At 34.5% G+C, this 61,807-nt stretch overlaps 2 protein-coding genes across 2 annotated transcripts; one reads left to right on the forward strand and one right to left on the reverse strand.

Annotated features, from left to right (window-relative positions):
* Positions 1-18,817: 18,817 nt before the first annotated feature.
* LOC128554150 (UDP-N-acetylglucosamine 2-epimerase-like) lies at positions 18,818-19,441 on the reverse strand. Its single transcript, XM_053535399.1, has one exon. It carries the CDS (start codon positions 19,439-19,441, stop codon positions 18,818-18,820), a length of 624 nt encoding a protein of 207 aa, XP_053391374.1.
* Positions 19,442-33,255: 13,814 nt separating this feature from the next.
* LOC128554149 (glycoprotein-N-acetylgalactosamine 3-beta-galactosyltransferase 1-like) lies at positions 33,256-57,516 on the forward strand. The gene is made up of 5 exons (XM_053535398.1): positions 33,256-33,347; positions 47,992-48,156; positions 55,017-55,181; positions 56,399-56,637; positions 56,831-57,516. Exons 2-5 carry the CDS (start codon positions 47,997-47,999, stop codon positions 57,053-57,055), a joined length of 789 nt encoding a protein of 262 aa, XP_053391373.1. The 5' UTR covers positions 33,256-33,347; positions 47,992-47,996; the 3' UTR covers positions 57,056-57,516.
* The last annotated feature ends 4,291 nt before the right edge of the window (positions 57,517-61,807 follow it).

Below are 61,807 nucleotides of genomic sequence, written 5' to 3' on the forward strand. Positions count from 1 at the left end.
AAAACAAAAAAAAAAAAGAGATTTGTTTACAAATTATTCTTCATGTTTATGAAAAACTTAGAGTATTTTCTTGAGGGAAGGGGGCTGTTGTCAGAATAATTTGTATAATTAATGTATTGCTAAGAACTAACACAATAAAAATTGCTCGACCCCTTTTCATGCTATCTTTGCTATAATTATTGTTGCGTTGCTGTTAATAATAGAATTGGTCATTTATATCTGATTTGGGTTTATTTATGGATGGCTGGGTCCCTGCTTCGCACATTATGTCATATACAAAAGTTAAAAGGGAACCAGATAGTTAATAGAGCAGGTACTCGTTGTAAGACGTTGCGTTTAAATTTGGGAACCAATCAGAAACAAGTTCTAAAAATAGCACACGTCTAAAAATAGCACGTCTGCTGGGGTATAAATAGATGGATGGATGACATAGAGGACATTCGGTATCCAGCGGTTGAAGAAGACACATCGAGGATTCAACTAATAATTTATCCCAGTACCTTGATAAGGAGACTATTGCAGTAACCCTGTCAGGGCGGAATAAATTATTAAAAAGAAAACTTTGGAAGTTTATAGACTAAAGAAGAGTTGCAGAATTTCAATAAGGTTTCGAGCTATAGGGCCAGCGCATAGGAGTTTTACCTTAAGGGTAGTTGAATGCTATGATGATAGCATATATAGGCTGAGCATCGGAAGCTGAGACAGAGACCCAGAGTTAGGTAATCTACTGAGATAGTAGGAGAGTTCCAGCTTATAGACGGTTCAGCATTATTGGCGAAGTACAGCCAAGGCATCGGGGATAATACCTATATGGTAGTTGAATGCTATATATGATAGCATATAGGCGCTGAGCATCCAGGAGTCAGGCATCTTATAGAATTTGAGAGGACAGAGGCCGAGCATCTATGCGATAGGACTCGTATGTTGTGATTCAAAGACATTGTCTGACGGGAACTCCAACAAAAAGACCAGTCAAGTATAGAGTCTCCAGCCTATAGGAGTTTGAGCTAATCATTTTTAATTGAAGATTGTTAGTTTGAAACATTTAGTGATTTGCCTGATCCCTGAAATTGTCTAGCTCATAATAAGAAATCATTTACGAATCATTGGTACACGAATCATTTAGGCAAGGTAGCCAGAGGAAAATTCTATATCTGAGATATTTGGTCTCACCAGCTTTACGTTTTAACAAAGGACATTCTACATCGTTTGTCAGCTAGTCTAAGACATAGTCACCTTAGCGATTGGACCCAAACCATTGTTCAAGATACTAAAGGCGTAGGCACTTCCCTGGGTCATATAACCAGTATCCTGACAAAGTGTATATTTATTTAAAAATGTATCATGTTACATATATATTAAGCCTTGGTTTTCAGGTGGAATACTGACGAACAAGGCAAACTGTTCAATGAAAACTTTTATAAAAAATCTTTAAAAATACTTACATGCTTTTGTTGCCCCTACTTTTTTGTTGTTTGGAAGCAAAAATGTACTGCTTTATAGACCCATTCACATTATGTTGTTAGCCCACTGCATATTGACACAATACACGTTCAATTGTGTGGACAGCGAGAAAAGGGATTAAAACTTAACTTCGAGTCGATAATTACCAAACTCAGTTTACACGAGGAATGGATAAAAACCTAACTTTCTCGAAATCGTCTAAGGATAAACACCTAATTGACTAATATTCTATAGAAATGAATGAGTCCACATGTACATAAAATATGACTATATATCTAAATTACACAAAGGCATTATCCCTTCTGCTATTAAACAAAGTGACAAGGAACTTCTAGTAAAATAGGGTTATTATACCAGTAGCTCGATCTGGATTGCTGTATCGAGTGGATTTTGCCAGATTGGGTCTCACAAGGTGCGCAAGCGCCGAATCTCATCCGACCTTGCAAAATCACGAGAGCTGAATACAAATTCCCAGATCTAGCTACTGTCATAATGATCATTTTATTATTATTATTATGTGCGCTATTTATAGAACTGTGTCAGGTCATGCATATTAAATGAAAGTAGTCCGGCAACATGCAATACAAAGGGTACAGTACTGATATTTTTTCTGCCTGTTCATATTTACGTGTATAATACAAGACGTATTTTGACAGAATTGATATAGATATATAATAAAAGGTAATATTGTTATTATCCGCCAGAAACAGAGTAGCCATGGGACTGTTAATACACCTGTAAAGTCACCGTTTCAGAAGTATTGCATTTGTTTCAAATCTTGTATATTTTATAGCGAACGAGATTTTATAGACGTGCTAATGGAGTATTTTGATATTGTTTAAATGCGATAAGATTTATGATTAGTTATTAACTGTAATATGACATTTTTCAGACAGCTAGTAGTGGAGAAAAGTGGGGAATACATGGACTGACAGAGGGGTGGGGGGTCACAAAACTTCGAGCATCTACGGTTCATACATGGAGCATGGACTAACAGCTGCGTTTTCGTTTTGTTAGGTATTTATCCATTTTCAGTTCGTATTTATCCAGCACTGTTTCCTATATCAGTCAGGGATTGACCTATATCAGTCATGGATCAGTCAGGAATTATCCGCAAATCCTAATCCCCCTCATAATTAATACAGCTTTTAAGCTATAATAAAATAATTTGAAACTTTGATACTGTTACACATTGTCATAGAGATGATTTTAAACTAATACAGTTGATAAGTAAGGTATTATTGCAATCTCAGGTACTTTTAAACAGTCGTAATCATAAAAGAGTTCATTTTGAAGACTTTTTCGAGTACATTTTAACGAATTCCAGCAACATAAAGTGATTTGTTGGACAAAATATTTAGTAAACAAATCGTGTTACCAAAACAGGATATTATGGCTATTAAAGGTTTCACGCTAACATTGCACACAAAGATAAAAACATATAAAAAGACAAGAAAATTAACTACATACATGTCTTTTCGTCAGCATGTTGGCACTGAGTTAGGGCCGCTGAACAGAGTCAAGATTATCCGGGTACATACTGTGAATGATTAGATAAATAAATAATAAACACAGGGTTGTAAAAGATGGGCTGCTCATCTAAAAGGGTCAGTAAACAGTTAGGTAAGGCCGCTGGTAGATATTCTGTCAAATGTATTCCCGTGTAACATCTGGAAAGAAATTGTACAAGTTGTAAAGTATGCTTGTAAGTGACAGAAAACTTAGAATCGTTAGATCCAAAGTTACAAGGACATGCCGGCAAAAGAATTAATCAGAGAAAGAGATGCCAAAATCTGTACCAATTTTACAGGGATGTAAATAAAATTTTAAGGAAAAGAAAAGTTAAACAGTATTTGAAAGACGATGGAAATGGAAATAGAATAATCAATCTAGATACATTGAAGTTGTATGTGTCTGAAATTAGCCTCCATGCAGCATTATGCCAGAAAGCTCTTGCACATGTTACTGAAAACAGAACTGAAAGTCCTATAAAGCTGATATAGATAGGTGTGGGCTTGTGTCTGTGCAATCTGCAAAATCTGTAGATTGTAAGAGAGAGTTCAATCAAATGCTCATTTTGATGTAAAATGTACGCTCTGTTTTGGGCACTTTTGTGACTGGGAATGGCCATGCTCATATGGAAGAAACTTCCGCATGTCTCAATGTTTCATACATGACGTCTTCTGCATTAAATAAGATAGAGCAGGATATCAACAAGTGGTGGCGAGAGTGCCTGGAGAAGGAGCTGGATGCAGCCATTTTGGAAGGAAAAAGAATTGCTTTACAGAAAGGAAATTTACATGAAGGTAATACTCTTAATATGTGTTCATTTCATGTTTTTTTACTTTTTATATCGGTCAGTAATCAAAATTAAATTTAAGTTTGACAACCTCATGTTTAGAACTGCGAACTGTCCCAACTGCCCTGTAACAATTGTCACAGGGTGTGAAAAGTGTGCAGTCAGTCCAGGCTTGAACCATGGACCCCTTATGTATAGGAGCAGTGCTTTGCAGACTGAGCTAACAAGCTGCTTCACACATTATTTCTTAAGGTGAAAATGTTCTTAACCCGATACTATGACGTTAACCAGATTGTCAAAAATGTTTACCATTCCGTTAACTAACATGCAAAACATGGTTTTATATATAAAAAATGTAGTCCATCAGTTTCCCTCATATTGGTGTGCCTTCGAACAATTTAAGAGTCATAACAACATGTTACAATATGTATAGTCGACAATGATTTTCTGTTCGTTGGCAATTTAGTGTTATAGTCTTTGTAAGAGTTGTCGTTCGCAGTAGAAATATAGAAAATGTTGCCTCATTGGGCAGTTTTGTTTCCAGTAGCCAATTAAACACAGTGTAATGGGTAATCCTTGGCACACACTTCACAATGGCAGCTATGGAACAGGACAAAAGCATTTCTTTAAAAGCAAGAAATAAATCAAGATATGTGTACCAATGAAGGTTGTTGATACTTTTGACATTTTTATGTATTGTTCAGTTGTAAACTAAACAACTGCATGTACTGTACAGAATACTAGAACTTTTTATCAACAGTATTTCAGTTTTGTAACGTTGGGCAGTTAACCTAACCAGTGCTTCTGGGTTATGTACCAGTATAAACATGCTCTCTGCAAATAACTGCCAAATTCCCTACATTAATCAGGGATGGAGGACGAATGATGTAAGACACAATGTCTTTGATCAAATTGTCACAGAGAACATCAGTAGATCTGCGCACTCCTTATTGATCTAAACGGACGCGCTATTTATGCCCCCAAAGGTGGGCTAATTAAAATCATACTGTCCATCCGCGTGTGCGTCCGCGTGTGCGACCGTGTAAATTATTGTCAGGGCTGTAGCTCTGCCATCCCTATAGGGATTTTAACATAACATGACAAATTGAAATAACATGACAAATGTTCACCATAATAAGACGACGTGTCATGCGGTAGACCCAGACCCCTAGCTCCAATGTCAAGGTCACACTTAGAGGTCAAATGTTAACAGGGTCTGTTTCGTATCCAGTCCATAACTATGCCATCCATGAAGAAATTTTGAAATAACATGGCATAAATGTTAACCATAATGTGGCGATGTGTCATGCGCAAGACCCAGACCCCTAGCTCCAAGGCGAAGGTAACACTTAGATGTCAAAAGTTAACAGGGTCTGTTTCATGTCCAGTTCATAACGGTGCCATTAATCAAGGGATTTTTAAATAACTTGGACTAAATATTCCCCATAATAAATGGACATGTCAGGCGCATGATCCAGACCCCTAGCGCTAAGGTCAAGGTCACACTAAGTGGTTAAAAGTTAACATGGTATTTTTTGTCCTGTCCATAACTCTGCCATCGATGAAGGGATTTTAAAATTAATTGGCATAAATGTTCCCTATAATGAGATAACGGGTCATGCGTAAGACCCAGACCCCTAGCTCCATGGTCAATATCACACTTAGGAGTGAAAGGCTAGCATGTCTGTTTTTTGTCTGGTCCATAACTTTGCCATTTATCAATGTATTTTCAAATAACTTGGCACAAATGTTAACCATATTTAGAAGGTGTGTCGTACTTATGACCCGGGACTCTCAGGTTAAGGTCACAAAATTATTTATACATAAATTATTCTTTTTTACATATTTTGCGCAAACAAATGTAGCATTCTTAGGCACGCTTTGGGGGCATTTGTCACTAATAGTGACAGCTCTTGTTGAGTACTAGAACTGGAAGTAAAAGTACAAAATTATGGCACTGTGTCCATCAGTTTCAAAAAGAAAAACTTTATTTGTCCTATGATCATATCATAATGCTATGATTGTGGCAAAAACCTAAGTGATCTAGATTCTACTAAAATAATATCTTTTGTTATGAATTTATGTTGAAGAAACTAAAATGCCAGAAACAAAATCTGCATGTTTGAAATCGTATATATGCACTTGTGTTGTCATGAAACAGTCACTTGGTGTATGCCGTTTGAATAATTATCCTGTAGTCGTAGAAATATTTTATTTAACAATTTGATGCTTAAGATTATTTCTAGCTCAACTATTCAAAGAATAGTCTGAGCTATGCTACTCATGCTGGCGTTGGCGTCGGCTTCACACCTTGGTCAAAGTTTTACATGCAATACACAGCTTGAAACTTATTTATTTTCGTTTTGTAGGTCAATCACCGGGTCAAGCATAAGTCTAATATGTATTTTGGCCAAAGTATGCCCCTAATTTGACTTCGAACATCCTAGTTGAAGTTACCAGTCAAGTTACTATCTCCAAAAACTAATGCAGATATTGAATTGAAACTTCACATGTGTCTTTGGTGTCATAAAAATACGTGATAGCATCAAGTCCCATGACTCTGACATGCATTTTGCAAATTCTGCCCCCTTTTTGACTCAGAAATATGTAACAGTTTTGCATGCAAGTACATATATTTATCATTTAAAGGCATATGGCTTTGAAATGTTTTTTTCTTTTTCTATGTCAATAGCCAATCTCACAGGATGAAGTCCTGTAACTCTGACATGTATTTTGTGCAAATTATGCCCCCTTTTTGACTTAGAAAATCGTGGTTAGTTTTGCATGCAAGTTACTATCTCCAAAACTAATGCAGATATTGATTTGAAACTTCACTTGTGTCTTCGGGGTTATAAAACTAGGAGATAGCATCAAGTCCCATTACTCTGACATGTCTTTTGGCCAAATTATGCCCTCTTTTGGAAAATACTGGTTAAAGTTTTGCAGGCAATTTACTATCTCCAAAACTAATACAGGTATTGAACTGAAACTCTATAGATATTTTAACATTTAGGGTGATATTCCTTTTTCTGGGACAACAGTTCGAATAGTCGAGCATTGGCTGTCTTATGGACAGATCTTGCTGCATGACTACCAAGTATATTGAGAGCTATCCTGCTCAGTCTTGCTTCATTATCTGCATCCACAGGTATGTTTGAGTATTCATGCACTTTCACTTGATCTCTGCTTTTATCTGGACTATTTGAATATTTTCAAATTGTACAGTTTTTGTTACCATCGTTTTGTCTGTGTCTGTTTCACAGGTTCTGTTTGTAAACAGGTTACCCTAGAAGTACTTGGTCAGATGCTTTCAAACTTTACACAAGTATACGGCATCATAAGTTTACTTACTGTCGTTATTTATTTTAATTATGCCCCTTTTTAACTTAAAGCATTTGGGTAATGTATTGCATGCACACAGGCTTCTCAGGAATAATTAGGTCAAATGCTAACTTCACACATGTCTTACCTGGGCAAATTTAACAGATTTTTGATTGACTTATTTATTGGCCTTAAAGAAAAAACAATTTTTACTATGTTTACACTTTATTTATTTTCTGATTATATCATTTCTTCACAAATCCTTATCATATTTTTTCCAGAATTTATTTCGATAAAATTTTTTAAGGTGGTCAATCACATTTAATAAACATTTTATGACATTTTACACATTTCGTTTGATTATTTATAGATTAATTAAGGATCAAAAATGCCGATTTACATAGACAGATACATATTTATATGTTATATTTTTTTTTTTATATATTAATGTATGAATTTATCTTTTATTTTAAATTGCGTACCCGTAGTTACCCAGTTCAACATGAAATATTTCAAAAGTGATTTAGATACAGTTTCTAGTTCTGTGCTTGCATTTTAAAGATATTTTGATATTTATGTAGTTTTTAAAACAACACGTAGCTTAGAATAAATTTACTATAATTGTGCAACCATGATCGGGAAAGGGATGTATTAATAATTTTACCGACTTACATTTCTTATTTATTTTTGCCATTAAGATAACGTTGATCACGACCAGAAGATGACCCCTATTGATTTTGAAATCAGTAGGTCAAAGGTCAAGGTCACAGTGGCCCGGAACAGTTAAACGGTTTCTTTCTTTTTTACGTACAGCTATTATGTTAACGGTTTCGTTATTTGGTAGTTAAGCAAAATATGTATTCATTTTGGGTGAAGTTTGAAATTTTTGTTGAAGTTGAAGTTAAAATTAAATGAAAATACAGCAGTGATGGGTATAGTGATATATATCCTGAAGGAGCATCCTTATGTATCAGAATAAAAAATGAAATCAGTAGGCACTTAATAAAAAGTTTCAGGTCGTCTAATTTATTGTGAAAAGTTTCTAGAAATGTACAGATATTCAGATTGCACTAGGGGCTTTGCTATTATTTACAAACTTTGAATTGTATTTTTACAACAATAATGCAATTTATCTATGTTACAAAAACATACAGATGCCACGTACAGGTCGAACCAATCTGACTAAAGTACACGATCTTCCAAGATGTGATGGCGACCCGTTTTAAGTTCCGGAAATCCAACATTGCTATTTTTAATTTCAACAATCTATTTTTATTTGAACCAATCAGAGAACTCGTTTCAACAAACGGTTGACTTAACTTTCGAATTATAAAAGCGTGTTAATCACACTTAAAAAGTTGAGATCGTAGGCTAAATATGGATTTATTTAAACTTCTACTTTCACTTTCAAAATTTTGAAAGCAAAGCTCTGACTGGCTTACGGAAAGTTCGCCAGAGGATGACCTCCTACCGGTCGCCCTTACATCCTATCCGTAGCGTTTACAGATGATTTTAATCAGATTGAGATCGAACTAAAATGCACACACACAAACACAGCAGAATAGAATTGTAATAATATACAGACTGGGGCAACTCAAGAAGAGAAAAGACCATAAATCAATGTAAAATATAGCAAAGCTCTTAGTTTCTTAGTGTTAGTTTCTTTTAAAGGTACATAACCACATTGTGTAAACTTTGCATTGATTCTAACTGTATTCTTATTGCACCAAACAGTGCTGACATATTCCATTCTGTTCTGTTGATGCATTTTCATACTTACCTATACCCTTTTCATTTCTTTCAGTATCATTGAAAAAATATACCATTTACATATATCCTAACACACATATTTGTAAATTACCCAGGTAAAGCAAAATTTCTGTGTAGATGAAGGTCATTTATGTCTGTAAGGGCTGACATTTGATCATTAAAAGTGTTTCTGTGTAAATTATACTTTGATCACAATAAACGTTGGAGTGTGGCCTTAATATATGGAGATTATATTATATCAGAAAAGTAACTGAAATTATTGAATTTTAGCTCTACTATTACACCTTGGTTTTGCTTGCAAGTGCATAATCTCCATATACAGAAGAGATATAGCTTTGAAACCATGTGCGTATTATTCTAGGTCATTGACCACATTAAACTTATCAAGGCCCACAACTCTGGCATGTATTTTGACAGAATTGTGCCCCTTTTTGGACTTTGGTTAAATTTTTGCTTACAAGGGCATATCTCCATAATTACTGCAGATATTGCATTAAAACTTCGCAGCCCTCATGCGATTTCCTATTTAAAACAAATTATTTTTATTTACACTTAACAGACTGTTGAGGTGTATTGATTTGCACGACCATTTTTATGGTCAGCTGTTGTAAGAGTCAAGCACTGAGAATAGTTGACCATGCTGCCTTATGGACAGCTCTTGTTGAGTTTGTCAGACCTGTAAATGGTGAAAAACCATTTCCTGGGCAAAGAAATAATTTGATTAATTTTTCTTTATTAATATATATTATTAACATATCCCATATAAATAAAAACTAAAATAAATGGAATATATATATTTCTGTCCTCTAGTAACCATAGATCTTTCCTTTAATGCTTGAATTTGGACTCCATACTGTTATCAAATTGTATCTAAGAGAAAATAGCTCGATACCTCAAATTGGGTAGCATGTATATGCAGACATAAAAGAAAGGTTTCTGGGCAACAAAAGATAAAAATTTGTATTCAAAATTCAGGGCCATAACTCTATTCATCCAGAAGTTGTGTTGAACCAAAATCCGTGGTTCACAACTTAGCAAAAAAGCTTCAGTTATTTGTAAAGTTTCATGGATAGCCAAATATGTTCTTTAATTACATGCAGTAATTCTATCAAAAATTATGTAATAAAACTAGACATTTTTTACAAAGAACTTTTCAAGTTTTTGACATTTTTGGTGTACCTTTTAAGTCATTCAGCTGTTGGATTAAAGATCACATAGTGGGACTTTTCTTGACAGTGCCACTTTGGTTGTGACAAGCAAACATAACATAGAACGGTTAATACCAATAAAAACTAATCTTTAAATACAAACACAAAATAAAATTTTAAAAGTGAAATTGAAAAAAATACAGTTGTGCTGAATTATCATATCTTAGTAGTTTAAATGGTACAAGTACAGTAGATTATTAATTATAATACATATTTCCGTAGAGGGTCAGTAACAAACCCAATAATTGATTTGTTTTATCGACCACTTTATTACTTCTCCCGGGCAAGTAGGGTGTTATCCTACCTTCATGCAAAATAAAGGCAAAAATCAAGGGGTCAGAAAAATTTTGCTTTATCAGGTCAGTGATCAGGATTTTAGCTTTCTGCAGAGCCTCGACTTTTATATATATTCTCCGACTCACTTAATAAATTTAAATTTATAAGACAGTAACCTAATGTTCTATTTATCCTACCTTCTGATCTTAAACATTCTTTAATTTAATTCAAAATTTACTACCAACTTGATCCCAGTCTCCCTTGCATAGAAATCTAAAAATTAATAAGCCGAACCATTAAACAAATAGGTCTTTCAAATCAAAAATATTATAAAATAAGAGCTGAAAAACAAAGGCTAACCTTGTTTTGTTTTGTGCCCGATCTCTCTGTTCTGCTGAACATTAAGGAAAAATTATAGTTTGCTGCCAAGTGAAATTTTGTCCGAAGTTCAGTCATATCAGTTGCATGTCGGATTACCCATCCTCACCAAGCAAACGATTGACGTGACCTATACACACACCATAACGCCGCTTGACAGAACAAATAGGCAACCCGTTTCCTCGATGATTTTATTCAATAACACTCTATTTCAGATGCACTATATTCCTAGATTTAAGTGCAGAAAGCTAAAATCCTGAACAATCGCTAACAATCTCACTTTCCGTTTCTCCAAGCGTTTCCGTTATAAAAACATTTTTTGTAGTAATTACAAATACGGTATGTATACACTATACATTTGTACCATGGTCTCACGTACCTAATAAAAGCGAGTTTATAAAAATAATTGCATAAATATGTCTTTTTTGCAGTTATTCCACTGCGGAAAATGGTTCCGTATACGGGAGTGTACGCATTCCGTATACTCCTACTATACGGGCGTATACGGAAACATTTTTTTTTGCAGTTATTCCACTGCGGAAAATGGTTCCGTATACGGGAGTGTACGCATTCCGTATACTTCTACTATACGGGCGTATACGGAAACATTTTCCCGTATATGGAACATTCCATATACGGGAATCCCGTATTCTTTAATTGGACATTCATGTTTTTCTCACATGGATCCGTTCGTTCATACTTAGCATAAAAACGTTTCAACAGTTTATGTCAGTATTCAAAGTTAGGGATTGTCAAGGTCCAAAAGTATGTTGAAGGCGTAGGTTTTGATCATACTTTCAGGAAAGATACCTTTTATATGATATTCGTATATTAGACATATACGGGACCGTATACTCCCGTATTTGCACATATTTTTCGCAGTGTTCTCAAAAACAACATGGCGTCGTTTTAAGAAAAAAAAAAGCAGTAGCAATTCTCATGTAGGGTCGCCGACTGACCCTCTATAGAAATATAGAGGGCAACCACGTGACACTACTCAACCAATGAAAGAGCTAGAATCTGGTGGGAGGTAAAACAATATTGTATATATGTAATTAAATCATCTTTCTTTGGATTTAATTTGAAAGTTCTTTTATATTTCAGAGTATTTGCAATGTAAAAGCAAGCTGTAATATTGTATTTATCTTGGAAAGTAATGTATAGCTATTAATGTAAAAGGTTAAACGAAATTACCCCCAATGGGACGAAACAATAAAGCTCATAATTTGGTAGCGTAGTCTACACAATGCCACGTAATAACAACTAACGACTTGCTACTCACTGTGGGGTTACTGTCAATATCACGATAAAGCACAGAGTATCTCCTTCATTTATTGTAATGGTGTGAAGTCATTTACTTGGGACGGTGACTAAACACAGGTCTGGTGCGCCTTTGATATATTGTCAGGATACGAGTTATATGATCCAGGGAAGTGCCTATGCCTTTAGTATCTTGAACTATGAAATGGGTCAAATCGCTAAGATGATTATGTCTTAGACTAGCTGACAAACGATGTAGAATGTCCTTTGTTAAAACTAATAGCTCGTGAGACCATATATCTCATATATAAAATTTTCCTCTGGCTACCTTGCCTAATTGATTCGTGTACCAATGATTCGTAAATGATTTCAATTATGAGCTAGATAGTTTCAGGGATCAGGCAAAAATCACTCAATGTTTCAACTATCAACCTTCAACTAATGAAATCAGCTCACACTCCTATAGACTGAAGATACTATAGACTGAAGATACTATACTTGACTGTTCTTTTTGTCGAAGTTCCTGTTAGACGATGTCTTTGAACAACAACGTACGAGTCCTATCGCATAGATACTCAGCCTAATGTCCTCTTAATTAAAACTGTAACTCAATATGTTTGCCCCGACTCCTGGATGCTCAACGCCTATATGCTATCATATACAGCATTCAACTACCATATAGGTATAACACCGATGCATTGGCTGTACTTCGCCCATAACGCTGAACCTCGTCAATAAGCTGGAACTCTCCTACTATCTCAGTAGATTACCAAACATTATGACTGTGCCTCAGCTTTCAAATGCTCAAGCCTATATTTGCTATCGTCTATAGCATTTAACTACCGTTAAAGTAAAACGCCTATGCGCTGGACCTTTAGCTCAAATCCTTGTTGAAATTCTGCAACTCTTCTGTAGTCTATGAACTTTAAACGTCTTTTTTTTCAATAATTTATCCGTCCTGTCAGTGTAGTTGCAATAACTTCCTCATCAAGGTACTGGGATAAATTATTAGTTGAATCCTCGATGTGTCTACACCAATCGCTGGATACAGAATGAATTCTTTGTCATCCATCTACCTATTTATACTGGGCAGGAGTGAGCTTTGATTGGTGCTGTTTATAGAACTAGATTCTGATTGCTCCTAATTCGTACATACAATTTTACACCGGTTACATGCTCTAACAAATATCTGGTTCCCTTTAACTATTGTATATAACATAATGTCTGATGCTGGGATTCAGCTAACATTGTTATTAACCCAAATCGTTTATAAATGACAAAAAAAAGTATTACTTAAAGCAGTTCAACTATAATTATATCAATGATACAATGAAAAAGAGGTCAAGCTCTATCTGCGCTTATTTGTACATTAGTAATATATTAAATATACAAATTATTCTGACATATATTACAGACTCCAGTATATGCTGCATTCAAGCGATTTGAATGGATGGTATCTTTAATGTATATATATTGTTACCATGGTGATATTAACCCTAATCTTTAGTCAGATACTTATACATATTATACACTAAATGCATGCGGACATTCATAAATGTGCGTATTTTTGCCGTGCGCTCCGATTGATAATCATTTTCGGGCATGAGCAGAACGACTGCATCAGATCTGTAATGAGAAACATCGTTTATTTGCATAATGTAGAATAAAGCCTGGACTCGGCGTACGGAAATGAAAATCGTTTTTTGAATAAATGGAAACCCGTGAGTAAATTAATACAACCGGCAGTGTTACTATCTTTCTGAAGATAAGATATGATATAAAAACGTTTGACAGGTTAAAATTTGAAATAGTGTCATAAAATAGCATGTGATGTGCGGATATGTGTAAATATCTCAAAAACAAGCACACGGACATATCTATATTTTATTCTACCATATGATAGATCAGATGCTTATTTATGATTGTGAGGAGTTTCATCAAAATCTACATTGTAGGAAAATTTCTATCCCTGGAAATGTTATTAAAATTTACGAAAACTTGTTTGAGGTTCAAATTATTCAAATCTATTTATCAAAAAATCGGGCACACGACCTTATTTTTTAAACGGATTTTCTAGGTATATCTAGGAGTTTTATCAAATCCAACATTGTAGACAAAAAAATATCTGAACGTGCAGAACTACATTAAATACGCTACTGTAAGAAAAATGTGCTGATACAAGCTTGCAGATGAAGTTGTGAAAATACATTAATTTTGGGAGGGCATAAATTGTCAATTTGTCACCTTGTAGTATAGCTTATAGTATAGCTTATTATACCAGTATTATTGAAATGATTTTCACGTAGTTCATTTGGAGAAAAGAGTAGGTAACTAGTTTGTGGTCTTTAGAGTACAATATAAGCCCACGTTATTTTATCCACTCTCATACAAGTGTTGATTCCTTGTCAACTACAACATTTTCTTTGTATTTTGGCTGAATCGTTAAGACTTAAACAGCGTGTGAAACCAAGTAAAAGGCATCTCCAGATTTTCGTTCAGGAAGTTTTTTTTCATGTATGTCACAAAATATTTCAGCGTTTAAATGTATCGCTTGGCTTATTTCAATGTAAGCATGCGTATCATTTCGGCGGTAAATACAATGTAGGGTCCGTCAGTCGTTCCGTGTTAAATCATTTATATGTGGGACCGCTTCCTGGCTACTGACATATTATTCACTATAATGAATTGATTCTGCTTTATGGAACATCATGGAGAATCTTTATTTTTCTATAAAATGTTCGTAAATACACATGTGATACTTATAAAAAAATATGGTCGTTATATTACAGTTTAGTCAAATTTAATATTTATTCATCTTCCATGTTATTTCGTAAATATATATACTTGTATCAAGAATATATTTAGTAGGTCTCGGGCGGATGCTGTTTGAAATCGGGCCTTTGATTATATTTAAGTATTTCCATACACGAACTTCTGGTAAGCACGCGCTGTCTAATGTATTCACGTTCGTTAAAGCATATTATAACACTATCCGATTTATTTCCATATTAAACAAAGTAGACTGAAACTATGTATTATTATGCAGAACCCACAGTTTCTACGTAATAACTATAACGTCATAGCATTAAACGTCATAACGATGTGCTGTTAAAAAAAACATCACACGGAACAGGCAAAAATTTTGTGAATATCTTCAAAGATGAAGACAAAAATCCTTAATAACATGTCAAAATCGGAAAAAAATATATCTCATTTAGTGATTTGCACTTGAATAAAATCATTGTTTGTCGTTCAGATGCGTATTATTACATCACTCAGACTGAGCCCTCGTGATATAATTCCTTTGCATCTGAACTTAAAAAAAATATTTTATTTAACGACAAATCACTAAATAGATTATATTATTTCTTAATTAACGTCCAAGTGTTGTCACAAATGCTTTTTAGAAAAATGATTTATTCCTGTTTTCAACAGAGCTTAGTTATTATGGTATACCATCTGGGTCGAAAGTCTGCTTTGCGTGCGCGTATATTTCAAAATATAAATGCATGTTTAAAAATATGCGTGCCCGTGTAAATATAAACGTGTATATTTCACACATGCACGCGTAAAATGTAACTGCACGCTTATATGGACGTGTATATACATATACATGCACTTTTCATAATGCATGTACGTTTAAACTTACGTGTACACGTCAAGATTTGCGTGTATCTGCACATTAACCATTCACGTATAAAAATACATACTTGTACGTATGAATTTACGCGTGCATGCACATTCTAGCTGCACTTAAATATACGCATGTATCTATATCTTTACAATTGTACGCGTAAATATATACGTAGACGTAGAGTAGTAATTTAACTCAGGCATGCTTAATTCTGGGTGCTCGTAGAAATACTTGTTCAGCTACAGGTTCACCATTGTATGCGTAAAATTTTACGCGTGTACGCTTAATTACGGGTGCTTGAATATGTACACATATGCGTGTACGTGTACATTTAAACGTGCACTTGTAGTTATAAGTGTACGTATATATACGCGTGTACAGATATATGGACGTGCACGCGTAAATTTATACGTGCACGCGCAATTATAAGTGCATGTATATACAAACGCACACGTCCATATAAGCATGCAGCTACTTACGCGTATATTTTTATGCGTGCACGTACATTTTGAAATGTGCGCACACGCCAAGCAGTCTTTCGACCCAAATGGTACACTATTTATGTACGGGGAGTCCGTTAACCTAGCTAGCCAATCTTGTCATAAGACAAACCAGTTAAAAGTAAAAGACGAAATATGATCTGTATTGCTGGCTTATTTGCCTGTGTCATTAACCTTTAATTTTCACAAGTTTTCTAACTCGTTTTATGAATTCTATGAGAGTATACAGTTTTATTTCTGAAAATACATTTGTAATCATATAAATGTTTAAGTAATAAGAAATATGTAAAACTATATTTTAAATTTTCGTGTGACAGGTCGTGCGTTAAATGAGATGATAATCGCGAAATGGTTCACAAATGTAGAAATTCTCCATACACCCCTATAGAAAATGTGTATCTTTATGCGTCAACGTTTTGTAACTTTTAGCGAGTCAAAAAATGTATCATTTACCGTAAGTTTTCTAACTTTTAGACAGCCTCGATTGTGTATCATTTAGCATTTGTTGCATCATTTAGTGTCAGATTTATATCATTTAACGTCAATCATATCATTTAGCGAAAATGTTACCTTTCCATGGCAAAGTGACTGTTTTTATACTTGTAAAGTTGCAATTAGTCATGATTTTTAAGACGTTTTGCCATTACAGTACTTTGCAGATTTTTGCTATGGATTTGCCATGGCAGAGTTTTTCCATGTACTTGCCGTGGCAGATGTTGACATGGCAAAATTCTAAAAATTGCGATAAAGTTATAAAATGTTATAATTCTACCTGTGCATATGTCTATTTAAAGAAAAAATTATCATGACAAAATGCCATGGCAAAATGATAAAATTTCTAGCCATGGCAAAATTATATTGCCATTGCAATGCGTTTTGCCATTGCAAATGCAGTCATTCCATACAGATTAACAAAACAAAATAGTACTGATATGAAATAAATTCGTACTAACTTTGATGCAGGTAAGTAAATGCAAAAATTTAAAAACGGTTTTCATCTTATTGTCCTTTTAATTCAATAAAAACTTGCTGGTCTAAAACACTCAAATGCGAAGAGAATAAAGGTCTCATGAACATATGCAATCATATAAATTGATTTTATATTGTTTTTTTTCTAAAAGATGGAAACTGTGCATAGAAACATAAAAGTTCAATGAATACTTTTCTTACATGTTCAATATATATTGATAGTACCATTTGTTGGAAACTTTATATTGTATAGTTCTTTTGTAATGTATATTGTGGACCAGAAACTATATCTGGGCTGAGTCCAAGTGCTGGTACACTTTTCGTTCGCCATGTACAGTTTCAGGTTGAATTCGTTTCAGTCTGAAATTTTAAACATTTTCTTGACTCTCATTATCTACGTCTATCGCTTGGAAAAAATATAGCTGTAGATGAAGACAAGAAAACATAACAAATAATGGTTACTACCAATAAAATTTATTTTTTAAATACAATCACAGAAATAAAACTTAAAAGTGAAATTGATCCCAATTTATATATAATTAATTTTTCCTCTACATATACACGAAGAATTATTATTGAATTGACTTTTTAAAGTATGTTTGTACATATACACACACTATTATTATTTAATTGATTTTTTGAAGTACATTTGTGATGAATTATCATACCTTAGTAGTTTAAATGGTACAATAACAGCATATTTTTGTATACAGGTGATTAAATCATCTGTCTTTAGATTTAATTCGAAGGTTCATTTATATTTCAGAGTATATGCATGTAATAATATCCTATAATATTGTGTTTATTTTGGAAAGTAATGTAAAGCTAATTAATGTAAAATACTAAATGAGATTACCCACAATGGGACAAAACAATAAAACTGCCAATATCACGATAAATCACGAGTATTTCACACACTCCGTCGTTTATTAGACCAAATGTCCGACACGACGATACTGTGGTACTTGTATAAGCATAGTGTGTTTTCTGTTGTAGACACCCTTCTGGATGATACGTTGAATGTGGTTCTTTGTCATGCCCATAGTCAGCAGGTATGGCGTATGAAAACATCAATGACATGCCAATGAGTCCCGCCGCTTTATCGGCGAGAATACGTACAGTTGGTCTTACGCGAAACAACACCATAGCATTCAAGCTGGTTCGTATACAGACATAAGAACAATGGTCAAAGACTTTATCAACTATTACCAACAATTTCAAATGACGTTTGGTCAATTATTTCGATACACAAAGACCTCCTAGGTTCCAAGAATGTTAAATACTTAGGATGATATTTACATTATTATCTTAGAGGACCATGTGTTAGACTGGCTAGAGTCAAATATGTTATCCTCTTTAAATAAAGTTGTTTATCATTATTATTATTATTATTATTATTATTATTATTGTAAAGTCAGAAAATTATTTCTAACGTTTGCAATTATATTTGAATAAAACATCCAGCAAAGACACAGATGTGTAATTTCTCAAAGCATTGAACGTTCCAATCATTTAGAAAATATTAAAATTGTTTTCGAAAGCAAATATTTCTTGTACCGATCTTATTGATAAAAGGCATTTAGACCTACAATACATTGGTATTTCATTCCATTTCTTTAACAGCTATTCAGGGTGTTGTGTCTAATTATTGCCAAACAGTAGAAAGATGAACATCTCGAATATATTAAAGATTTATTCATGTCGTTTTAATGAGTTACAATAATTAAATATCTACAAACTACTTTTGTGTATATATTGCGCTGAGATCACATTTACGAATGAATTCACCAAAACGAGCTGCACAAGCACTTGAACCAAATTCCGTCACAGGTTCTACACGCGGAATATTTTTCATTACTTTCAATGTAGCCGCTGGCATTTCTCTATGATCAGGAATATGAATAATAGATCGAGCTTCAGTTGAACGGTTTTGTTGCCGGTTTCCATTGTTTAACGAAGAAATACCTAAAACGGGCGTTTCTCGAACACCATTTCTGGAATTTCCGATGAGTCCATTCGAGTGTTTTATCAATGACACGAAATATTCAAATCTTAAAGAAGGTAAATATCTGAAATGAGGATTGTGTTTGAACTGCATGTATTCTTTCAAAATGGTTTCATAATTAGTACCATTATTGCATTTTATAACAACGAAATTAATTTCTGACGCAATGCAACACTGGACGACATGTTTGATTACATTTGGATCAAAACTGATGGTAACAGGATGATAAAGTAAAACCATGAAATCCTGTTCTTCATAAATGATGTCGTAACGTTTCTTAACGTCTGAAAATGAAACATTTTTATCTAACCAGGCATCAACTTCAGGAGATCCGACCACGTGTATACGCGCCTTCATTTTCTCCCAGCTGTAACAGTCGAAGACGTGAACATTTATTTGAGACCAAGTTCATGTGCGCCAACTTTGTTATTGCATTACTCAAGATTCATCAATAGTACCGCTTAACTCACCTCCTTCAATATGACATAATTTTATGTTTTCAAGCACCGCAACGGCAGTACAGGCAAGACTTTCAATTCGGTCTCCATGTACATAAACCATATCGACTGAAGGGTGTAGCGAACGCTTAAATACATCCGCATCGATTTTGATTTGTTCGGTCTAAACACAATTTTTGCATGCGTAGATGAAAACATTTTTACTATTTCCGTATAGGTAGAACCAAATTCCTCTTGTAAATGCATTCCAGAAACCCATATTGTAACTGAAATGTCTGCTTTTAATGCTTCGAGTATCAATGTGACATTTTTGAAAAATCAGAAATACTAAATCACGAGTTGAATTCCCTGTCTTTACTTCTTCGCTACTGTCAGATTTCCAATACACAGTTTTAAATGGTTGGTTTTCATATTTTCATTTTTTACCACAGCGATTTTAATTTTCGAAACTCCCATTCAGTGTCAGTTATTGGTACGTCATCAGCAGTTTTAGAATTAATCTTTGCCACTACATTTTCGGGTGAAATTAAAGAATCCTTTTCAAATGAACATGTATACACTAGTCGTTTTCCGAGGTTTTGATGCATGCATACTCGGAAGGCTGAATGCATTTGATGCCAGTTCTGAGTCAATGCGACGTACTTCTCTAACGAGCATTGTAATTCGCTCATATCTAAAGATGCAATGAGGTCAGAACCTTTCATTTGTTTATTTAATGTTACGTGTTTTTCAACAACTTCACTTCCCAATGTGACAGCTGCAAGGGTCAATGGTGTTCCTTGATCGTGACCTGAAAACCCTATTTTAATATTTGGAAACATCATTTGGTACGTACGAATGACATTTAATCGGACCTCATTGTCTGGTACTAGATAACTAGATGCACAGTGCAATAATGTTAAATCATGATTATGTTTTAACACTGCACGTACAATTTTTTCTACCGTCCTCAAATCCGACAGGCCGGTAGAAAGTATCACTGGTTTCCGCTTTTTTTGCAACATATTCGATTAATTCGAGATTGCCAATATCTCCGGAGCCTATTTTGTAAAACGTAATGTCAAGCGTTTCTAAAAGATCAAAAGATGGCTTATCGTGACCACTGGCTATAAATTTTACAATTGCTTTTTTATAACTTTGCAGGGCTTTAAAGTCTTGCATAATTTCAAAGCATTCCGATGATTCCCGTATATTTCACCAAAAGAATTTTTTGTTACATAGGGACTATGCAAGACCTCTGGTGTAAAACGTCCGTCTGGACCAAATCTTGTTTCTGGAGTTTTACCAAATCTACACCGGTGTCTTTACATCTACGGATAAGTTTTTTGGCAATGTTTACATCTTCCTGATGATTATATCCAATTTCAGCAATAATTTTTGTTTCCTTTTGCTGAAATTGCTCTTTCGCATTTATATGCAATGCGCCACACATATTTAGATATGAATCAATGGACTTGATACCACATTGCTCTAAAATGTCTATGTGGTGCTTATGCTTCAGGATAATTCCACTCACATACAGGTCATCTAATGATAACATGTTTTTAATTTTGGTAAGTTTTCTAACAAACTAAAGTGCATCATGTTTCAAAGCTTGCCGAAAACTCCGGTTCAAATAACTGACCTATTTCATCGTTTTTCACAACATTTCCGTTAATATATAACCCAGTTGCAATCCCAGTACCAAACACTAACAACATTATATTCTTCTGCTGTAAATTATTCTTGCGAACCAATTCCATCACTCAGTCTGCACAATCGCCGTCGTTTTGCATTTTAATGAGTTTTCCATCAACACACTTTGGGAAAATAGTTCCCTTCCAGAAAGGCATTAATTCTGATGCATCCGATACAACATAGTGGCCTTGCTTCTCTGCAATAATGCCAGTAGCACTAATAAATATTTCGAAGTCGTCTATTTGTTTTATCTGGTCTAAAATAAACTCTTTAAATTGGTCTTTTGAACCACATAAAGTTTTAGTACACCATTGTTCAACGCGGTTTTTGTATTTTAAACGAACGTAAGTTCCATCGATGTCTATAACGGTAGTACTTGAGCGATAAAGCAATGCGGAAGCACATGCAAAATCTTCTTCTGTATCAATACCACACACGGCATATGGAACCACCATGGTACGACACTGAAACGTTGGGATTGATTTTGTTTTGATAAAATCAGCTACATGAATCACATATATACTACCATCTTCGGCAAATATCTTCAAGTCTTGGCGTGACACTATTGTTGTCCACAATGGAACGTTGTCCTGATAGAGATAAACATGCGCTGGTTGCACACTGACGCAACCTTTATTAGACACGCTATGTCGCAGCGCTTCTTCTATATCTTTGTACGTAGTTGTCGGCGAGGTTGCTTGTAGCACAACCACTGTAGCAATATCCGAGTGAGGTTTTACAAATTCCATAAGAACGTCTGCCGTCGTTGATTGGTCTGTAGCCGATACTTCTGATCGTTTGTGTATTTTCACGTCTGGATGAGTCAGTTATGCATAATGTTCGCCGTCTGTTGAAACCCATACCTCATTCAAGGAAGATATTTTTAGTGCTTCAAATACGACATAATGAAACAGAGGTTTACCGTTAAATAAACGTATATTTTTATGTGGAACACCTTTCGATCGCGAACGGATAGGAGTGAAGGAGACTATCAGTACAAAGTGACGTACACTATTCCTTCAAATAAACATATACAAGTTAACAGGTTTAGACACACACTATTGCTCTTCGTTGTTTGAATTGAGTATTTATGCCCTCCAAATACATGTATATCAGAAAGAGTTTCATTGATATTGATAATCCAGTATTTAAGACAAGACCTGCAATGACGGAGAACGCACAAAACAAAATACAAAAATATCAATATACTGGCCCGGTTCCAGAAATATTATATGGGGTGGGGTGTGGGGGAACCAGTTTAGAACAAAGGCGTCACCGGCGAGGTGCATAGCGCCGATAGCGTGTAGGTACAGGAAGGTGGCCTCTGTCCGTATTTGAGGGAAGAGTGGGGTGCATGTTTTGGTCTAGATTTCGAGTACCGGATGGGTACTTCCCTCATTTTAGGGGGATCAGGGGGTTCTCCCCCCTGGAAAATTTTGAAATACAGGTATGAAATGCTGGACTCTAGTGCATTTTTCGGTCTAAATTGTGATGTATGGGAGGGACTATCTCTGTCATTTTAGTTGGGGTCATGAAATTTTGTTGGTGGCCTTTGGTGCATTTTTTGTCTAAATGATGAGGTACTGGAGCGGTACCCTCCTCATTTTAGGGGGTCAGGGGGTTTTCCCCCATGAAATATTTGAAATATAGGTATGAAATGGTGGTCTCTGGTGCGTTTTAGATCTTAATTTTGAGAAAATACGATTTCTTTGCCAAAATAGTTGGGTTCATCTTGATGACAATATGTCACTTCTCGGCCAACTGGTGGTGGGGGGGGGGGGGGGGGAGGGAGGGCACGGGCCCCCTCGGCCCGGGCCTGGATCTGGGCCTGATATATTGTTGATGTCTGAAACGACATTGCCATACTCAACTCACAGTAGGAGGACAATATTTTAATACTACGTGTTGTGATAAGTCTTGAGCGGAAAACCAACATATCAGGTAAAACAGTTTACTGCCAGAAGATGGGATACCGTCACGTGATTTTACCAAAATGAAACGTAATTATACTTTTAAACACCCAACATATATATTTTGTTTAGTAGTATTTCTTTTGGTGCATTCATTCTTCAAAATAGACTTACGAATTTTATTAAATCACAACTGTCACAAATTTGAATTTCCCGGGAGAGGCTTAAATGTAACAACCTCGGAAAGCAGAAAATTGTAAACAGAACTAGCACACGGTTTTGTTTATCAGTAAGAATACTGCAGTGAAAGATAATTCACCACAAGATGTAAAGACATTCACATTCACCTATTCTGTTTAGTATTTATTTACCTGCTTTTTAACACTTCTGTCTTTATGAAATAACACTATACTCAGAAAATGAATTACATTTATGTTGTGCATCATTAAAATTAAAACTTATTATAAAACTAGTATATGCAGTACATAAGTGTTTATTTACTTAAGTGTGTGTTAGATAAATATGTTATTTTTTTTGGTCTGTTCTGTTTCTACAATAATTTTATTTCCATTTTACCTTCTAAATGCATTATTTTCTACCTGGAATAATCTGGCATAGTCTAATTGCAAAGTGCCACAATCTTATCAGTAAATTTGATGCCATGACTGTGTATTTGTACGGTCTTCCTTTATTGCCTTTTATCTGGACTTTCTTGATAATTCGGTGATGGAAGCAGGCCTCAAAAATATTCTCCAAATTTTCATTAAATGTCTTGACACTGTGTTTCACAGTCCTTGTGTTTTTCGGGTTTATAATACTGAAATATGGATAACGAAAATAGTCAACCTCCACTCAAGGAAATTTGTGAGGAGTTAAGGAATGAACTATCGAAGCATTATCCATCTGAAACAAGAAAGAAAAGGAAATTAGCTACCCTTAAGCATAAATAAACAACACCTCTTCTTAGAGGCAGACTGGGTTATCATTATAAAAGTTAAATTGAAAAAATCAAACGACTCAACAAGATCGACAAATTAAATGGGTTTCTTAGGGAAGGAAAACTCAATTCAGTCTCAAAATTTCAATTACTAAAAATGATCCTAGATTTCTTTCTTTAAGATCAATATTTATGATGATACAAACACATAAACTTATTAACGATGATGCAGAATACCAGTATATTACTGACGAAAAAGCACAGGATGAAGTATTGTTCATAGGTATAATCTTTTTGGTTGACAAACCCGTCAAGCACTGAAAGTGTACAAAATATTTACGAATTGAAGACAGCAGGCTTATCCACCATGCTGCGTCTGTTTTAATGAAGTGTGACTATGCTTCTCATACATTAGATGGAAAATTCTTAGCAAATGTTAGATTTGCACATTGCTACTTTTCTTCAGGAATTCTTCCTAATCAGCTAAGAAAATTATGTTCTTCCAATATTGGTGAAATGGAAGAACAATATCTGAAACAACTACAAGGGACATGTCATGTTATAGTTGATAACAAAACGAACGAAAAAGGTACTGAGGTAGACATAGCCTTGTCAGTGGTATCATTGTCTAATGATGTGTATTCAATAGGCATCAAGATGCTTACGGAATAGAATGCAGCATATACATGTTGTTTGTCTATTGCAAAATGGTATAAATTTGTTAGGCATTGAAAAGACAGATGATGTGTGTTCTCAAAAACAAGGGCTGATCGGTATGAAATGGATTTACGAGTAACTTGATAACCAGTCTTGTCCAGTGGAAGTACCTGCACATGACAATAACAGTCAAATATTTAACTTTGTCAGGGAAGAAAGAATGCCAATCAAGAATGCACTTGACACATGGCATATGTCAAAATCTATCACAAAGATGGCAAAACAGATTACATGTGATCAAAGAAAATAAAATCTGTAAAAAGATCCTTTGGAAGCAAAGAATGCAACCAAGAAGAATAGTAGCAGACTCGGTTTGATTGAGTCTGTTCATGAGAGGTAATGAAATTTGCAACACCCATCACGCCCCCTAGCACCGGCTTAAGCGGAACTCTATTACACATATGTTGAATGGACTCCATGACTTTTTACAGCCGCCACACGGCACTTAAAGATTGCTGTTGTGATAGTTAAAAACATAGAACGTTTTGGCATAAGGAATGAAATGACAAGGGTGTAGCTTTAGCACACACATTTATTGAATTTAATGAAACATTAAAAGACAAAACAGTGCAGAAAAATTAAAATCAACTATTTTAACCTTCATCGTAAACGATTATGTTAGAAGGGATGAGCATTTTAAAACATACCCCTGAATCGAATTATCAGCAATTGGCCGTCGTTTGAAGCTTTAGTGGACCATGCCAGTTACTTGATCTTCAACCGATCTGCTAAGGCAGAAATTAATATGTGGCCAAATCTGATCGCTGTTAGACTAGTTTCTTGGTAAAATTAATTTAACACATGTGCAAGCGCACCTAAAGTCTGTGTCACCCTATTTGTACCCCGATGATTTATGTATACTGTAGTAAAATTGTCAAAAATGGCATCGTTAGTACCAGAAGTGTAATATCTCTAGGCACCTTTTTCATGTTTTGAAAAAATGTAAAATGAAGTAAAAAAGGATTTCATATTTTCCCCATTGACTTACGTTGTAAAATGACATGACGTCCATTCTAAGATGGCGGCGTCCATACAAATGCCTTTTGAGGGTTTGCTCACAGTTGGCGACGTCTGATCTACTTATTGTTGAATAACAGACATGGAAAATTTAAACAAAATGTGTCCAAAACTTGTAGGATTTACTTGCACGGAAGGCCCTGAAAAAAAGACATCTCTAATTAAGCAGTTATTTCCGTTTCAGGTTGTCGGCATTTTTTCTGGAAATGTGCATGTACGTATTTGTTAGCAATGACGTAAAATAAATACAAGCCAAGTCAAGTGCGTATCATTGTTTCAGCCTTAGGTAATTGGGGTTAGGACAGCAGAAGTACACGCAACATATTTAACACAATTTCAATATTGGTTACTGTTGTTAACAATCGTATTAATGAAGGCTCGGATGATAACAGTCTGTATTTTAGCATGAATACAGTCATGTTTGTGTATTGACTGTTGCTTTCTGTGTCCTATGTGTGCAATATTTTTAGTGACAGTTCGATCTAGGTAAAAAATATACCTCTCATCTAAGGTTAAATGCAATTAATGATTGAAAATGTACTGTCTCCATATACTTTAATTTGACAAAACAGCCTATATAAGGACTAATGTTGCTGAAGTTGGCGGCGTAGCGGCCTGAAGTTGGCGGTCCAGCTGCCTGGCGGCGTAGCGACCTAAAGTCAGCGGCCTAGCAGCCTGATGTTTGCGGCCTAGCGGTCCAGCGGCCTGGCATAGTTGTCTATTTCTTTTAAAAGAATGATTTGCATGATAAGATAAATATAAAGAAAACTATGAATACAAACGTTAAAACTCAATAAAGCACTTACTATAAAGAAAATAACGAACAGACATGTATATAGTTAATCTATGTTCAATAAAATACACAAAACAGCATTTTTAATTACTCTAAAAGTATTTGATCTAACGGCCTGGTGTCCTGGCGGCTTGACATAATCATGCATTTCTTTTTAAAGAATGATTTGTATGATAATATAAATATAAAGAAAGCTATGAATACAAACGTTAAAACTTAATAAAGCATCAAAAAGTTTGTTGCTTCTCTTTGAAAATATGCAGCACAGCCTTTGAGAGTACACTAACTACAAAGAAATTAACAAGCAGTCATGTATATAGATGTAGTTAATCTGTGGTCAATAAAATAAACAGAACAGCTTTTTTAATTACTCTGAAAATTTCCTATCCAGCGGTCTGGCGGCCTGACAGACTCGTGTTATTGTTTTAAAATAATGATTTAGAAAATAAACAATGAATATAAGTAGACTTACTACAAAGAAATTAAAAAGGTCATGTTTGTTGTTTATTTATATTCATGGAAATACATAAAACTAAATACACGAGTCTCCCGGGCTACTAGGCTGCTGACCACAGACCGCTGGATTTCGACCAATAAAAGTTTTGTTTTAACACAATACTCAAGAATTCAAACATTTTTAATCTGTCATCATTTTTGGCTGCTAGGCCGCTAGAATTTTTCTAGCGGCCTATCGGCATAGGAGTAGCTTTCAAAAGAAATCATGTTAATGAACTTAACATTTTAGATATTTAGCTGTAACTTGTATCCACTTTCTATCTGACTTCAGTTTAGGCCGCTAGAGCGCAAGAAATGTCTTAGCGGCCTGGTCGCATTGAATAATCATTTTCAAAAAGTCATTTTATTGGTCTTTAACTTTTAAACATTTAGTATTGACTTTTATCCAGTAAGTCGTTTGGATGCTAGGATCGTATAACTCGTGCTTTCAAATATATTTGGTTTTAATCTGTTTGAAATTTCTAGGGGCATGGCAGCCTTATTTTTCAAATCATGTTAATGAACTTGACATTTTAGATATTTAGTTGTAGTTTGTATCCACTAAATGGTGATGCTGCTAGTAACATTTTACTGAAACTCAAACATTCTTTCTAAGTTCAGTTAAGGCCGCTAGGCCGCTAGAAATTTTCGATCGGCCTGACGGCCTAGAATAGACTAATCATTCTCAAGAAAACATTTCATTGATCTTTAATATTTAAATATTAAGTTGCATTAAGTTGTAACTTGCATCCAATAAGTCGTTAGGCTGTTAGGAACATATTACCAGTGTTTTCATTTTTTGTAATCTGCTTGAAATTTCCTGCGGCCTGGTGGCTTTGAATTATCGTTTCCAAAAATCATTTTAATGATCTTTACTTTTTAAATATTTAGTTGTAACTAAGTCTTGTATCCACTTAGTCTCTAGGCTGCTAAGAACTTATAACTCATGCTTTCAAATAATATTAATTTGACTTCATTTTAGGCCACTAGGTCGCTAGATAACTTCCAGCGGCCTGGCAGTCTAGAATAATCATTCCATAAAAGTTAATTTAATGAATTCAAACTTTATAATATTTAGTTATAGCTTGAATCCAATAAGTCGCTAGGCTGCTTGGAACATATATGTCATAAGTTCAGACTTTTCTAATCTGACTTTTTTTAGGCTAGTTGGCCTTAAAAAGTTTCCCGCGAACTAGAATAATCAATTTAAAACAAATCATTGTAATAAACTTTACTCTTTTATACATTAAGTTGTAACTTCTATTTACTAAGTCTCTAGATAGCTCGGGACATATGGTAGAGTGACAATGATCAAAAGAGTCCTCTATTTTAAGAGTAGGTGGGATTCTCTGTTAACAAGGCATGTTATATACCAAAATGTTTGGAAATATATGTAGTATCTGGAAATGCCGGCATAAATTGTCAAAAACGGTTGTTTTCCGATAAATCCAAGATGGCGTCCAAGATGTCCACCATTAATTGCCAGTTCCGGGAAAATTGTATGTAACAGTATGGGAGTTTTATCTATAAAGGTAATGCTAAATATTTGCATTTCTAGAAAAACCGTGTTTTAACGTTATTAATACACGAAAAGATGTTTTACGTCCGCGGAATAATTTCACGAGGGCGTAGCCCGAGTGAATTATTCTGCCGACGCATGACTGATTTTGAGTGTATTAATTTAAGTGATTTTTCTAAACATTTCGATTCTTATATGCCCTTTATCTAAAACAGTAGAAAAATATAGTAGCGCTCTTTCTTGGTCGCAACAATAACATTGACGTCATCGCACGTTAACGTGAAGTCATTTAAGCTTTAGCGTGTCTTAATAGAAACAAGCATAGTAGAATAAATTCTAACGTTTGTATTCATAGTTTTTTTTATATTTGTCTTATCGTACAAATCCTTCTTTTACAAGAAACACACTATTATGCCAGGCCTTCAGGGCTCTGGGCCGCCAGGCCGCTGGACCGGAAATTTTCAGAGTAATTAAAAATGCTGTTGTGTGTATTTTATTGATCATAGATTAACTATATACATGACTTTTTGTTAATTTCTTTGTAGTAAGTGTACTCTCAAAGGCTGCGTTGCAATGTTTCGAAGTTAAGCAACATTCCTTTTTATGCTTTATTGAGTTTTAACGTTTGTATTCATAGTTTTCTTTATATTTTTCTTATCATACAAATCATTCTTTTACAAAAAAAACAATGTTATGCCAGGCCGCTAGATCGGAAATTGTCAGAGTAATTAAAAAAGCTGTTTTGTGTATTTTATTGATCATAGATCAAAGGCTGCGTTGCAAATTTTCAAAGTTAAGCAACATTCTTTTTATGCTTTATTGAGTTTTAATGTTTTTATTCATAGTTTTCTCTATATTTATTTTATTATCCAAATCATTCTTCTACAAGAAATACACGAGTATGCCAGGCCAAGGGCCGCTGTGTTGCTAAGCCGCTAACTTAAGGCCGCTAAGTCGCCAACTTCAGGCCGCTAGGCCGTGAACTTCAACAAAATAAGGGACTACGTTAAACATTTAGTACTTGCCTTTATTCTTTTTGATATTATGATATCTATTTTATCAATTCCATCCTCGCGTCTTTAATTCTCCTGCTCAGTCTTTTAGTGAAATTCAAAGCAGAGTGATTTAAATACCACACATGACGGTATGTTAAAACATGTTTGTGCTATTGATAGACATGGTAGATCTACAGACGAAATAAAAAGTATGACCTTTTGAATGGGTATTTTGTTCTTCAGCTTAAGATAAAAGTAACATGTTCAAGCGCGTCCGTTACTTTCAGTTTCAATGGTATGAAATACATGTGTTTTTTCCCTCCAAAACTACGTATACGAAACATTTACCTCTTGTTCTGTTACAAACAACGGATATCATGGATATGGTGGGAGCAGTAAAAAGCTTCATTGAAAGTTCCGCAAAGAAAAAAAGAAAATGACTGCGACAAAACAGTGTTTTATTTAAGTGATTTGTGGCAATTCAAACTTTATATATATTCAGTTGAAAATTTCGTAAATACAGCAAGCTTTACCTTATGTTGTATATAAATGACCTATTAAATACATCTACCCATTTCATAAAAAATAATCTGGCAAAAATGACGGAACTATCACTTGCCACAACTTGCAACTAATGCAGAATGTACACAGAATATCAGTGCAGTCATTTATACGCCGAGATATAGTCACATGCCAAATGGATTTTCATTCTACCATAGCTCACGAAGCTTTAAAAGTTATGTTGACCAAATGCTTTTAACAGAGATACATTTGTTGGTTTTCGCGTGATTGTTTTGTGTGCTTGGTTTTACGTCACACCCACACAATTTAGGTCATAATGGCGAATTTCCAGCTTTTGATGGCGGAGTAAGACCCTAGGCGTCCGACCGGGCATTCTTTCATCACGGATGGCTTCCTAACATGAAAAATTCTACACCCTAAGGGAGGATTCGAACTACAGCGTTTAGGAGCAAGTGATTCGAAGTAAGTGGCCTCAACCCCACATTACCGAGAAGCCCTTTAACGGCGGTTATAAATAAAGCAACAAATAAATTAAAACTTAAACTTCTCATTAGACTTGACACTGATCTTGTGTTGACAAATTTTATGAATATGACCATTTCACCAATGAATTAGTTATATATTGATGTTTTAACGCAAATATTTACAAAATAATGGTATTTTTCAAAGGAGTCGGGACTATAATGGCTGTTTTTGGCCCCATCTCGGAACTTCAAGAAAATGACCCGAATAATAGATCAAGACATTTTTTGCAATAAAACCACACTTTAATTTCAATACCTTGAAAGATGGTTACCATGGCAACCATTCTACATTAACACCTAAAAATTGCAATTTTGCACAAATTCATTGGTTTTTATAACATATACGTTAATAATTCTGAAAAGAGTTTAATACATATTATTGTTTTAGTGTCTAAATGATTTATTAAATGTTACCTTCATTGCGTAACTATGGTAACCGTATGTTAAAACTGTCAACTGCCGATTTATAACGATGTTAGTACATTTCTTATTTTATTTATAAGACATTCTTTTTTTATTTAAAAAGCAAATTTTTATGCGACTACACGCGTCGTTAAAACATATGATGAAAAGTATGAATTGATCTGTCCATGTCATAAATGTTTATATTTTTCAAAAAGTTTAATTTTTGGGAGATAAAATTATCCACGTCTTTGACTTTATCCACGTAGTCAGACTCGCACAGTTGACAATTAATTAACATTATCCTCTTTAAATTCGGGACTGATTTAGCTTCAATCATTACTAACTTAATTGTTATTGGGGCGGCTATGCGTAAGAGTTCACATATCGTGCCTCCTATGCACTTGATCGCTCGAGACATTTATTGACGTCAAATATTGTATGACATAATTGAAGTTCAGCGTTTGAAAAGTAATAGTGTCATTGCTAGCTTGTTAAATATGTAAAGAAGGCTATATTCTAAGAAGGCTGAAGCAGTTGACGATGTTGTAACATACAGGTTTTTTCTTAAATTATGCCTTTGAAAAATACTGAGATTAAAGGTATTGTTTCATTATGCATAGTTCAGTTATTTACCTGAAATTCTTCGAAACAGTGCCGCTGATTGACTGGATCAATTTTCAGATGATGGATTTTCTGTGTGACACTTCTGACTTTGATAGCTGTGTATTGAAATGGACATCGATTGGAAGGATTTAAGGATTAAAGGAATTATGATTAAATGAATTGATAACAATGAATACTTATTGGCAGGATTTTTTCGAGCAAAGAAGTTCTTTTTATACTTTTCATTTTTGCTTTGATTCTGTTTCAAACTCAATCTGTTTTTACGGAAGGAAAAATAGCTAATTGTGTGTTTTTCCGAAACGTAACACGTGAAATTTCACGTAAATCTCCAAAATAGAGAATACTTGCCAGTGGCGACCAGAAATAAACAACAGCGAATTTCCATAGAGAAAATAAAATTCATTCGCACGGGAAAACCAGATGCTTGTTGCAAAAATCCTTGAAATTCCCGAGGGTGACTTTTTGTAATTCACAAAAACATGTTTTTTGTTCTTTGATCCCGTCCAATTTCTTTATATCAGTCCAAAGTTGAGGTCCAAATTTAGGTGAGACAGACTTTAGTAGCTTTATCAAGCTTCATTGCCTTAAAACTTCTAATTGTTATTGCAGTACAAACAGAAATCATATTTAGAATTTAAGTCGTATTCACGACTTCCTGTTTCTCATCGTCTTCATCATGTTTTCTTTGTGTTTTCAATTTTTGAACAGACAATCTGTATACATATACATCTCTCTTATGTCTATTTGTGAGTGTCTTATTATCTCTCCTAAGACTTTAAATTTCTTATAAGGTACATTACCTAGATATCAAAGTACTGAAAGTCTTGAAAGGTGGTCTTGTAATCGTATCTTGCCAAGACTTGTAGTCTCTGTCTGGTACATGAAGACAAATATTGATCGGCGACATTGCTAGAGTAATGTTTGGTCTTTGGCATATTCCAACCCCGCACAGCTCGCGAGTTGATTTGTTGCAAGTCTTGTAGATTATAGAGAGAGGGGAAAGACAACAATGTTATGTCATTATCAAATCGAGGGGTTACAGCCAAATGAACTGACTATGAAAATCTTCAAAAATGACTGTTTGTGTTTAATTTTGTCATTTACACATGTTCTGAAATTTATATGAAGATATGTGATTGTTTTTAAAAAATATTGAATAAAACCAAATTGACCTTGATTTTAATATGTGAGAGCCAAAATCAGCTTTCTGTTCGTGTCCTCTCGATTACTAGTATACAATATTTGTAACATCTATTTCAGACTAAACATTATAAGCTTCGATAAAATGCTCCTGCATCAAGACTAAAATTGACAATGCCAGGTGGTTTCATTTGAACCAGTGACAAATTTGCTGCAACACATCAGTCCTGATCTATTCAATTATAACATACAAGAACAAAACAGCTCGAAATGACCTGTTGAAAATTTAATTTTAACGCCGTAATGGAAATGTCAAACCAGCATCTTTGTTTATGTAACAACATGGCCAATATTGTTTTCCTTTCATCTGATGTTAATCGATCATTGACACGATATAAATGAAATACTCTCAGTTTGTTTTCTACAAAAAGGCGAATATGTTGAGCAAAATAATCCTATAGAGCATATTGAACATTGTGTATAAAGACAGGGTGGCGTGAATTTTAAATATTTGTGTTGGTGGAAACAAGGTAAATATGCTTTTATTTACATAATATTGTGCAAATGTTTGGCATAATCTTCATAAGATCAAAAAAAGAAACATTATGTATTTATTACATTATATTACATTAATTAATAACAATATAAGTTTTGTCCCATATACAAAAAGAAGAGTTCTAGGGCTTATCGTGATATCTAACAAGACATAATTTTTAATATGATATTCATTTATTACCATCTTTTCATTGTATGCTAAAAGTTATTGAATCAATAATACAAATGCAACTGTCACACTGCCCATGCCTGGCAGCTCAGACTTAAACCGTAGTCAATTTTCAAACTAAATGTACCAATGGTATCAACTATCCCAAAGGACTTGGTTTTTCAATTTTTTATTTCACTTTAGAACAAATGCAACAATTAACAACATATACTATTCTATTTGACAATACAAATAGAAAATTATCCAGTTATATATATCTATAGTTCTGAACTAAACGTTGTAACAATGACAAACAGAGATAGAAATAAAGTATTTTGTTTTTGTTCTAAAATGTTTTTCTATATGACGAATAATGGAAAATGATGACAAATGAAATTAAATGATGAGGGAGTGTCGTGGCAAAGAAGATGAGGGGACGGGGTTGGTGAAAAACAAAGAGGAATCAGAATAGAGTATTTGTTTTGCTCACAAAATATATATATAAAGAAATTATTTCCATTTCGCATTGAACGTGTCCGTTTTATTCTTTATGTTTGCAATTCTATATTCTATGTTTATTCTGTATTGAGGATACTCTGAATAATTAAGTTTGGTGGAGATTTGCTGTATTTGTAATTTTTTGTTTGCGTTTCCCAATGTTTCCATAGAAACCTAGTGAAATAGTTGTGAAGTTAAAAGGGATATCTGCAATACTTTTTCTTGAAAGATATGTCCTAATATCACTCCATAAGGCTTGTATTGATTGGCATTCCCAAAAACATATGTATAAATGTTTCTGGTGCCATTGAACAAAATTCACATATATTTAATGAAGATATTTTACATTTGTATAGAAATACATTAGTTGGTGCTATTCTCATTAAGTATTCATATTGAAATGTTCTCAGTCTGGTATCAATTGTACTGATAACTGAAACTGAAACTGAAACCTAATAATTTGATTGAACGCCTATTTTTATACAATGATATATTCAATGGCGTTGTACATAATAATAATAGTTATTATAACAATATTAATAATGACAATAATGATAATAACAGCCTTATTGTAACAAACAGTCATGACCGCACCCCTCCCCTTGAGATCATTTTACCCCTATTGCCAATACCAGTGCTTAAAGCATCTGGTACGCCCAGACGAGCTGCATATAGAGGTTCAAACCTCCCGGTTAATGGTGCCATCATGTACTATTTAAGAAAGAAATACTAAACAATATCCTACCCATAGAGTCTTACCAACAAGTGCGTTTATTAAACAAACCTTAGAGATATAAATGTTGAAATGTAAAATCTTTTACAAAAATTTAAGAACTATCACCTGCTGTTTTCGCATGATAAACAGTTATCAAAAATTTAAAACAATGCCGCGAAATCTCTGAAATACAGTGTCAAGATGTTTTTTTTAATGTGTCAAGTGGTTTACTTTTGCGTAGTTCTAACGGCAGTTCATTCCAAAGTTTTAGACCAATAGTACAGAAACTTCATTGAATGTTTTGCACTTGTTGTATGGAACAACATAACGACATTCAGAATTTTCAGACGATCTCAAACCTTGTCTACTAGTAATATACTCTGCAAGCAATTATGTTAAATACAGAGGTGCTCTGTCAGTGTGACAGCTATACATGAAAGAAAGTATCTTGAACTCAATTCTTGCTTATACCGGCAACCAATGTTAGAGGTACAATGCTTGTTTAGAACTGTCAAATGTCCTCCTGTTAAAGACAAGTTTTGCGCACATGTTTTGAATACGTTGCATCTTACGCACCTCCAGTTAGCTACACCATACAGTATGACATTGCAATAATCCAGATGTGAAATAACTAGAGACAAAACTAAAATTTCAGTGGCTGTTTTCGTTAAGTATTTTCGGATGTTCTTAATTCGTAGGTAATTCAACATGGCTGTACGTCATTTGCGATTTACATGTTCTTTAAAGTTCAAGGTTTCGTCAAGAAATGCACCGAGATATCTAATTGTGCTTTCACGTTTGACATCATCACCAGCAATGTTAATGGAATTTGTAAAACATTTGTTCAATAGGTTGGTATAAATAATTTTCCAATTTAGATTGTCGTTTAAAAAAGTGTTTCCCATTTTTGACTTTGGATATTAGTAATGTTTTTTACCATCACTAGTAATTGGTAGAAAAGTTTATTTACTTGTCGAGTGTCTTGTTTTATTTTTGAAACCAAATATTCTTTCTGTTTTATTGTATTTATGTCTTCATGTTCTAATCTCAGTTTCCAATTGGCTTTAACTCCCCGTATTATTTTATGATATAACATAAAATCACCGTCTGATATATCGTAAAGATTTTTAACAAACTCGAAGGAATAGAACTTTTTAAATCTGTAATCGTAAAGGTCTTTTAAGAATAATATCACTTTGTCAAACCATTTTCTGTAAAAGAAAACATTTCCTCTTTTATCTTTCAAGTGGTGATTATACCATATTAGTTGATGTGAAATGATTTCATTATTTGTATAATAATTTATTGAGCACCAAGCGTTCAATATTTCTTTAAGAAATTTATATTTTATGTTCATTTTTGTATATCCGTCGGATGGCAATTAAATTTGAAAAAGAATGTACCTCCTAAATTTTGAAGTTCATGTTTATATAGTATTTTCCATTCTGCATTATTTTCTTGGAGTAGTCTTTTAACCCAGCCAGCTGTTAAGGAAATTATAAAGGGGTATAAATCTATCATTTTGATACCTCCATGCTTCTTTCTAAATCTCAAGTCGTTTCATGTGTGAGATTTCAAAAAAACTGCTAATGGATAAATTAGTTTAGGAAACGCAAACGTTTTTAGTACTGTTATTTTTCCAGTTGATGATAAGTTCCACTTACTCCAAGAAAGTATTTTTGGTTCTAAATTCAATTTATGTGTCTGGTTTGAATCATTCGAAAATACTATTCCTAATGTTGTTGCTTGCTCTGATGTCCATGTAAACTTTTTGTTGCTACAGAATAAAATATTTGAGTGTTTCAATGAACCAATTCGTAAAGCTACACATTTGGATATGTTCAGTCTTAGACCAGATACGTTTCCAAAATTATCCAATGTATTTATTACGGTTTCGAAGGATTTTCTACTACAATCTAAAAGGCAGCTTGCATCGTCAGCGAAGAGGGTTTGTTTTGTCTAGGTATTTGACATTTTTATACCTCTAATATCTGTATTATTCCTGTCAGCTGTAGAAAGGATTTCAATACATATTATGAACAGGGGATAAAGGACAGCCTTGACGAACCTTTTTAATAGGGAAAAACTCTGACATACACTTCAACGAATTTCTAATTAGCCTCCTAGTTTTTATTATATTTTAGGAAAAGTATTTAGAAAAAATACAAATAACCCAATATAAGTTTAATACAATTTATTCCTAACATATAAAACAAAAATCATTGAAATTCGATCACGGAAAGAAGAAAGAAACTTAACAGAGGGTTAACATGGACACCCTAAAAGCAAAACTGCAAAATTAAACCACGTCGTATTTGATTTCGTTTCAATACTTTGTATGTCCACCTGCTGCGGCAATCACAGCACGGCACCTTGTCCTCGTTGATATAATGTATCTGTGAAGATACTATTGTGGAATGGCTGCCCACATCTGATGAAAAACAAACGTGAGCTCCCTGAGATTTGGTTGCAGGGGCTGGGCGCGCACCTGGCGCTTCAACAGGTCCCACACATGCTCGACTGGATTTAAATCCGAACTTTTAGCAGGCCATTGAAGTGTTCGCACGTTGCTTACTGCAAGCATTACTTGAGTGCCTCTAGCCGCGTGACATGGTGTGTTATCCTGTGCCAACATCATACCGCGATTGGGACGTATATGAGGTAGAGGACCGGCCAAATGACGTCATCCTGATACCTCATAGCGTTCAAGTTTCCTTGATTTGGTACAATTGAAGTTTTCGTGTGCATGGAAACTCCAGCTCACAGCATGAGGAACCACCCCTGAACTTATCCGATTCTACCAGACAGTTCTCATTGTTCCGCTCACCCCGACGGCGATATACGCGAGCACGTCTGTCATTCCCGCGTAGTGTGATGCGTGTCTCGTCGACAAATAAAACATTGGCCCAGTCCGCCCTTGTAAATCGCAAATGTCGCCTAGCCCACAATAAACTTGCCTGTCTGTGCCTTGCCTAAAGAACCGGAACCCGTAGGGGACGACGGCACCGCAAGCCGACAGACCTCTGGCAATTGCGCACGGTCTGTGGGTGGACTGCGCCGTTGTGTCTGCCCACTGTGTTACGTGCCGTCGTCACTGCCGTGGTAAAACGATCCTGTTAGTGGTCATTGACAATTTGAACGCCTGTAGGGAGTCGTCATTCTTCTTTTGGGGCGTCACACTCCCGGCTTACGAATTTCGCCCAACGTCTCAATAGTGAAATGTCGCCTATTGAAAAGCCGAACAACCTGAAAAAATGATAAAATCCACTTAGATTGATAGAAAAACATGTTTCTGTCAGTATTTTGCACTAAATAACAAATAATAAAACATATTGGAACTTTAATAACGACGCGTATACTTGGGGTGCCGGCACAAATCATTCCGACGGCTTCAGCACGTTCTGCATTGCTCATTCTCGGCATATTTAATGTTTTTCATAAAAGGCAATTCACGAATAATACATTCCTACCAAACCTACGACAACCTACCATGCCGTGCACGAGGACCGCGAGCACATAGGCAATTTAGCACCTACCGTTCCGCATGGATGATTTTGTATATGAATACGTGTTTTCTTTCTGTAAATCGATGGATTAGTGTGTACAATACAAAAGTAACCATACTTTAGATTTATTGATTATATATGTCGCATAATATCATGTTTAATAAGTTGGCCAATTAGAAATTTGTCGAAATGTATGTCCATTATTCGTAATGCAACTCTTAGCATCCGTATAGAAAAGCTTCACCCATTTTAAAATTGAGTGGCCGAAATCAAAATGTTTTAAACAAAATAAATGAATGGTCTAGGCTGTCAAAAGCTTTATGAAAGTCTGAGAAAACAATTATACCTTCTTCGTCAGATTCATTTATTTGTTCAATGACGTCGAATAAAATTCGTTCATTTTCGTCGATATAGCATACTTTTATAAATCCCGTTTGCTTATTACTTATTATTTTGGATAAAACTTTTTATTCTGTTGGCGATAACCTTAGTTGCGATTTTTAAAGCAATATTTAATAGTGAGATAGGTATGCAGTTATTGATGTCAAATGTAGATTTTCCTTTTATGAGGTAATAGTGTTATAATGCTTTATTTTTGTAACTCTGTTAAATCACCATGTTCAAAAGAATTATTGATAGAATTCACGCAGTACGATTTTATATCATTCCAAAATATGTTGTAGACTTCTGTGGTTAGGCCATCTGATCCTGGACTCTTCATATTTTTCATATCTTTGAATGCCAACGTGCACTCATGTTCATTTGTAAGACCTTCACAAAATTGTTTCTGTTCAAAATAAAATCCAATTTGACATTGTTCGATTGGAAAAAATCCTTATTTTTAAGTATTAATTTGTTCTCCATATATAAAGTTTTATAGAATTTCTTTATGTGTTCAATTATTTCAGGTTTCTTAGTAATTTCATTTTCATTGTCTTCTAATCTATTTATCATCTTTGTTTCAGAGTGTTTATTTTTCCCTAGATTTGCAAAATATTTAGTATTTTTTCTGATCCTTCTATCCATTCAGCCTTTGCTCTAATTAGAATTCCTTTCAACTTTTCATCTGATAATTCGTTCAAAATGTTTTTATTTTTATTTAGATCAACTGCCAGTCTTTCATCTAAGGGATTAAGGTTAATTTCATATTCAAGTTTTTTAATTGTGTTTTCTAATATTTTTGTTCTTCAGTTTTTTTCTTGTTGTTTTTAATAGAATATTTGATAATAATGCTATTGTTTAGTTTAAAATAACCTGGACCTTTTTCTTGTTTATTCTGCATTAGTTTAAAATGCACTATAGAGTGGTCTGATTGGTAGCTGGTTGAAATATTACATTTTGAAACTAAATTTTATATATTTTCTGAGACGAGAAAATAGTCCAGCTGCAGTATATAAGTGGTTTGTGATTTGAGTGCCATGTAAAACACTTTTGATTGGGGTTATTTATGCGCCATATATCGAACAAATCGTTGTTTAACATTATATTGTTTACTATTTTATAGCAATTATTATTTGTATCATGTCTACCATTCATTTTATCCAGCTTATAATCTAAAACTACGTTAAAATCTCCGCCTATTATTAATGTTTCGCTGCTATTTTCTATTATCACTTCTATTAGTTTTTCATCATTATTCGGACCATATACGTTAATCAAAACATATATATTCCCCATTATGTCTGTTTTTAACATTTGCAGTGTGTCGATAATAATTTCCTTGTAGTCTATATGTTTATATTGGAGACTTTCGTTTATGAAAATCCCAACCCCCATACTTTTACTACTGTTTCTACTTATGAACAAATCATGTTTCCATTGCCTTTTCCAATTCTCAGAATCATTATGGATACTGTGAATTTCTTGTAGAAAACTTATCGAAAATTGTTGTTGTTTCAGGAACTCAAACACTTTCATTCTTAGTTTTATCTTTTGATGCAATTCCTTTTACATTATAGGTAGAAAAGCTTGTGTTAGTCATTGGATATATTGGTTCGTTTTAAAGACACACACATTAACATACTTTGCATACTGGAAGGTGTATAGCATTATAGAGTATTCACTGTATGATATTATACAAAGAAGCACACTCCAAAGGCGAACGAAAGAGGATAGTGTCGGATGATTTATGATCTAGTGTTGTGGGTGCGGATTGGCCATCTTAAGCATAATTATTCAATAATTAGTTCTAGAACAAAAATATTTGTATTGAACACAATACATAGTAGGTACTGCAACTTTCTAACATAATTGATGTCTTGCATTGTATACATATACATACCTTAAGCATAATTATTCATCAATTAGTTCGTGTTTTTTTTTAAAGTGTGTTGTTTAAAGACACTGATTCTGGTATGCAAGGTATGTGGCCTATGGATATGATACGGTCTGCATATTGGCGGTAAGGGCCAATATACAAGACTGGACCATTGATAGACTAGCTTCTGTTTATCACAATAAGCTACTGTATAGCTACTGTGCAGTACATAGATTGCATGTGATATTTCTCACATTTATAGCAAACCAGTTCTCACCTTTATAACGAGTTTAGAAAGCCTGATTAAATAAGGGCTAAACAAACAAAGTGATAAGATACAACAGTACTTTTATTTTTTAATAAATCAACTTTTATTACAATAATATCTCATTATTGCTGGAATTTTATTAAAAATAAAAGCAAATGCATTCAGGCACCTTTCATAAATAATAAATCATGTGTATTTTGAACAATGATATCTCTTTATTGCTGGATTTTATTATAAATAAAAGAAAAAGTATTTAGGCCACACATGGGGAACTATATATTCCCAAATCACAGTTCTTATACTATAATCAGAATTTTCTGCAATTAATAATGTTTTCTTATAACTCAGTTCACATAACACATTTCATAGTACTGTCTCATTAGAAAGGTCTCCAGCCAAACGTTCTGATCATCCATCGTGCCCATATATTGTTTCTGTAATTATGTGTAAGTCTGTTAGATCCAGCAATGATCAGTTTTTCTGGTTTTATTTTCTTACTTAGATAAAAAGATCATAATAATTGAAATAATTTGTATATTATCAACTAAAATAAGTTTGTGTATATTCTGAAAAAAAAGCTGCATTTCAATCAATAAAATGCAAAACATAGGAAATAAACAATTATCTGTACATATCAATAAAATTTATGATCCTCTGACATGGACTACATGTCAAGTCTACAGGGATTTTATGGACCCTTATCAGACCGGACCAGACAGGATTTTCTTTGTTGGGGATTAAGATGTCTGGCATTTCCGGGGGGTCACTTATATAGGAGATTTTCTTTGCCTTTAAAAGAAAACACCTTAGTTTGGTATTAACTGGTGTTTGACATAAATTTATATATAAGTTTTACCTTGCTTATAGCTGCGAAAGTCTCATATTAAAAAACAACATTTCTCAATATGATGGTATATAGAGGATCCTGCTATCTATAATACTTCGTATATTTTGTATAATTATACATTTCATTTCTGCTATATTTTTTAAACTTCTGTTCGATTTATATTGAATAGACATATGTTACGAACTAAAAATAACACAGCCTAATTTTCTTGACTTGTCTAAAAACGAAAGGAAAGACAATACTATTTTATGCGACATAAACACATAAACAATATTTTCTATTTACGAACAATAGAAGTAACTTCTTGCTGTTTCAATTTGCCTTGTCCAAAAACGAAACAACAGACAAATATGAGCATTTTGTTAACAGAAATACATGTACAAGACAAAATGTATTCTAAATGTATCTGCTATTTCTAAAAGAGTCAGATCGGTCCTTGTTTAACCGATATATAGATGACTTCTATTTCATAAATATGACAATGAAGAAAAATAGTTGTGCCTATATATTTTCTAACTCGAACACATAAAAATGGTCATTTACTGTAAATTACGTCAAGAACGAATGTACATGTAAAGTATTACTCGGCCTTTACATTAATGTTAATTTATTTTTCCTATGTTTTAAATCTCGTTATTTGTCTATACTTGTTGTTCACTGCTCATACGTTTTGTTCGTTATTTGTTGGTTTTGGGCAGCCATTTCATTTCACTCCAGTGCTGGTAGTCAAAGAACCTTACTTCCATAACTTTCCCAATTTTGGATTTATACGATGTTTTCCCATTGCTTATCCATGCCATCTGGACTTCATCCGGTGATTTCTGACACACACATTCTAGTACGTGATAATTTAAACGTGTCAGTGCTTCACTCAAGTATATACCGGTACCCATGAGTGTTTTCTTGTGCCTGAATAATTTGTCCCGGACTAGTCTTGACTGGAATCTAACAATAATCTATCGTTTCGTTTTCTTTACAATTCTGTAGGCTATGTATACATCATTTTCATTTAAATTTAGTTTTAAATCTTTAAAGTTTTCGTTTAGGTTTTTGCACAGCAATTTTGGTTTTTGTTCTGGCGTTTCTGTAACTGGGTCACTTGAGAAAACTCTAAGTAATTATGTCAAGACATGGAAATACTTTGTAATAACTTCAGAGGCCATTTTTTCAGCTTGATCATTATAAATCTTTTCAGAATGTTTGTCTGTATGAAATCTAGGTCAAGTAAAAAAGTCAGTACCTGAGGTCAAAAACGTATGTCACTTGGTCAGTCATTGAAAAACTTACTGAACTACCTGATTTGTATAAATCATGGTCAAAATGTTTGTCCCTATAAAATCTAGACCAGATTAGATGCTAGGTTATCTTGGGTAAGAACTAAGTTAGGTGAGGGCCTTCTTGTTTATGTTTTTAAGGGGTTTCACTTGATATGTAAACTTTTAACAATTCATGAATTGGAGATATAAACTTACATGATGTATTCTACATTTCGGTATGCTGAGGTGACTTCTGCTCTAAAATTACCAGGACAGACCACAGAATCAGGAAGAAGTTAAACAGTGGAAGCCTGATATTAAAAACATATAAAATTTGTGTAGAATATGTTATCTAAATGGAAAATCTGTATATTTTATGCAGTATCTAAACAATAAAATTGATCTCAAATAGAAGAAATTTCAAGAATACAATATGGCTTACATCAAACATATTGACATAGATATAACTAATTGATGATTTTTAGCTGAATGATACAAACTTTATTACTTGCATCATATATAGTCAAGCGCACTGTTTCCTTTTAGTTACGAACTTTATTTGCTTGTGCTAAATTACTGTTTGATACTATGTTCATTAGTAAGTCAATCTGTCACATATTGTTCAGTCTAAAATATTCATTGAGAATTGTTTCTTTATTTATCAGAAAAAGTTTCCACACATATCTACGGTGGCACAGAGGTGACATACACTACTCTTTTTTTAATTGCGCTTCTCTTTTTATGTCGTTCCCACGAGATACTAACTCGAGGGAACGACTTAGTATGTCGTGGTAACGAGTTACTAAGTCGTGGGAACGACATAAAAAAAGAAAAGTGCAATTAAAAAAAAAAGTATTGCATTGAAATAAAAAGGGGTAGCGCAATAAAAAAAGAGTAATGTAATAAAAAAAAAGAATAGTACAATAAAAAAAAAGAGTAGTGTATGCTAGCTTTGCCGAGGGAACGACTTAGTAGCTCGTGGGAACGAGTTAGCTATGTCGTTAGAACGACTTACTATCTCGTTCCCACGACATAGTAAGTCGTTACCACGACATAGCTATCCGTTCCCACGAGTTAGTCAACACTGACACTGTATGTAGGCCCATCTTCGGTTGGTCTTTGTCTCATCCAGAGTCACTCCGCCCGAACTCGGTCTGGTGGTGTTTAGAGTGGGTCAAATCCTCCATCTGGTGGTATCAGTCATTCCGTCGGTAATAGTCTTGTATATCGACGGCTTAGGACCAAACAAGGACACTGTCTGTGGACCCAGATCTGGGAGGTTTTTGTCGCATTCGGAATCATTCTAATGAGGTTGGAGTCAATCTCTATCCAGGGGAATCGTTCCCGCTACACTCCCACAAGTACGTGTATGTGAATTGTAAAGGAATGCAACTCTGGATAGAGATTGAGTTGGAGTGTGTTGCACCCCAAGTCTCGTGGTATGTGTCTTTTCGTTAGGAATACTCTAGTATGCCGACGGCTTAGACACATAACGACCCATAACTTTGTATGTTGATCATACCTGACTGTTTTTGTCACCTTTAGAGTCAGTCAACCCGAACTCGACCTAGTAGGGGTTGAAGCGGGTCAAACCCCAGTCGGGTGGTATGAACTGTTCCGTCGGGAATGCTCTGGCATACCGACAGCAGAGGTCCGAAAGGCCCCTGACAATATATGTGGACTCGTGTCCGGCTGTTTTTGTCACCTTCAGTCAATCTGCGGTTGGAGAGAGTCGGACCACTTGTCGGCTGGTGTTAGTCATTCCATCGGAAATACTCGTGATTGCCGACGGCGGAGGACAGAACGTGACCCAGACGCTGTCTGTGGGTCGATTACTGGCTGCGTTTTGCCGAGTCAATCCCTCCGGACTCGACCTGGTGAGCGTTGGAGAATGTCGGATTCCTCGTCGAATGGAGTCGTTCTCTCGGGGATACTCCGGTATAGCGACGGCGGATGTCCGGAAATGGACCTGGACAATATAATATAAGGTGACAACAATCAGCCGGAGATGGGCGTACGTAAAGGTGACATTTCAGACCTCTTCCGTCGCCATACCAGAGTATTCCCGACGGAACGACTCATACCAACTGACTGGGGGCCCAACCCACACCAACTAACATTAGGTCTAGTACGGGTGGATTAACACCAAAGGCGACACAAACCAGCTGGAGATTGGCCTACATGCAGTGTCAGAGGATATATGGGGCCTCTACCGTCGGCATATCAAAACAAGTCCTTAAGGAACGGCTCATACCAACCGAGTTGGGGTCCAACCCCCACCAGGTCCAGTTCGCGCAAATTGAATCTGAAGGCAACAAAAACCAGCCGGATATTGGCCCACATACAGTGCAATTGGCATGCCAAAGCATCCCCGACAGATGGGCTTCTACCACTTAATAGGGAGTCCAACCCACTCGAATTAATGCGGATTGACTCAGAAGGCGAAACTTACCAGCCATATCTGGGACCACAGACAGTGTTAAGTTTGTTCCTTGGTCGTCCATGATGATCACAGGTATAATAAATATAACAAACAATTTGATTGGCTGACTAACTCGTGGGAACGAGATAGCTATGTCGTGGTAACGAGTTAGCTATATCGTGGGAACGACTTACTATGTCGTGGGAACGAGATAGCAAGTCGTTCCCACGACATAGCTAACTCGTTCCCACGAGTTAGTAAGTCGTTCCCTCGACATAGCTGGCATGCACTACTCTTTTTTTTAGTGCACTATTCTTTTTTTATTACACTACTCTTTTTTTATTGCGCTACTCTTTTTTTCAAAGCAATACTTTTTTTTTTTAAATTGCACTTCTCTTTTTTTATGTCGTTCCCACGACTTAGTATCTCGTTACCACGACATACTAAGTCGTTCCCTCGAGTTAGTATCTCGTGGGAACGACATAAAAAAAGAGAAGTGCAATTAAAAGAGTAGTGCATGTCACCTCAGTGCCACCGTACATATCACTCTTATCTTTGATTCTTATCTCAATGGTCAATATCACACTTACAGGTCAAAGATCATGTCAGATATTAGCCTGATTGTAAATATGACATGCATGATTGAAGCACTCTTATTTAGCAGAAGTAATTGTCCTACAAGATGGTGGTTCAAATGGTTAGGGTAACAGTTCAGGGTCAAAGGTGGTGCCTGATACAGCAAAATTAATGTTGAACATCATCAACTTTGGGAAGTCAGAGAATTTGAAAATTGATTAGAAAAGTTTCAAAGAATCTTACTGTGTGGAAGTAATTTGCTACATTTACTCGCTGTACATATAGTTATGCATGAAACAGTATTAAACTGTACACAATTTTTGTATACCATTATAACAAAGAATGGTTAAAAGTATATGCAAGGAAAATGTAATTATCTCCGCTGACTAATATCCATATAGATAGATGTGGGTGCGTGCGTGCGTGCGTGCGTGCGTGCGTGCATGCATGCGCGTGCGTGCGTGTGTGTGTATGTTGGTTGTGTGCACGTCCGCGTGCTGGGTTTACGTTTGGGGAGGCTGTGTGTTTAAAACGTGGCTTTCCCTGTTGGATTTCATCCTTGTTTTGATATGATTATAGGAATTACGACTATTGTTATGAATAAATAATATTACGTATTCTATTTAAATAACGATATTTACTTAAGATCTTCTAAAAAACTTTAATAATCTAATCATTTTACATAAGACCCTGATGAATCAAAACATTTTTGTGTGTGTTTTTCGTCCTATAAATTTAGTTTACTACTTTCAAAAATATGGCCCGTGCTAGAATGTTTATGATTAAAAAAGAGACATTCAGACCAAACAAACAAAGGGAAACGTTGCTTTAAAAAATAAATTTATGGCTTCTGTACATTGAATTTTATGTCATTGTGTGAAATGAAATATCAAATAAATCCATAAAATAGTTTTCCAGCTATACTCCAGACCAACATGATTATTATAAAACAATAAAGGCACAAAAAAGGAAAATATAGAATTATGGTTCTTAGACAATGCACTACTTCTAAATGTCCTCTAGTATTGTGGAAAATATCAATCAAAACTGTCTAACACTTTTATGAAGTATGCGAATCATTGCAAAAAAGTAGGTACTTGACAATCGAGTAATGATTTTCTTAAGATGTCTCCTCTCCTTACATTTTAGATAAATACCTTCGGTAATTTTGAAGCAATTCAACTATAAATATTTTTCGTGGCACTTCCTCTCAATTTGTTTTGTCGGAAATATTATAGATCAATTACTGTGAAATTGTAACAAAATCACTTTACATTTCCAAAGTTAGGCCTCGGACAAGAAGGAATCTGGACACGAACGGACAGACAAACAGAGCGTGTGAAAGATCAATAGAGACGGACGGACGGACAGACAGCGTGATTACCATTGCGGAGACCTTATAAGACAATTACCTTTTGGATTCGAACAACATAGTGAACAATGTAAACTAGCATTTGTTAATTGACTAGTCAAGAAAATAAATATTAACAACTGTGTTTCTTCCATAGAAATATTATGGTCATTATTTCGGAGTAAATTAAGGGCAATTAGTTCTGATACATAACATTTGTACTTAGTATATACATATTTTTTTATAATTTTCTAAAAAATATGTAAACAGTAATGATCATGGTTCAAATGTGTTATGTTGATGACTCTTTCTATATATATATATATATATATATACACTGCAATAAAACATTTACCAATACTTATATAACAAGCGAAAGGATATTGCTCTTATCTCAAGTAGAAGTTAGGTAAAATTATCTATGAGGTTGAAGTAATAAAAAATGAAACATACTGTACTTGATAACCAAGTGAAACATATGTGATATTATTTTTTACAAATAGGCCACAGATTGTACTTAGTCGTTAGGATATATAGGATGGAACTTATGTTATCTTTCTTGTACAGATTTTCCTACGACAGCTATGACAATATTTAGAGGTATAATTTTTTTCAATTTACGTTTCATGTAAATGTTCTTATTAATAAATGAAAAATATTTTACATAATACAGAAAATATTTGGGAAATACTTTGGGAAGTACTGAAAGGTGGTTCTATTTTAAACTTATAAAACATAACTTTTGGTGCCGAATAACATCTTTTTATTTATTCAGATAACATGACATTGCCTTACAAAAGCTGCATGGATATTTGTCATGATGACCATGTCATTAAATGTGGTCTTCCACGCCAAGGACTGATAGTGGCGGTCTGCATAGCGATGAATGTTTTCGTTCTCACACAGTTTAAAGCGTATCCTGTTGTACCAAATATGCAAGGTTTGTATATATTGTAGTAGGGTTGAGTATAAAGGTGCACTTATACTTCGTTGCTATTGAGCTAGCTTCTATAGCGGCGTTGTAGGTGTCCTCCTTAGGTGGGAGAGGTCCCGAGTTCGATTCCCGGTCAAGGCTGTATTTTCAGTAAGTTACATTTTAATTGGAGTATATATAAACTAAAAAAGAGTCCAGCTCTTCGTGACTAAGTCTAAATTTATCTTATAAAGAGTAAGCCAGAAGGATACAAATGACGCCAAAAATATACTGAGTACATCTAGAAATGCAAACCTTGGTCTACAGTCAATATATTTTAACCGAAGATGCCTTGCATTGGTAAATGCAAATGGTGGTTTTACACGTTATTAACTGTGTGAATTTGGACCCTTGATCTAATTCATATATACATGTACAAGGAGATTATAAAGGAAAGTATGAAAAAATCGAGGGTAAAAACGTTGCGTTTCTAGATGTACTGAGCATAGTTCAGTTAAACTCCAATAAAATGTTAACAGACTGACAATACTTCAGCCTTTTGTTTCCTTCTGGCTTACCTTTTATGAATAAATCTAGAATAATTCACAAAGAGGTGGGTTCGTTTTTTTGTATTTATTTATACTCCAATAATAATAAAAAATATTTCCAGTATTTGGTATACAGTGCATGTTCTGTAACTCCGGATGCTATCCTGAATCTTCAAACGATATGCCGATTGTGAGAATGATGAATCCGTCTACAAAAGATAATAGAGAAAAGTTTTTACATCGAAATCATTTAATTCTGGTTCACAACCAGGGTATTGAAGACAGATGGAACGGACATGGACAGACAAGGAACAACAAGTATTTAACCATCTAAAAGAAGTGTTGTCATCACCTCCGATATTGGCATATCAAGACTTCACGGTTCCACTTGAGCTTCACACAGCTGTATCAACAAAATCCTTGGGGGCAGTACTTTACCAACAACAAGACGGAAAGAAGCTTTCAACAGCTTATGAAAGTCGTGCCCTAACCAAGTTCGAAAGAAATTACAGCGCAGTTAAACTAGAGTTTCTTGCATTGTTGTGGGCAATAACAGAGACATTTTCAGACGACCTTAATCTTTACCATTTCTTAGTACTGACAGACAACAATCCGTTAAAACATTTCCTCACAAGCGCAAAGTTAGATGCTACTACACACCGTTGGGCCTCAGCATTAAGAGAATTAAATATGCATATGCAGATGCAGATGGAATGAGCAGGTACCCTCATGTGAAGATACAAGATAAAAGTAATGAAAACAGGATTAAGATAGATGATAAAACAGTAAAAGCATTCTGTAATTCTTTGAATATTCCTTATATTGAACAGTGTTATTGAATTGTGTTTACTTCTTTAAAGTATTGTGAAATTGTACTGTTGTAAGCTCGCGGAGTCCGTTGTGAATAGGAAAGACAGAAAGCAATTGCATTGAAATTAGACTTAGAGAATTCAGTGGTATAGATTGCGATTTAGTACAGTTTGTGCATAAGTGAGCTAAGTGTGATAATGAACTAAATACATGCGACACTTTACATATGAAAGATTTTATTTGATAGTTAAGAAGTGAATTTTAGTTTGAGACTTGCACGATTCAGTTAGTACGCAGGACATTATATGTTGTGGTGCGAATCTGTGCAAAAGTGGCTTATTTATTTTAGTTGAAATAAAATCTGGAAAGTAGATTCCTCGGAAGCACCGAGAACAAGGCAAACAGTGAAAATTGCAGACTCGGTTTTATTGAGTCTGTTTAGTATAGGGTTGATGTAACTAGTACTACAACAAAAGCTGGCACTAACCACTTCCCAAAGTAATCTTTATTTTAAGGAGATGAAGGGAAAGAAGAGGTAACTTGGGATATTTTAAATATGAGGTACAGTCACTTATGAGTGATAAAGTTTTCACAGAAGAACAGATTATGATTGAAGTACGAAGAACATTGAAAGGTTGTGCAAGTGATAAAGTTAGAAGGTTAGGACCTGGAGTGTCGGTCAAACAAGTCTTCAAAATATTGGAAAATGCTTATGGAATGGTGGAAATGAGAGAAAATATCATGAAAAAGTTCTATACTTGTGAACAAAAGTTCAGTGAGTCTGTGGAAACGTTCGCTTCACGTTAAGAGGAGTTATTTGACAAAGCAGTAGAATTGAAAGGATTCAAGAGAAGCGACACAGAAATTTTGAAACAAGTTTTGCATCCTGGATTAAGGAAAATCTTAAAACACATGTCTGTATATCAGTGTGACAAGATAGCAGGATATGATGAAATCAAGAAGAAAAGTAGAAAGATAGAGTCCGATATAATTATTTAAGAGGTACATTTAGAGGTTGAGGACGAGGAAGAGGTGATTATAATCCACATAGACCAACCGGAACAGGGACTTTTCAGCCTGCCTGTTACCTTTGTCACCAGAAAGGTCATTTACAAAGAAACCGACCTACAGCTTACAACCAGATAGTTTGATCCAAATGCAATGAGAAGGGCCACAAGAAAAATAAATGCCCATATATACTGAGCAAAACCTTCAACTAGACCCTTGAAGACTGTAGACATCTTTTTATTTTTAGAGGTAAGCTAATGAATGTTAAATATCGTTTTATTGACCTGAATGCCTACACATATATTGGTAAAATAATGTTTACTTTTGTGAAAATCCAGTGCTTGGCTGTGCACGTGCAAATCGAAATGTTGTCATTCGTATTCTTAAAATTTAGTTTAATTTAATTTTTGTTTTGTGTCTCGAGAAGCCTGGCGTTTTGTGTAAGCAAAAAGCAAAAACCATCTTAAATAAACTGAATATTCCTCGGATGCGACTCGATTAAAGATCGCATGCAGTAGGAATGTTGGAATCAGGAATGGTTAGCACATGCCTGTCTATGATCCTGGCCACCTGGAATAAAGCAGAAAACGTACTGAATGTCAATTTTGAATAATTATATTCTTGTGTAATGATATAAGAGAACTTTCTTTCAAAGAATATTGATAATTGTAACATGAATCACAATTCTTACCTGACGACATTTATTATATGTCATTGTATTTTCAACATAAAATGTTCGCATATTTCATAGTTATGCAAGTTCTAAACGTACATTTATCGTCACCCCGACTTAGCTATAGGTCAAATTGCAACTTTTCGACTTTGATGGTGGAAGAAGACACCAGGTATCCGTCCGTTACACCAAGGGCGGGCAGCTGGGTAGAATCGCCAACCCTTCGTAAGTCAGTCCTAAATTCCTAAATGACTTCTTAGTTAATAGTGAAAAGTATCATTATCATAATCATTATTTTACCATATTTATATCGCACACTTTTAATGTAAATGAACACTTTAAAACGTGTATCAAAGACAATATTCCAAAAATACAAAAGCGAGTACGAATTCGAAATCTTTTTTTAAAATTAATCAAACGTGAATATAAAAGTACTGATACATACACAAACAAGATAAACAGATACAAATAAAAACATTGAAGAACTAATAGGGCCAGTTACTGTTCTACACATTCATATTATCAGAAAATATTGTAGTTGCAATGTATACATAACATGACTTGTAAACACAGATAGTGCTCGAAAAATGTTAATATATGTATGCTAGTTAAACTGCTGTACACAACATGAGTTTGGCAATTTATTGTTGATTTGTGTTAAATAACAATGACTTACTGCATTACTAACTAACCATTATACACAGTAAAAAGAGAAGCAGATACTCGTTACATTGATCCGTAATTGTGGCAAAATGGTAACCATAAAATCAAAAGTAATATAATCGACAAATACCAATGAAAGTAGTAAACGTTAAGCGAATCTAATTGATGAAATTCAAACTGTAATATACACATTTCCCAACTGCGTGCAGTTGGAATTGAACATAGGACTAACAATTAATTAAAACTTCCATGATATGTTTGATTGTGTGTTAGTTTAACAATAATATATAGAAGTTAAAACACATATATTTACGAAACTGTTTGAGAGATTATAGTAGTTCAAAATACATGCATTCATAAGGCAAATAGGTTGCCATGATATCAACCAGTGAATCGTTAAGAGGAGAAGTGGTGGGCATAATGCATCGTTATGAATTTTTTATGCATACCGTTTACAAGAGCTGTTTTTTAAAACACATGTGATCCCAGTGCTAGCCTGCCGGAGTCGCATGTTTTATGCTATGACCTGACCTGTGAACAAATAACTAAGAAGCATTTTAATTCATCAGCTGACTGTAGACTAACATCGTAAGACGCATTACAGCATCGGCGTTTTTATATATTTGGCTAAAACCCTTTTCAGTCTCGAGTACACTGTGATCTTGACCTTTGAAAAAATGATCTGCATAAAGTATTGGAGTGGCTTACGTTCCACAGGCAATATTCTGAACAAGACTGACAACTGTAGCCTAAAGCGTTCTTTAATTATTAAACGTAGACAGTAAGTCACAAGATCACTGTGAACTTGTTCTTCGACATACTTTCCCTGAGAATTAAAGTTGACATCAGTTGACCACAAGCAATCATCGTATGAAGTTTTGACTGTAACGGGGACAAGCATTCTCTACTTAAGGTATTAGACCCGTAATAGAGTCCCTCTTTTTTGAAGAGTATTCAATTCCTACTATAAACCTACTTTGACTGCAATTTTCAGGGGGAGAGGGGGCGTAGGTTCAAGCCATACTGGGACCAACATTTTCACCCGGCACTTATTTTCCTTATTTACTAGTAAGTTTTTACTTCTTTCAAGACTAATTATTGATTTATTGTACAAAAGTGGAAAAAAATCATTTGATAAGCGATTTCTTGCTGTTCAAAGTGAATTTACCTCTGAAACAGAAGGGGTAGTGTTAGACATCTTTAAAAATAGTGAGTTACATGCGGCAAAAGTTCTCTATTTTGCCTTCACTCTTTAGATTACATGTTGTGGAAGAAATGTAGGTAGGCTTTATTTCTGACCCAAGGTTATTTTTGAATGAAGTGAACAAAATTCAAAACAGACCCAGGATTCGACCTCAATTTTTCAATGTTGGAGTTAGAATTCTGTCTCATTAAAACTGTTTACTTGAGGCACCCTAGAAAAAATGATATGGACAGTTTTATTTTGTGTTTTGTAATTGTTTACCAATAGTTTGACGTTTCTTTTATCAAATTTAATTTTATAATGAATTCTCTACAAACGTTTTGAATAGTGGCCATCACTTTTAAATTTGTCTCTACTTTAGATTGAGGAAATAGCATAAATTATACAAAATTTATAAAAAAAAAACGGCACGGTAAAAGTTGTTTAAAAATTGCAACACAGTGCGAAACACGGCCAACATTAAAAATATACCAGGCAAATGCCATTTTGTAAACATTACTATTAGGGGTCCAATACCTTAATTCTTTTAGGCCAAATGGTCTATCGACTGACGGACCGACTGACCGACCAACACAGAGCAAAATAATATGCAACTCTTTTTCGAAAAAGGGGATTGGGAGGAGGAGCGGGATGGGGCATAAAAAGATAAGATAATGATTGTTGATGATAGCCAAGTATAACCTGTAAAGTAGTTGTCAAAAGTATGTATATTGATTTACTTTAGAAAAATGTAAGAGCAGTAAATTAAATTCAGGTCCTGTACTTAAGCTGAAATTAAGGAAATTTGTTAAAGAAACATAATCCTAGCACATTGCATTAAACACCAAAAAAAAAAACCAACAGAAAAAAACCAGTATTAACTGAAATCATTGACTTTTTATTGAAAAGAATAATAGCTCAGTATTTACCAAAAACAGGCAGCCTATCAAATATTTTGAACAGGTGACGTACACGTGCACTGGTAAATAGATAAACCAAATTTGGTTAAATATCTATCTTTAGTAGCGGGTTCATTAAAGATAGTACGCTACAAAAAACATTTCTACACGAACTGGATGAGAACAGTTTACTTAATTTAGCCCCAGGATATCCTAAGCAGTCATTTTGCACATTTTCCAAGTCAATAAGTAATTAATGTAACCTTAATGTTTTGATAATATCTGTCAGTGAAATATACACGCTACCATACATCAGTGACGTAATGAAATGAATACATTTATAGTGTGGTCAGCTGTGCAATCATATCAATCAGACTGATTACTGCCAGGTTTAACATTTATTCGAATATCATTACTTAAAATATCTAATTGCTGATTATACTTTATTACATGAAAAAATGTTGATTGCTGATTAACCTAAATAAATGAATATGATTATCAAATGTCTACAAATAACGACCGTGCGTGTTGGCAGCCTCCAATTGCGGATATTTGTATATATATTTATAATCTAACGCTTATTCAAACTGCTGAACTGAGTAACTGATTCTTCGATATACGCCTTGAATAACAGAAGGGACGTGAATATTAATGTTTTAAAACAACGTAATTAAGGTTTACATTTAGATTAAGAGCATTTCACTTGCGCCGATAAAATAAACGTATTTAGACATTTATCTTATATAATACAACCTTTTTTTCTTTTTTCACCTGTTTTTGATGGTGGAGGAAGACTAATTATTTCATGCCAGTAGGTGCCAGCAGATGTCAGTAGATGCAAAAAGCAATCTTAAATACTTTGTTGCATCATATGGGTCTGTATGTCTAGATGTAAAACCGCCCATATAATTATCATGACAATACCTTAAACAACTGGATTTTCACGGAGAAAAGTAAGCATGTCTTTAAAGAACATTCACGTACATATATTTCAATATATTTAATACTTGCAGTTTAGACTGGCTTCTATGTTTAAATATTTGTCAGCATGAATGATGATATATTAATGTGTGCTTCATTTAAAGAGAGTTTACTTTTTTCAGAGAAAGGAGTATATACAGTTCCATCATGTAAATGTACGAACAACAGTCATCGAAGAGATATACGTGTTCTCTGTCTCATCCTTGCAAATGGTTATGAAGACCAGAAAATGACTGCAATAAGCAAGACCTGGGCAGTGCGTTGTGATAAGCATCTTTTCATCAATGGTAAATCATGATTATTTTCGAATAGTGAAACCATTGAAGAATACTAGACATACTAATGTCGTCAACGGTAGAAATTTATTTCTTACGTATTACAACATATATATTTACGTATTCTTTGAGAAAAGATGAGAATGATGAAAATTATTACTGATCAATTTTATATTATCCTGTTGAATGTTACAAGAATTATTCAAAGACCACCCTTTACCTAACCATGGTGTCAATTAAGAACAATTATCAGTTGTCATATTTAACAAATAATTAAGGCCTTCGAGTGGATTATCGTCTAATTAACCATGGTTCAGAGTTCAGATGCGTAGGAATTAAACCACGAGGGCATTAGCTCGAATGGTTAAATACTGAAGCATCTGAACGATGAACTTTGGTAAATTAGACGATAAATCACAAGAAGGCCTTGATTACTTTCATTCTGACATGCTCATTGACATATTTTTTAGAAAAATTATGCTGAACTTCGTTTACCCGAGGAGTAATGCAACGGACGTAATGCGGCAATTTGACGTCATAATTGACGTCATAATTGACGTCATAATGTTCTCATACCGGTCCGCGCGTCAACCGTTGTTTATCGCAGAATATACAGAACTTGATTTCCTTCTTTGTTTAACTGGAAATCAAATCAAGCCGTGTTAGAATGCTTATTAAAGAAGGCCATAAAACGGGACGCCCTGATTAACAGGCGGTACATGATAATTCCACATGTTGTACTGGCGATTTCAACAAAAATGTTGGTTTTTAATTTCTATTTTTTTTTCTAAAATTGAAAATGCGCGAATTAAAGCCCGCACGAAACTGTCGTTTTGTCGTTTGCGCGAAATTTCAGGCCAGCAAATTTAAATGATTTCACAGTTCATTTTATTAAATAACACGTAGATTGTTGTAAAACAGACAGCTACTACTAATCTCTTCATACATTAAAATTGCAACATTCAACTGACGATATGATCTCAGCTTGATTTGTACATGATTCAGCGATCAATTTAAAAGATGTAATAAACTAACAATCTGTGTTTGGATTATATATGCTTTTCGTCAGCTAATAACTGTAATTGAGCATTATCTAGAGATAGTTATTTCATTTCTGTCAACAAGACATACATATTTTTGGGGTGAAAAAGATGGAAACATTTTCCAATCTGAATTAGCGCTTGTCTATTAATTCATAGTTTTGTCTGTTTTTTTTTTTTATTTCAAAGGACAAACGAATATGACGAAAAAAGCGAAAACTATATTAAATGTTCCAGTTCCAGAAAAGAGAAAGCATTTGACAAGAAAGGTTCAACGTGCGCTCGAACATGTTTACAGAACATATAAAGGCAGTTATGATTGGATACTGAAATGCGACACTGACACTTTTGTTATTATGGAAAATCTTCGACACCTTCTCTCATTTGCGGACTCAAATAAACCAGGTTACCTGGGTTTTCATATAAAGGTGCTTGAAATAGAATGTATGATTATATAAAAATGATTACGGGTTATTCTCATCATCAAACGCCCGAATCTTGGTTTTTAAAAATAAATTGATGTGACCCAGTAAATTACATTTGAAAATTGTTTTCGATCATTTGTTGTTCGTTATAATTGTGTTCAAGTGAAAATTTTATATATTCGTTTTATCATTTCAGACAATGAAAACAGAGCGTAATGGTTATATGAGTGGAGGCGCCGCCTACGCAATTAGCTGGCAAGGTCTTCATCAGCTAATGCATAAAGGCTTCAAAAACGGCTGCTGCGAACAAGATGGCGCCCATGAGGATCTTCGAATTGGCTTATGCCTTGCTGTACGTACTATGTATCAAAATAGAATCATCAAATTCATAAAATGTTACACAACATTGTCCAGAAAATAATATACATAAATAAATTGCACATCGTAATATCTGATGAACGGCATCAAAAGATGGTGTTGATATTTACATGCGTGTAAATCTGTTAGGTGTAAGAGTTTGATCTTCAATTAGCATGTATAGTTTATTAATGTTTGATTCGCAAATACTCAATTAGTAAGATACTCAACAGTGGATCTTTTAAAAGAACTATATCTAAACGGTGTATTAACTACAAACAGTTTAACCGCCTCGGTAGCCTAGTGGTAATGCGACCGCGTTGATGCTATCGAGATTGTGTTTTCGTTTCCTTGCCGCGTAATACCAAAAAAAATGAAAATGGTTCTAGTAGCTTCCTGGCCATCAGCTCAGCCCGATGCCAGTATAATTTGGCTCGGTTGGCGTGATATTTCATCGAGGCAGCACTATTCCGTTTGATTTTGTTTTAATACATACAAGTAGACACCGCTGTACATATGGCTGACAAAAATGCCGGAAAAGAAGCCTAACCTGAACACACACATTATTTGCGTTTATGCATTGATAATATGTGTATTGAAACTATGTAATAACAGAGTGTTTTCTTTATTAAACAGTACAAAATAGATATCTGAGAAGCTTTCACGAAAATTTCAAAATTTGTTTTGTTACACTGTAATTCTGACTTTATTTTCTCAAAGGGGCATAATAAACATTGTTATTTAATTATTCAGAATTTAACTGTTACTGTTTGTACACTGATGAGCCGATAGGCGAAACTAGTTTGTATCTTTATAATTAAATACAGTTGGAAAGGCATGTGAAGTCATTTTATTTATTTAATTTATAGACTTCCATCTTGTGCCGAGTCTTTCTCATTGTCAAGTTTATATATATATACCTTAATTAGAAAATTCTAGGTTGTACGGCGAAAATGATAATTGTGCATTGAAATGTAACCATTCATATAGAAAATTTTTAACACATACGGGGAAAATGAAAGATAAATTTGGTGGTATTGTATACTGACTTTTAACATATCATCATTAATATATATAAAAGAGTGACAGATGACCTCGGATATAACATTTCTTTACGCTTATAACCAGCTACAATTGATACTAAGTGTATCAAACAATCTTATCTTGACATTTCGGTTATCTCAAAGAAAAAGTTATGTAACGCCAGTATATATCTTAGTATATATATTTATTTTCTTGCACAAGTAAAATTCAACATCTTACGATTTGAAATCATCCGCTCCTATATCAAATATCAATTTACCTCAAAAAAGAAAGATGATAGTCAAGTCATGAGATTCTGTTGGAACAGTATTTCTTAAAGTTTGTAGCCAAATCAAAGATAAAATTAAATGTTAATCAATTCAACACTGCAAAATCAACAACGAGGGTTGCGTTTCTATAGGCTGGAATGTGTAATTAGCTTTGGATTAGATTTTATACTTTCAGATGTAGCCATATTCTACATAATAATTATGTAGATCAAATAGGCAAAGGTTTTCCTACATAAAAAGATGTGTTAGCGAGCGTGAGGGAATGGAGATTGTTGAGAAAGTTTATTTTTCTGCGGAGTTTATGGCTTGTGTTGGTGTTTTTCAAAAAGACAAGGCTGGTATTCGATTTATCAAAATGTTGCTTTTACTTAGGTCTTCATGATGAACTCTTGCGGACTGAAAACTGAAACCTACAATAACGCATTTGTCACAAACTGACATATGGGCCTCAAAGTATCTGTAGTGTAAAGACAGGTATTGCATCATATTTTTGTAAATTTTTGAGTTATTGAGGTAAATGTCAGATTTTATATTTTCTGGTCCTTCGGGATCATTGATTTCAACTCATTCATTTGAAAATTGAATACTGCTTAAGCCGGTGCTACGGGGCGTGGGCAGTGTTGCATTTTCCATTACTGCTCATGAACAGACTCAATCAAACCGAGTCTGCAATTTTCACTGTTTGCATTGTCCTCGGTGCTTCCGAGGGATCTACTTTCCGGATTATATTTACGCATAAAATATCTCTCATGTTTTTACTGTCTTTGATAGCTTAGATTTCCTTGTAAATTTCATTAAATTCGGTTCAGTAATAAAGAAGTTGATATTTTTTTAAACTTCAGCAATTTATGTTTTTATCTCCAAAACTACTATAACGGGCCTTAAATTGTCCAATACAATTTCCCGCCGAAGAAGTCTGAGTTCACGGCCATGTCGTGACTCCCGTACAAAATCCAATATTTGGCGGGACATAACCATACAAATTGAGATATGCGTAGCGCACACCACATTACCGACTGATGACACTATGTTAGTCTATTCTATTCTTTGTAGAAATTAAATTTGCTCGATCGAGGTAAGAAGTTTATGTGTTAGATTTTTGTATAATTTTTGAATTATGATTTTATTTAGTAAATTTTTGTTCATTCTAACAAAATTTGTTAAATGTTTACTTTCCGGCAAGCTATTAGCTAGTTTCGAGTTGTCAGGCTAATTTATTAATTTTTTCTGACCTTTGTAAATTATTTAGTTCGAAAGAGGAATCTAAGATGTTTCATTTGTATTAGTTGTAAAATTTATATTGATAGGTGTGTAAAGTTTTTTTCTCATAAACCGTGTTTGTCCTTTTTTTCGTTGACAATTATTGAACGGCGGTACTGCATTGAATTGTATTGTATGTTATATTATAAATGTATGGTTTGACAAGTATAGTACCATATATTTAATATTTAAAGGGAAAGGCAATTTTGTTTTGATGTTAATTTCATCTTCTAGGATTTCTTTTATCATTTAAAGAAGTGAAATAATTTTCAAAATTGAGTTAAAATTGAGAAAGTTATGAGCACTTAAATATTTGATAAAAATGTCGGCCATTTTGTTTCCATGGCAACAAAAAACAAAATGGCGGATTTATTAAATTTCAAGAAACATTTTTGAACTGTATTTACTTATATCTGTAAAACAATTTCTCTATTTTTTTCCAGCTATTTTGAAAGAAATTACCACGTTTTACATCTTACAGTGAAGAAACATATACAATTAATCTATTTAAAAGGTTATTTGCTAAATAAAAAAATCAGCAGTGTGTAAATGACGTCATAAACACACAAAGTGGCTGCCTCCATGATCTTCAATTTTCTTAAATTTCAAACTGCCATATCTTTTTCAATAGTCAGATCTTAAAAATTCTTTTAGCATTATGAAAGGCTTGAGAATGTCTTTCATATGAAATTAACTTATTGTCAGGCTTTCCTTGTCCTTTCATTTCAATTTAAAGATATTGTGTGCCAGTGTATAACATAACTATAAAGTGTCCGTTTTGTTACATGACAGTCGATAGTACAGAGTTATCGTTCATACCAGCTATTGTGTTATGTTTAATTTGCATTGCATTATGTTAATTTGTGGTTGTAAATAATAGCTGCAGTTAATCATCCCCTTATCTACAATTTTCATCATAATCTTCTCATATATTTATCATACTTTAATTTTAGTTAGTTTAGTAATGAATTAACTTGAGAATTGATAGAAGTACTAAGTGACGTATTGTATTCAAGTGACGTATGAACTTAATAGCAAATATACTTTGTATAACTAGCACGTATTTTTTATGGGAGCCTGCAGAGATATGGTGTACCCAACGGAGCAGTTTGTGCTTTTACTTGTATTTGCTATGGTGCATACCATGTGTTATATATTTTAGCTTCTTCCACCAGACGACATTTGTCCTGGTAATGTCACGACCCGGAAGTGAAATACCCGTGGTTTTCTTACCTCGCCTGAATGTGAATTCCCAGCTCCGAGAGTCTACGTCCCATGGTTGTGCCTTAGGCCAGAGTTCTTTGATTTTTCGTTACTCAGACCCGCCGACCCTATTTTCCGTCATTTTCGAAAAAAATAAAAATTGAAATTTTAAAAATTTCAAAATTATTTTTGGGCAAAGATCGATGTTTTGCTGCATTCTGACGACGATGATAACGTCGATATTCGTCAGCGCATTATCCGTCAGTGTCATATAGGCGCAATTTCCGCTCAAATGGAAGCGTCTCCCGTACGTAAACAAAAACTTGAGTGAAATTTAAGATTGTCTTTGAACGATTTATGCGCGATGGAAAAGCGGAATATTTGGTTTGAGATCTAGTATATCTAGACAATAAAACAACGAAAAACACGTTCTGTAAAGGTTACGGTCAGTAACGGTGTCTCAAAATGTTAGAAAAACAGATTTACCCGACGTAAGTGTCACGGTATAGAACTTGAATATTAAAACGGGGAGAAAAATGTGCAGCCAGACGGGGACTCAAACCCGGGGCCTCGGAATACCGTTCCGATGCTCTACCGACTGAGCTACCCGGCCGCCTACACACTTTCTCCCTGTTTTAATATTCAAGTTCTATACCGTGACATATTTCCCCACCATTTTGAAATCTGTCCTCGAATTTCAGAGGGTACTTTATATATAAGCAATTACAGGTGTCGGAGACTAACCAGTGTAATGCCGTCACGGCCCCATGTTGGGCGCCAAATGTCACAGGGTGAGAAAAATGTGCAGCCAGACCGGGACTCGAACCCGGGGCCTCAGAATACCGTTCCGATGCTCTACCGACTGAGCTACCCGGCCGCCTACACACTTTCTCCCCGTTTTAATATATTTCAAGTTCTATACCGTGACATATTTCCCCGCCATTTTGAAATTCGCAAAAAAAAAAAAAAAAAAAAAATATGTCACGGTATAGAACTTGAATATTAAAACGGGGAGAAAAATGTGCAGCCAGACCGGGACT

This window comes from Mercenaria mercenaria, unplaced genomic scaffold (genome assembly GCF_021730395.1).
Source record: "Mercenaria mercenaria strain notata unplaced genomic scaffold, MADL_Memer_1 contig_4758, whole genome shotgun sequence".
Classification (NCBI taxonomy): Eukaryota; Metazoa; Mollusca; class Bivalvia; order Venerida; family Veneridae; genus Mercenaria; species Mercenaria mercenaria.

Bases quoted from the DNA above. Each gene is read 5' to 3' on its own strand.
- LOC128554149 (XM_053535398.1), top strand. From the start codon at position 47,997: ATGACATTGCCTTACAAAAGCTGCATGGATATTTGTCATGATGACCAT. The intron at 48,157-55,016 runs GTTTGTATATAT...TACTTTTTTCAG, and splicing joins TGTTGTACCAAATATGCAAG to AGAAAGGAGTATATACAGTT. The intron at 55,182-56,398 runs GTAAATCATGAT...TTTATTTCAAAG, and splicing joins TAAGCATCTTTTCATCAATG to GACAAACGAATATGACGAAA.
- LOC128554150 (XM_053535399.1), bottom strand. From the start codon at position 19,441: ATGAAGGCGCGTATACACGTGGTCGGATCTCCTGAAGTTGATGCCTGG.